Here is a 72,089-nt window from a genome sequence, read left to right as displayed (position 1 = left end):
ATTTATTTGTATAAACTATATATATATATATATATATATATATATATATATATATAATTTATACAAATTTGCAATGTTATTACTAGTGCATTAGAAGTCTGAGTTGTGAGACAATATCTTTCAGTGGAACTGTACTGTAAATTTTGCCACTCTTGAACCCAGTGAGCAAGTGCACGTAAAAATTGTGGCTTACCATCCCCCATAACAGCTGCATTTCCTTTAACATTATTAGAGTATTTCATTTTTGAGTTAGATACTTCCCACCATAAGTTAAAGAGTTTTAAAAATTTTGATGCTGAGTATTCATTAGGAAAATAATTCTGAATTGCAGCTGAAGTTGTTTCATGGAATATATTTAATGCCAAGTTGACATCTTGTTTATTGTTACCTGGATATAGAGTCTTTTCCCCTAATTTATACACCTTTCTTAAGTTTGCTGAAAGAGTTTTGTCTTTTTCATGTACTCTATGAAGCAAAGCCCAAGAGATATCCCCTGCAGACACTTTCATATTAAAACTGTAATCAGTGAACTGAAATGGTGGGAAAATGAACTTTTTAGTACTAATCAAATTATTTCTTAAGTTTTTAAGTAAATGAACACTATCATACATCAGATAAACTTTATGATCATTATAAGTGATAAAGAAATTTTCTTCTGGCTTATCTGACCCATAAATGCTAAGCAATTTTGAATAAGCTGAGACATTTGTTGGGTGGTTGTCTGCAATCAATGCTCGAATGTTAAAACCTGCAGATCTTAATGTATTTAAACTTTCCTCTATTTCATTTTTAATGAAATCTCCAGTGATATTAGTCTCTGGGATGGCTATAATTACATAAGGTATTGATTTCTTGAGGCCAACAATCATAAAGACAATTACTCCTTTGTAGAGATTACCCTCTTTATCTTGTCCAGTTAATCTACCACTGTGGTATTCACAAGGTTGCTGCAGATACATTTCATCAAAAAGAATAACACAATCATTGCTTATTTTGTCTTCATTTAACAATAACTTTAATGATTTTATTGAATCAATTCCACCTGATACTAACTTCTTTAATAGTGACTTTGACGGTAAAGGAAGTTGTTCCAGAAGATGCGAATAAGCCTGAGATGATGAATATCTTTGCATTAGTGCAAAACGTAACACTTTTGAAGAATATGGAGGTCGACCTTTAGATTTAAAAAAGGTTAGTTTTGAAAGTTCATTAACTAAATAATAGGAATTTCCTTCAACAAGGTTGTGCATATAAGACACCAAATTATCTAAAATAGATAAACTTGTGAGTTTACAATTGTTGATAGTTCTAAACCAATGAGGAAGTGGAAGTGGACAACTTTTATAATGCAGTTTTACATGCAAATTGTTATCAACACTTATTGATTCAATAAAAGGAGTGGAGTCTACAAAAAACAAACGATAATATAAAACAAAACTTTCATATCTTTGAAAACTAAATCCATTTGGAGAGTTAGATTCATGAAGCATATCAATGTTTTTTATTTTATCCATTTCTTGAAATGAATGAATTTCATCTGGGATAGTAGAATATCGTTTAGTTGGTGGTTTACGAAAGTTAGAAACTTTAGGCATTACAGAAGATGGAATACAAGTTTCTTCAGAATAAATAGATGGAACAGGTTTTAACTCGTGTTTTAAAGTAACTCGTTTTCCATATTTTAAATATTTTTCTTCAAAATGATCCATGCAAATAACTGAATGTTTGCTTGGTTTCCAATCTTTTCTGTTTACAAATTTAATCCATTTTTCTTCTAAATTAGTATCTTTGGGAAAACTAAAAACAGCTTTACTTGGATAAAGAGAACTAGGTTCACTTTTTTTAAATTTATAGCCAGTTCGACAATTAACCACAGCGCATTTATTTACCATATTTCTCACAACTAATTTGGAAACTTGATCAACACGACGTTCTTGCCAAAAAAAACCATGAAAAACTGGCCTTCTAACTTTCGGCCTATTTATGCAACATATCCGGTGTAGTATGAGATTTTTACTCCCACTTTTTTTTTACTCCCCAGTAAAAATCTGATATGAAATTTTTACCGCGGAGTAAAAAACGCGTATGAGATTTTTACTCTCTTTATGAGATTTTTACTCTCATATTAATTTTAGCGAAATTACAAATAAAGAAGACATGCACGCCAGATTTGCTGATATATTTAGTTATCTAAAATATAAAACGTATCCAAAAGAAGTTATAAATAAAGGTGATAAAGCCAATTTTAGAAGACAAACAAAACCATTTATAGTTCATAATAATGAGCTATATCATTTAAATAAAGCTGCAAAGGTATTCTATTATTTCGAAATGTTTTAAACAATTTTGTCATTTTTATCCTGTTATAAGTAGAACCTAGTTACCAGATAAACACGAAAATTTACAACTAGATAAACACTAAAAAACTTTGTAGTTTTCATTATATTTATGGTTTATAGTTTTTTTTTAGAGAAAGGTTATTTGGAGCAGAGATGAACAACAAAACATTATAAAGCTTGTTCATGAAGGAAACGATGTCTCTGTTGAGTCCAAAGCTCTATCTGGTCATACAGGTATTAATAACACTACACATCACATTCAAAGTAGATTTTTTTGGTATGCAATGACAAAAGATATTATAACCTATGTTTCCGAATGTGACCAGTGTCAAAAGTCGAAAAACAGGAAACTTCAGTCAAAACCATTGCTACAAAATGTTTTAATTCCAAAAGGTAATATGAAGCAAGTAGGAATTGATTTAACACAACTACCAGAAGTTAATGGCTATAAATATCTGGTCGTATTAGTCGACTACTTCAGTAAATGGGTTGAAGTAGAAGCACTTACTGATAAAACTGCTAGAACTGTGGCTTTTTTTTTGTATAAACAGATATGTCGACATGGTTGTTTTGAAATTCAAATAAATGACCAGGGTCGTGAGTTTGTAAATGAAATTTCTAAAGAACTTTACTCAAAAACAGGAACAATTCAAAGAATTACGAGTGCATATCATCCTCAAGCAAATGGATTAGTAGAGCGACAAAATCAAACAATTAAACGTACATTAGTAAAGGTGCTGGATGAGGCTGCTCTGGAATGGCCATACATTATTGATAGTGTTTTGTTTTCATTGAGAGTCAGAAAACATAAGTCTACTGGGTTTTCACCATTTTCATTGCTTTACCAAAGGGAAGCAGTTCTTCCTATTGATTTAGATTGCAATTTAATTGATTTTAATGATGATAACACTCTTAGCAATGATGATTCCTCCAACAAAAAAATAATTTCAGAAACCTTTCATGCAATGAATAAAATGAAGAATGAACTTTTTGATGAAGCCTATCAAAATATAGAAAAATCTCAAAAAAGGCAAAAACTTGATTATGACAGGAGAATTGCTCCAAATTTTGAAATTAGTATAAATAAAAAAGTGTTGCTAAGAAATAGTAGACGTGATGATAGAAAAGGCGGGAAACTTGTAAAGCCTTGGACTGGACCATACATTGTAACATCCATTTCAAGCACAAATAACTGTACCTTGAAAAATCTAAAGGGTCAAGTTTTAAAAACAAAGTACAACTTGACAAAGTTATGTTTATATAATGAAAAAATAACTGATGGTAAACAAGAAATCACATTCAATCAAATGAATATGCAAATGTCTATTGATAAGATTGGAAAATATGCAACTATTGAAATGAGAACTTCTATTTCTGAAAAATTTGGAATTGGTATTACCAAAAATATATTTACTGCAGATATTAATCTACTTTCATGTCCAAAACAACTACATAGTATCATAGGCGATGGTAATTGCTTTTTTAGGGCAATATCTTATATCATGACAGGCAGTGAAAGCAGTTATGAAATTATAAGAGAAAAAGTTGTAAGACATATGTGTACCCATATTAATGATAAAATGGCTTCATATATGAATCAATCGGTCATAACATATCTAAATGAAAGTGGTATGAGTGATAATGCAACATGGGCAACGGATGCAGAAATAATTGGGTGTGCCTCATTCATGGGTATTGATATAAAAGTATATAGCAAATATGGTGAGGAATTAAAATGGCTGACTTACCCATGTAGTTTAACACTTACTCAGCTTAGTGAACATGCTATATTCCTTGACAATTCAACTGCAAATCACTTTAATGTTGTACTGTTGTAAAGAAATTTTTTTTGCAGAAAAATAGTTGTAAATCATCCTCTTAATAACTTTAAGATATATGATTTGTATAAATATTTTTGATTTACTTGTTTCTATATAACTGTTACTTACTATTAAAGGTTTGCTGACTGCAAAATACATATATATATATATATATATATATATATATATATATATATATATATATATATATATATATATATATATATATATATTGACAGTGCCAAAGTTCCTTGAATAATTTAAATTTATTTGCTTTAATTTCTAGGACCTAACAAATAAGTTATAATAATTTCTTTGTTAATATTTTCTTTCCGAGATATGAAATATAATAGGCGGTGTGAATAAGAATGAGCAATTACTTTTGCTATGTGTTTTAGGAGCAATTACTTTTACGTAAAGTGGAGCAATTACTCCGAAAACACATAGCAAAAGCAATTGCTCATTTTTATTCACAACGCCTAATGTAATAATCAATACTCCTAGCATTTGTGCCCATATTTAAGGTAAGATATGGGTTTTATCGCACTATTTTCCATAACAATTTAAATATCGTTTTTTCAAGGCTGTCAAGGGGAAAAAACTCATTTAATATTAAGTTTAAATTTAAAGTTTAAAACAAATTTATCACTATCGGGAATAGAATATAAGTTTTACAGATACGTGAGTACTTAATCCGTTTTAATTAAAATAGTAAAACAATTTTTACTTCCATTATGATTTTAATTCCTTATATTGAAATGTAGGAAATAAATTATTTTTAAAAAGTTGTTTGCTACTATATGTAACTTAAAGTTTTAGTTAACAATAAAATTATTATTAAAAGTTTAACTTTTAATAGCGCTATATAAACATAACGGTAAAAACATCTAAAGGGAGTAAAAATCTCATAAAGAGAGTAAAAATCTCATACGCGTTTTTTACTCCGCGGTAAAAATTTCATATCAGATTTTTACTGGGGAGTAAAAAAAAAGTGGGAGTAAAAATCTCATACTACACCGGCCGTGTATAAAGTTGGCCATGATTATATTTATGTCTTCATTAAAATTTATATCCTTTCAGTTTAACAATGATAATTGATATTTAAACGTTTCTAAATTTTTTTTGCTGAAAATACGTTTTCTTATAGTTTGACTTTTATTAGAGTTAGGAGTTGAAATGGCGTTGATTGTTAGAAAAATGGGAAAATGGTTTGATATATCTGATTTTATAATGCCTTTTTGCATGTCATTGTCATATACATATACATCTGTTGTTATCATATATCATATCTGATATGATATCATATATCATATCATATATCATGTCATATACATATACATCTGTTGTTATCATATCATATACATCTGTTGTTAAAATATTGTCTATTAGGGTGGCTGAGTTTTTTGTTATTCGAGTAGGCTGGTTGATAAGCGGTATTGCTCCTGATACAAATATTTCATCATAAAATCTTTTAATTTTTCTGTTTTCGCAATAGCGTAAGCAATCCATATATAAATCGCCAATTACAAAGTTTTTTTTCTTTTCTTTGTTACCTTTATGAAAAATATTTTGCTTTAAGTAAAAGCTTAAGTTTTCTGACGCACCATCAGGTGGCCTATAACAACAACTTAGAAGAATGCTTTTGCTTTTTAACTTTTCGCTTTTATTGTTTAAAATTTCAATTGTAACGATTTCTTTATCGTCATCAGAAACGCACAAATCATTCCTAATGTTATGTGCAATGTTTAGTTTTACGTAAATCAGAATTCCTCCACCGCGTTTATTCAATTTTCTTTCTAATAAAATTGCTTCAAAACCAGGAAATTAGAGTTATTAAGCTCATTTTGTGAACACCAAGTTTCCGTTAAACAAATAATATCAAAATAGTTTTTAGTTTCTTCTATAAAATGCCGAAGATTTTCAAAATTTTTGTTTATACTTCTTATATTTATGTGGACAATTCTGATTTTTTTGTTTTCATCGCCATTTTTAGAAAGAAATTCTTTTAACTCACTAGCATAATGATAAAAACAATCTATTTTTAAGTCATTAAAATAATTACTATCTGGATCTGTGTTTTCATCAGATCCAATGTGTTTGTTTCTAAAGTTGAAAATAAGTGATTCATAGTCATTCATTTTATATTTTTGTTGTTAGCATTTTTTGTGTACTAAGATTTAAAAGAATTTCTTATACTTCTGAGGCGCGCGTTACAAGTTTGGTATATATAACTTTAGCAAACTTACCCTCAGCTCGAAGTTCTTTTGCTTTCGTAAATAGAATTCGTCTTTTTTCGATTGTGTAATTGCTATAGTCTTCGTTTAGATATATTTTTTCGTTCCATAGTTTTCTTTTTTTATATTCATTTAAAACGATTTCTCTGTCTTTATAGTTAAGAAACTTCACCACGATAGTTCTTCTTCTTTTTCCAGGTTCGTTTTTCTTTCCAGTTCTGTGTGCTCTTTCAATTGCAATGTTGTTTTTAATTCCACTCGCTATCTTTCCACGTTTCTTCTTCTCTTTCGTCAAGGCCATCAAAACGAAGATTGTTGCGCCTACTCCTATCTTCTAATTCTGCTAATTTATCTTGAATAAATTTGGTGCACATTAGATTCTCGTTGTCTTTGTTACAACTATTGAGTTTTACTTTTAAGTCATTTGATTCCTTAACAACTTGTTCGTAATTTGCTGAAAATTCATTGCTTCAACTTGTTCGTAATTTGCTGAAAATTCATTGCTTTAGTAACTTCAGCGATTTCTCTCTTCAGTAAAGCATTTTCGTTTTTTAATTTTTCAATTTCGTTGTAGAATTTTTTTTCTAATTTATCAAATCTATCTTCAAAGATTTTTAGTAGAGTACTTTCATGACATTCCAAAAGTTCTTTTACAGTTATTAAAGATTTTGCCATTTTCGAATTATTTCAAAATATAAAAAACTTAATTAAGCAGCAATAATAAAACACGTCTTATCTCGTTGAAAGCGTGCGCGAAAAGTAATAAATATCGAGTAATAAATATGAAGTGGCTAGTAGTCTGTTTAATAAATCCGTATTTGTGTAAAAATTCGTGATTTTTTCCTCGTAAAATGTTCTCTAAACTGCCTGTTTTTTTTTTTCCAGCCTCTATGGCTTCTTCAGAGTATTGCCTGATTGGAAAAATGGACGTTTCAATAATGGCTCAGGCAAGAAATAAAACTTTATGAAGGGTAACAGGCATTTAATATCATTTATATTGTTCAATGTATAGATCCCGGGTCTCTCTTGCGTATGTTTCGAATTTATTCAAACTGATTCTACGATCCGAGTTTATGCATTCTACAATAATTCCGAAGCGCTTTATTGATTCTAAGCGCACTTCTATTATCTCAGTCAACTTCGCAGCATTTCTAAAAGATTTACGTTCACATTTTCCATCATTTGTTTTACCAGTTTGCTGTTTGGGTGCATCAATTAAAAAACCCAATTCATGTCTAAACCTTTCCCGGATTTTTTTTTCGTGCCACCTTTTTTTCGTTTTCATTTCCACTTGCTTACCATGTTTTAATTTCTAAGCGGTATTAAATGTGAAGAACACTTTCAAAAGTTCTATTTCAGTCATAAACAGGTGATAAACCAAAGAAAAGATATTCTTTGTTTATTTCATTTCCTTTGTCTTCTGTAACTTTGTGGTAAGAAGGATAAAGATTGGAATTTAAACTTCCAGCTTGCTCACGAACTCGTTGGTACTGTTGATTGGAGAGATTAGCATCCACTATTAGAACGAGCACTTATTCCGCCGATAATGCTGGTTGCTTTTGCAATGACTCCAGTGTCTTTTTTAAAGTTGTTCGTTGATTCGGAGATGCAACTAAAAGTTCTTTATCAATTGAAGCTGGATCTCTTTTTTCTTGTTTCATTTTCGTGGTCATACTTAGCTCTTGGCTACTTGACTCCAGGAGATGATGCAATTATTACGTTTGAACTTTAAGACCACAAGCCCAAAAAAGTTTTATTGGCAGGCCAGGTCCGATTGTAATGCCATTCTGCTGAGAAGTACGTGGTACATTTTGCAATATAGGATCAATAAATATAATATTTTTATTTATACAAGAAGATTAGGTGTCCAGTAAGCGCTGCCGATGTCTATTTTTGTCCACTTCATCTCAAGCGTTTGATAAAAAATTCTAATTTTATTTTTTATTCACTTTAAAACAGCTTCAGATTTTCCAACATCTCCTATTTCTTCAAGAATATATCCCATCTATGCATCAAACTTCAAAATTTTCAGGGATCACACCCATATATCAAAAAGAGCTATTCGGGATATCGAAGGAGCCACTCTATAAAATTTATTAAATACAATTAGTAGTATAATTAAATATAAATATAGTCATAGTTCGCAAATATTTGCAGAATGTTTTTTTTTTGTTTAATAACTCAAAGGTATGAGGTTTAATTTGCATATAATCATGCAATGATATTCGTTAATATTACATGTTAAAAGTTACACAGAAGTTGTAAAATAACTTTATGATTTAACAAAATATTATTCACTTTTTAAAAGAATTCTACAAGTCAGTAAAAGATTTTCATTAAAAGCTGAAAACATTAACGATAAGAGACGATTATAACAATCCTTTTTACGAAATAAAATAACTTAAAATAAAGTAAATAAATATCCCAGTGGGCATGCAACGTCCACACGGCGTCCCGCGAACGTCCCAAGGGCGTCTGGACGTCTTATGGACGTTCTACGGACGCCGCGCGGACGATGCATGAACACTAGGATGTAAATAAATCAAAAGAATAAAAAGGGCTAATAATCAAAGGAAAACTTTTAAAGCTAAGAAAAGAATTTAGCGTTTGCATAAAGCTTATTTGCACAAATGTTATAAAGAACAAATACAAAACTTTCGACTTTTCTAACTTTCTGATATAAAACAAAGTTTTTAAAACCCTGGTTACAATGTTGAGGCAGAAAATATCGATACATTTTAAAAGGAAACAATTGCTTAACATTTTGGTTTCTTTATCTGAAAGAATGTAATGTACCTAAATTGCATCAGCTTAAATTGTTTCTACTCATGAAAACTTAACAGGCGTAAAATCATAAACTTCGATATTTTAACGTATCAGTGTAAAAGATACATGAAAATATTTTTGCAAAGTATTTTAAGATTATTATGTAGAAAGTATGTTTAAAATTTATTTGTTTTTAGACTTCTGATTGTTACAGCAACAACAATTTCAATATTTTCTAAACTATTACAAGTCTTAGTTTCGTTAACAAGGGTTTTAGGGCTGTAACTTAATACCCTCAATTTTTATTTTGAACGATAAACAGAAAATAAAAGATTCCCATTAAAAGCAAGAAAAACAAACAAACAACAACAAAAAGACTTTTTTTTTATAGTTAACAAAAGAGTCTATTTCTATAATATAATATACATACATACATACATACATACATACATACATACATACATACATACATACATACATACATACATACATACATACATACATACATACATACATACATACATACATACATACATACATACATACATACATACATACATACATACATATATACATACATACATACATACATACATACATACATACATACATACATACATACATACATACATACATATACATATATATATATATATATATATATATATATATATATATATATATATATATATATATATATATATATATATATATAGGAAGAGCATAAAAATATTTTCTCAGCAGGCGCATTATTGCTGATCTAATGATGAAAATTTTGCCAGCAATAGAATCCTAACTAAGGGCATAGCTTTAAGGAAAAATGAATGCAACTGTACAGTGCTCAATTATTGAAAACATTCCGAAAGGTTTATATGGTAACACCGTGATTTCTATTATAATTAGCTTACTTATATTGGTATGTAAAATTTTGTTAATTTATGGGATACTTAAATAATAAAAAAGGAGGTAACTTAATATATGTGGTTAGAAGCAGCAGAATCTCTAGGATGTATACTTAGTCTATTCACAACTTTATTGAAAGTATATCAAAAAAGTAAAAATTTTGAATAGAACTTGACAATGAACGATTGCTTCATCATTCCGTTGTCGATGTTTTCCGATGGAATTTTAACTTTTTACTTTCTGTAATAATGTGCTGATTATAATCAACTTTTGATATATTTTAGACTTTTATCTCTATTGTTTAATTAGCAGTATCCAGCATTTTGCAAACTTCAGGAACTTTCACGAATGTTTTTTCAGAAAACATCAAAAATATTGAATAAAATCTTAAGAAATAATTCGTTGATCTATTTAAGTTTATAATAAAAATTCTGTTTCTATTTGTCGTTGATTAAAAGTTATTCAAAATCGATCATTCTCCTAATTGAGTGTAAAATATAAATTCGCTTGTATTTAATTTTCTTCAAATCAAGATCTTCAAAATCTTCAAACAGAAATTGCAATTTTCAAAACGGTTGTCAAATATTCAAACCAGCTAACATTTTAGCTGGTTTGTTTTAAAAACTGTTTTTCCTGATTTTTAATAACTGTTTTTAAATATCCATACCAGCTAATTTTAATTTTTTAATTTTTGTTTTTTCTAACTAAACAATGTTTACATAGGGATAAGTTTAAAGTAAAATTGTTTGTATAAGTTTAAAATTATTACTTTTTTCTAAAGCAATCACTGATGTTAGTGAGACGACCCCCTTCCTTAAAACTTGAAAATTAGAACTTTATAGGACATATTCAAATATAAAAATAATATGACCCTAATTTAATGTTATAACTCCAACAAAGCATGCATTCCCAGCTACGTATTCAATCTTTATATTTCAAATAAAATACTGAAAGACTTAAATGTTTTAACAAAAATTTCTTCTTGATCTGTCTTGAAAACAGAGCTGTGGAGTCGGTAAGCTGCCGTTCCGACTCCGACTCCGACTCCTTGATTTAATCATGGACCGACTCCGACTCCGACTCCCGACTCCGACTCCGACTCCGACTCCTTTATAAGTAACCAATTTGTAACAACAAATAGTTGTTTGTTTTACTACAGTTATTTGTTTGTAACAACAAATAACTGTAGTAAAATGTTAACATTGGCTATTTCATCACTATGATACAAATAATCCAACCACTTAGTGCTTTAAACAATATTTATAAGAAAACAATTTCTGAACAAACAACTTTTCTGAACTCTTGTTATGCAATAAACTCTTATGCAGTCGCTAATAACATTATGAATTTGTCAAAATCATGTTTGAAATATTGTCAGTTGGACAGAAAGAACTTGTTCTTCTTTAAGTTCATATTTTTTAAGAATCTTTTCTACTAAGACCTGTAGAAATTCGCTGGTGTGATTGTAACTGGTGTCTTGGTAACTGCTTCATTTTTTTCAAAAAAGAATTAAACATTGATTGCAAAATAGTTCACTCTGTTAAGAAACACAAAGCGTCCCTTGAGACATTCATTAAGTTCTTCTTTTTGTTTAACAGCTTCTTCAATCACTAATTTTCTTATATTCTCTCTCTCTAGAGAAACAAAGTTAATTGAATACTTACAGTCTTTCTGTTTGTGGAGCAACTCTTTGGTGCTTGGTGGTGGCACGCCTAGCTTTCTACTAAGAATATGTAGCACAGTGCCAGACAATTTAAGTCGGGACGTCAGGTTAGAATTATTTTGTTCTATCTCCCATTTAAAACGTTGAAAGAAAGTTTTTGATATTTTTCTATAAGTAAAAATTATTTAAAATTTTACTATTACTTTTTTAAGAAATAATAACTTATTCTTTAAATAATTTATATTTAAAGAAACTAGGGGAAAGGTGCCTATGATGGCATACTTAACTTTAACGTTTCTCTGAGTCATTACCTGAAAACTTAAAAAATAATTTTTGACATGGGTGTATTCCCTATGATGCTCCTATGATGGCACACTTTAAAGAAATTAGACTAACAAGAATTTTTTTTGTTTTTGTTAATGGAAACACAACTTATCAAAAAATCAAAATTAAAAATAAATATTTGGTCTATAAGCATAGTTCACATATAAATTTTTGTCTACTTCTCTTTATGCTTGCAGATAAACAATGACACTAAGGTCCGCATTTTTGACAACAAATCCATGGTTCTTTAGAGCAAGACAGAGAATAAAGTTCATAACAATACAAAAATGCTGTATCAGGTTCGAAATTTATTTTATTATTACTTCTTTTAATCTCCTCACTGCAGAACTTTTCTTCAACAGTTGTCTTTCTTTTTGTTTTTCTAACAAATTTTTCCTTTTTCTTTGTTATCTTTTTCTTTTGCCTTATCTTTTAATTCTTGGATATCCGGTGTGGTATTCAGAGGTCCAGTTTTTCCACGTTTTCAATTCAATTTTAGAGGGTGCTAAAGGCACCGGACACAACTTTTGTATACTAGATCTTATCCTTTCGTTGAAACAGAAGATCCAATTCATATGGAAGCTTCTGATAGGGGAGATCTCATTTCCAAATGTGTTGGTTTCTCAAACTTTTGTATTTCATTTTTGTTCTTAGCCTGATCACCTTTTATGCGCAAAATTTATTTCAGGGATTTTTTTCAACTCATTTTGCAGACTTTCCTATGATGGTAACTCCTCGGTATGCCATCATAGGATAGAGTCACCATATTTATTAAAACAAGCTATGTCTACCTTATTCTAAACATAGCATTAAAAGAAGTATTCTAATAAATGTACAAAGCCTGCAGATGAAATGCATGAAAATTTCACTTCTGTATGATGTATAATAAAATCGTAATCCTAAATATATGAGAGCATTAAAACTACAACACCACAAGCGAAAATTTATGTTTGTTGATTACAAAAGCATTATTTACGACAGAAGGACGAGTTTTCACCAGAAGTAATGAATTACTAATATACACGTGTTGGTCTAATCACTTATACACCAAAACCAATATTTATGGAAATATGACCAGTATGCCATCATAGGCGCTATGCCATCATAGGCACCTTTCCCCTACTTAGAAAAAAATTTCAAAAAAAAAAATTATTTTAAAAGTAATCATTACTTAGTAAAATTAACAATTCATTTTCTCCCAACGTTTAAAATTGGAGATAGAACAAAATAATTCTAACCTGACGGGGAGTTAGGGGATCATGAAGTTATATAGTTTAAGGGAAGGTAGAGGAGAGCGCAAAGGAGGTGATATATGATTCTCAGTGATAAGCAGCGAAATACCCTATTGCTTATCACTGTTTTAAAGGCCTAAAAATAACATGTCAAACTCCTTGTCCTCCAGTTGTTGCAAACTACAATTCCCATTGTGTCTGGATATCCTACAGCTTTCAGAGCATCCTGGGACTTGTAGTTTTGTAACATCTATAAAATCTTTATGAAAGTTATGAAACTTTGAAAGATTTTTTTTAAACCGGAGCCGGAGTCGGTACAATTTTTCCGACTCCGACTCCACAGCCCTGCTTGAAAACAATTACTTGCCCAAAATATTTATATTTGAACTTACGTAAAATAGAAATATTTAAAAATCTCCTAAGTAATCATCGCCCGGTTAGCTCAGTCGGTAGAGCATCAGACTTTTAATCTGAGGGTCGCGGGTTCGAGTCCCTCATCGGGCGTCTGTCTTTTTCCCCTCACGAAGGATGGAAGTCATGAAGGAAGTGCAAATCATAAAGGTTATCATTTAAAAACTTGAGGATATTAATATTATTTATTCAAAAACGAAAAACGCTTATGATGATTGCAATGTCTTGGTGAAAATCTTCCGCAAAAAGTTGAAGGTGAAAGAAGAAATTTATTTCTCTACATATCTGGGAATAATTGCTTTATAAAAAACACAACGGTTGCATTTATTTAAAATGCAAAAACTATAAACTGTGTGTTGGAACTGCAAAAATACGCGAAGGAAGTGTTTTACATGAGACAATACGAGGCCACTTTGGTGATTCCAAAACAGAAGATTTTAGCCATTTGGAAGCGTTGGAAAAAATGAGACTGAAAGCCTGTAACTACACAAATTCCATTACGCCAGATTTACATGGAAATGGTTCAAGACTGTCCCGAAAATGTTAAAAGTTCTTTATCCTAGCTTTTAGCGTTAACTAAAACTATCTTGTAAAAATCAATATCTAATAAAGTTTTTAAATTAAATTTAATTAAAAAAAGAAAGGATTTTGTAATTCGATCCAAACTTTTTCGGTTGTAAAAGTAATAAAAAATAAGAAACTTTCTTGTATTAGACCATTTGCTTGATTTCATATATATATAAAAAAAAAACGTATGCATTAATTTTTTATAATTTATTAAGGTTTCAAACAGCTATATGTTATTTAGTCTATTTACGTGTTGCTGCCTTTTTTTAAAGAGATAAAATAACACGGTTTTTCCAAAAAGATTTCCATTGCTTATGTACCTTTAAAACCACGGTCAAAAACATTGTTTATTTACATCAACTATGATCAAAAAATTTTGGGTGTTGTTATGTTACCTATATAAATCTCTATTTTGTTACCATTTCGTTTTTGGCTTATAAGAAGCGGTGATTGAAGATTTAAGTAAGCATGATTTAATTTAATTTTTGTTATAAACTTTAGCTGTTTTTTTTTTTTAAATATTTTATTTCTCTTAAACTTTTACCGCCAAATATATTGTTAACAGTGAGAATTAACTGCCTAATCACTTCGATCATAAAAAAAACAAAAACAAAATAAAAAAACAGAGAGAAAAATGAAATATTTCAAAGTAAGCATGTTTAAGAAATCGTTACAGTTTTGAGGTAACTACCTTTAAACCAATTTAACTTTAGGCTGCAGATAGATTTCAGTCGTTGTATATTTTAAATACTCAAAGAACTGTGCTTACAAAAAATGATTTGTTGATGTTTATCAAAAAAATCTTCAGCGGACAGTTTTATTTACAACTCCTGTAAATGTTGCAAACATATCAATTAACCATAAGAATGCACGATCCCTTAATCATAACATGATGAGTAGGGTTAATTGGGGTAAAGTGGGACACTTTTAAAACTTCAGCTGTTTGCTCAATACCCACAGAAATGTACATGAAAACTTTAACTAACATACTGTTTGCCAGTACAGACGCTCTCTGGCGAAGGAAATTAAAACAGTTCTGTGTTAAAGCAAATTATATGTGCTGCACAAAAAACATGGTAAAGAGCGGCACTTTTGGTAAAACCAGGACTTAAATTTTTGTAAACCGGGACATAGTTATAATCTTTCATATCACTTTATTATAGATAGACTTTATCGCAATCTTTATTAATTCTGAGTTAATTAACATAAAAATCCAAGAGTTACAAAAATGCAATTTGTCTATTTAGTCAGGTTACATACTTCATGCTTTGCACACTCATCATCCCACATGATTCAACATATGATTTATGCATCTAAACAGGACACATGATACAAAGAAAATCTCAGATTTTTATTATCATACAGAGTATTACACCGTTTATTATACAGATTAATATACATCAGTACCCACAAGGAGTGTTATTACCAGCATCAACAGGTTTATTAAATGAATGTGTTTTTTCTTCTTAAGAAGTTTTAAGTAACACTTGCTCCAATTAAAGCAAATTGATATTTTCAATTCTTATTGCTTTTCTTACAATTCACCACCTGTGTTTTCTGAAAGTTGCTTCTTTTAGCCGATTTTTTAGGGAGATTGTTGTTGACAAGAAATTCTCGTCACTTGTTAGTCTATTTGATGGCATAGCTTATCGCTAACGTATGGATTTTCTCTCTCTAACTGGAAGTGAAGAAATAGTGGAAAGGGTTTCATCTTGCGCAATAGTTGCTTACACGTTGATGACCAATAGAGAAGGAAGTAGTGAAGATGAGCTGGTATCGAAAATATCCGCAGAAAAAACCAGATCAACCGTTACCACCAATGATAACCGATTGAGTAGTTGGGAGTGGTAATGAGCTGATCTCGGAGCCCGCCCCCCCCTTATGCTAAACTGAGACTGTAAAAATTCATTAAGCCTGAATTCACCTACTTTAACAAAACAGGAACAAAACCGCTGGACTAACCGTTGTACACATTAAAACAAAAACATTTATAATAACTTAGCAGGCTGCAGTAACTCGAAAAAATAACAGTTTGAAATATGATTTACTTAAGGACTTGCTAGTTAAGGCATTTTAGTGCATGAACTGGAAGGAAGACGTTTAACTATCAGTTGCTTAATTCAAAACATAAACACTGCAACGGAAAAAAGAATATTAGTTTCCAATGCTTTTTTTTCATCATGCTACAAATAGCACATTGTAAAAGCATATCTAATACCCCATTCACACCAAAAATAAAACTTGTTTTAATCGTGGTTATTTAAACTTGTGACGCATTTTTCCGTTCACACTGCTTTTTAAAACCATGTTTCAAATAAATGAGTTTAAAAAACCATAACTAAATAAGACAACATCGCGAGGTTGTTTTATTTAAAAGCTTTAAATATTTGGAAGCCGAGTGGTTTTATAAATCTCCATGAAAAAAAAGTTTTAATGAAAAATTGAGAATAGTAATATATATATATATATATATATATATATATATATATATATATATATATATATATATATATATATATATATATATATATAAGATACAGCGAAGGATGACAACTTCGTTGGTACTTAAAGTTTCTATGTAATTGCTCTTGCAAGCAGGCTATTGAGCACTCTTGAGTGAAGAAGTCTTTTACTAATCACAAATATATATATATATATATATATATATATATATATATATATATATATATATATATTTATATATATTTTTATATATATTTTTATATATATTTATATATATATATATATATATATTTATATATATATATATATTTATATATATATATATATATATATATATATATATATATATATATATATATATATATATATATATATATATGTATATAAATCAAAAGAAATTATTTGTATACGATTTTTTTAAATATTCTCCCTTTATATCTCTCTTACATCATATATGATACATTTAAGTATATATTTATGTGTATTGTAAGTATGATTTGTGTTTTAATAACAGCATTTTCTTCAAATAGCTTATATAAAATACTTTAATGAATACACAAAAAAAAGTTGTCAAAAGGTCTCGACATTGGGATGAGACCGAAACAAAAGTACTTATACTGAAATGGTCAGAAGAAAATATTCAGGAACAGTTAAAGTCATGCACGAGAAAGATGAAAATATGGGATGATGTGGCTGTATATGTCAAAGCAGCAGGATACTTAGACCGAGATGGAGATTCTTGTAAAACAAGAATACACACTCTTCTCTGTGCATATAGAAGTTATATGGACAATAAAAGAAATGCTACTGGAGCATCTGCACATAAAGTACCTTGTTGTTTTAATGAAATCGATGGAGTTTTGAGAGGAAGACCAACTACTTTTCCAACACATTTAACAAGCTCCTCTGGTAGTTTTTCTTTGCTAACAATTACAGATAACGCTACTTTTGAGCAACCTAAATCTGATGAAGTTGATTTTAAAAATGAAATAAATTTTGTTTGTGATAGCCCAGTCAATAATGCAGCTAAGACTTTACCTGAAGGATCAACAACAACTTCCAGTGGTAATTATTTTTTTAATAAAAACAAAAAAAAAAGAAGTTCAGCTGAGTTATTATTTGAAAAACTTGATGCAAACATGAAAAGTTTTATAAAAGCGCAAGGTGAGACAGATAAAGAGTTTTTTTCAACATTATTTGAAAGTGCACCTAAAAATAGTTCTTCTGATAAAAAAGATAAAAGTACAGTATTGTTAAAAGTGAGAGAAAAAGGAGATGAATTTTTTATTGAAACAGAATTGCTTGTGATGAGTATGGAAAAGTTGACTGCATTAATTCTGGATGATTTTAACTATAATTTCAGTCAAAATATAGTTATAATAAAACTTCCCAATGTACGTGTAAGGAATGATAAAGATGTTAAAAGGTTGTTGAATGGTGACGAATTAGAATTTTGGAGATTATAAAAGAGATTGGATATATATATATATATATATATATATATATATATATATATATATATATATATATATATATATATATATAGTTAATTGTCATTTTTTTGTTCTTTTTCTTGGAATGAACCTTTATTCCACACATCTTGTTTATTAGAGACTAAATACTATTTCTGTTATGTTTTTGATTCTATTTTGTGTTATTTTTGTAATTTTTTTCAATAATCTTAGAGGAAATGTGTATTTTGTCATCTCTTAAGTTGTACAATTGAGTTGTAAAAAAACATTGCAAATATTTATTGCAGTCTTAATACTTCTTAAAATAAAGAAATCCTAATTTTATGAAAAACTATGTCTTGGAATTACTAATAAAGTTTACACAACTTGAAATATATTGTTTTATTGCAGACCGAATTACTTCTGCTTCAATTTGAACAGAATCGTTTCTTCCAGTGCTCATATTAACCTCACTACCTTGCAACCACTCTTCAGAAAAGCTCTGATTACTGATTTCACAAAAGTTATGAAGAATGCAGCATGCACTTACTATTTTAACAGAATTTTCAATAGATGTGTCAATTCGTTTGGAGATGCATTGGAATCTTCCTTTAAGCCTACCAAAAGCATTCTCCACTACTACACGAGATCTACTCAGTGAAAAGTTAAAACTTTTTTCCTCTCTTGAAAGATTCCCACGGTCTGAATAAGGTTTCATTAGCCATTCTTCCAAAGTGTATGCAGAATCCCCTAAAATTAAAGGAGATATTTTTTTTCCTGCTATGTTCCTTGAGAACTGACTTGGTAGAAAACTTTTTTGCTGGCATTCTAAGTATAAAGGGGAGTTTTTAAACACACGAGAATCGTGAGACTTGCCTGTCCAGCCAACAAATATGTCTCTGAAAAGATATCTGCTGTCAACAAAACCTTGAAGAATAATCGAATGATAATCTTTACGATTAATGTAATCCTCTGGATTCTCTTTCGGTGCTTTTATTCTAATATGGCACCCATCAACTGCACCAACAACAAGTGGAAAGCTCGAAATCTCTTCAAATTGTTTCATTATTTCTTTTACCTCTGCTTCTCGAGGTAAATATATATATTTGTGTAGTAAGTTATCAACAATTGCATTTGTTACCAAGTGAATTATTTCACATACTGTTGAACGACCCAGACCAAAAAGGTTGCTTATGGTTCGAATGTCAGAAGACCCAGAAAAAAAATACAAAGTTACTGCAACTTTCTGCTCAACTGAAACACTCTTTCTATAGTTAGTGTCTTTTGTTTTTACATATATTGTTAATTCTGAACATAAGTATAGAAATGCTTCTTTTGTCATTCTGGTATTTGCAACCCAGTCAGATTCTGACCAATACTTATTCATGTTATCAAAATAAAACTGCTGAGATCTCGATTTCTTCCAAACAAACCGAGGTCTTGAGATATAGCTGAATAAAATTTGATTTATCAATTCCAAATGAAAGTAACTTCTATGGCGTCGTCTTCTGCAATACTGCAGAACATTAACTTTAGTTAGGAAAATCGATATCTCTTGATTTCGTAAACTTTCCATTTTGTTTTTGTTTTTAAAAAATATTTCAAAGTAAACGTGACCGAAGTATTGTATAAAAAAATTTTTGCTTGAGCTAGCAAATGTAAGTTTTATTCGGTTTCGTAAAAATGAACCAGATTTATTCTGGTGTGACAAGGATAATAGTTGAAAAAGGTTTCAACTGAACCCCGTTTTAAAAGCGAGTGTTATTAAAACTCGGTTTTGTTGGTGTGAATGGGGTATAAGCTTCGTCCTTAATCCAATAGAAATAGTGTCGCAAGCTAAATATCCCCATTCAGTCAGCTGGCCCACTATACTCTAGTTCTTCCTGTTTGCTAAGCGAAGAGTTTTTAATAAATGGATTAATTAGACAGGTTTAGATCAATCTGAAATTAAAATAAAATTTGAAATATAACGACTTGCAGAAAATTGAAACTGTTTCCGAAACAAGATTGCCTTAATACTCAACGTATTAGAATTTTCGTTTACCTATCTAAAAGCCTGCAGTCGAATATTTAACAAAAGATAAGCAGGCTCGAACAAAAATACATTGAGGTTATTTTGAATGCGTCGCAAATTAAAAGCTGTTTTAAATAAATAAAATAACATCAAATCCTTAATTTATACAAAAAAAAAAGGCACATTTTTCTTTTTATATAAAACAAAGTATGATAATATCAAAATGAAATTCATTACTTTTTTAAAAATTTCATCAGAAAGAACAACTAAGTAACCAGAAAATTGTCATCACGATTAGAAACGCAATGCTCAACCTTTTAAAATTATTTCACATATCATTGTCTAAGAAAATCAGACAAATACATTACTAAAATAATAAACACTATCTCCAAGAAATCACACGTAAAAATTTAAATCTTCAAGAAAGAAAAACCTAATAATAAAAGCGCCTTTTCAATCGCCTTCTTCACTTCCGGTGTGAGAAGACGGTTGTTTCTGTTGCATGCAACTTCTTGCAACAGATTCAAACAATCTAAGAAAAATAGAAACAAATTAAAAAAAAAAAAAGACGAAAATATCTCATAATTTGAAGTATATTTGGTACTTACTTTTCTATTTCTGGCGCGCAGTGGACAAAATCGTGGTTCCAAAATTTATAGTTATGATTTTTAATTAATTCGATGAAGGTTATCAGAAGACCCCAAGGATGAGGTCTGTTAACTATCAACCGCTCCAACAAAACCCTAATGAAAACATAAAACGGTAATAAACAAATCACGGAAAAATGTAGAGTAAACGAATATCAACAAGATGGATAACTACCTTGTAATTTGTTCTTGTATCGCTTCAGAGTTAGCTTCAGCAAAAAGATACAACAAAGTACAACTAAAATAGTGGGTATGACTATTTGGGTAGCGAAGTTGGTTAGCAATTGCGTTCAAATATAAATATCGACCTATATTTGTTAAAAAAAAACAAAAACAAAACATCGAAAAAATTGTTTTATATGAAAAGATAGCGAGCAATACTTTTTTCCTTATCGAATCGAAAGACATTGCTACAATTCATTGCAAAAAAAAAAACAAACAAAAAAAAAAAAACAAAAAAAAAATTGAAGAATTACGAGACCTTCAGTATCGAGGTCAACAGCTAAATTTTGAAATATATCCATATGGGATGAATGTGTTATTGTGGAGATCGATGTTGCACCGCTTTTGCTTTGTATATAAGAAATCGCTTGCGTTCCAACGTAAAGAACCAAAGCATTCATCAGTGGCACGTTGTAGCGAGTACCTGGTTCATTTATTGACTGAAAATTAAGAAAATGACGTTATAATTTGCATAAAATCATAAATATAGTAGCTCTTCGAATTATTGGGACCAATTGAACTATTATGCCTACCTGTAAGTGACTTCTTAATTCAGATAAAAAGGTCACTGGAGCGCGAGTCTTCAAATAAGAGTCGAGATCTCTTTTGAAATTCCCTGGTTGGATAGCTTGAGCGAAGTTGGTTAGAATTCGTGGTGGGTGAGCAATATCATTTAGTAAATCAACCTTTAAGACAAATGTAAAACATAAAACAAATGAAAAAAAAGGACAAAAATATAAAAAATAACAAATATTTTGATAAAGTGGAACGAATAAGAAATGAATACTTTTAGGTTTGGTGTGAACGGATCAGGCAAACGCATATTTCGTGGGAATGCGCTAAGTATTAAATTACGCATTTGAATACAGTTTGGCGGAATAACATCGCAAAAACTAAAATGGTAGTCACAGAGGAACTCTGGAAAATCATGAAGCAACACAAGAAGAACACGCAATGTACCCTAAGTAAAAAAGTTAGTTAAAATACAAGTAAAATATACATAGTAGAAATAAAGGTATAATAAGAAGGTATTTGTGAATATCTTTTCAAGAAATTTTTACCTTATAAATCAAATAGGTCTGTTTAGCAAGTTCAACATTTCGAAGGAATGGCGATAAAAATTGAAAGAGATCAATCAGTAATTGGTGATATAAACTCCAACCCTATCATGATTAAACAGGTTTTAAAAACGTAAAACAGGAATAAAAAGTGAAGACGTGCATGATATGTAATAATAATGTAATAATAAAAGGAAAATATGTGTTAATATATGTAAGAGCATACGACGTGCAAGACGTGCAGATGTAATAATAAAAGGAAAAAAAAAACCATCAACAACCGAACATACTTTCTGTTGTGGAGAGTTAAGTAAAAGTTTTGACATTAATGTTCTGTGTGCAATTAACTCCAACCACGAGTATGAAAACCCAGGGGCTTTAGATGGTCGCAAATCGTGAAACACGTTTGCGAAACACGAGAGAATCTGAAAATTAATTGCCTCCAAAACAGGCTCAGGTGCATTTAACTCTAACAGCAACATCACAAACATTCTGTGATAAGCTAATTGATGAAATTCTGCCTGGCGATACTCATGATCCTTAATGATCACTGTTCCTATGATACCCAAAACCTAAAAGAATGATTTTTAGAGACCTGTTAATTATATCATCTTTATGAGAAAAAATAAAATTAAAATAAAAAAAAAATTAACAAACCAAAGGCAAGTATAGACAAAAAAAAACAAACAAAAAAAAACAAAAACAACTGACCCTATTCAAGAGGTTAATTTTTGTTACACTGTTTGCATTATCTCCAGAATGTTTCACCAAAAGTGCAATCAAACGACAGTAAGCATCAATTGTAGGAAAGCATTTCGTACGTGCTTGTGTTGGACTTTGAGCCTAAGGAATACAAAACATGAAATAAAGATGATCAATATGATTTCTGCACTTTAGGAGCACATATAACTATGTACAGAGATACATGAATGTATACAAAATAAGAGATGGGAGATACAGCCTAAAACTATTGGAAGGTTAGCTGCTTGAAAGCAATTATGTCCACCCTGAGAAAATCATAAAAATTTAATTTCTACTACTACGAAGAAAAACACTTAACTGGTGTTGAGTCTACTGATAAGCTGAAATAACCAGAAGCCTTATTCATCTACAATTACTTCACTGACTTTTTTAGAAATAATTTCAACCAGTTCTTTCTTTTGGATAAATAAAAAGGATTTCCCTATCCAAAATTTTCTTATTTTGCAAATTACAAAAGGTTTTTGTTATCATCATTAAATACAAATATGCATATATGCATCATAAAGCAAAATTTATTATGACTGCAATTGTCAAATACATGATATATTGAAACTTCCTAATGAAGACAAAACAATGAAAAATCAATTAATCTTTAAAGCCAAACTTTTATCCATTGAAGTACTTTATACAGGCTAATGGAATTAAACTTGACAAATTTCTGTTTTAATGCCAAAACCAGTTTGTCAAATGTAGGAAAGAAAAAAGTTTTGTGGTAGTATTATTCTAAACTATTTGATGTTATGTTGCTTTGATTTGCCAGATTCTTGACTGTCATATGTATGACTATGGTTTCTTATCCTATTTCTATTTGAATATTATCCACCTTAATGAATTTCTTTAAAATTAATTTAACCAGAATTTAATTTTTCAGAAGCCAAGAATTCTACAACATTTTTCACTTTTTGAGTTGCTAGGTAGAAACCTTCTCCTGTAGACTCTTCAACAAGGTAGGACCACTGGAACTACAACATTCAACTCTACCTTTAAGGTTTGAAGTAAATATGAAAACTCCTAATTATCTGGTGAAGCTTATGTCTTTTTAAAAATCATTGTCATATTCCCTGATGTTCACACACACAGGATGAAAGTTACTGGTCTATTTTTCATGACTTGTTTAGTAGAGACTGTTACATGGTTGTCTTAGTACTGTCTCTCATTGATTATTCTGCAGGAGTGTAGTGCACCTGTTGTCTGGGATACCCATTTAAGCTTTCCAGCTACTTGAATTCACACTAACATTAACTAATTTTTGATAAAACTGAGAATGTCTTATTAGTGCTGCTAAGGAGCTTCTAGGAAATTTGAATGACCACTCTGACCCTTCCTAAATCTGCCTATACAAAAAGATATACCTAATATAATGTGAACATATTGCTCACAAAACTGCAGGATGAACATCCAACAAATATTTGTTTTATCTATTAGTATATAGAAAAGTGTAAACCTAAGATCTTTAGTTTCTTCAAATATTTCAAATTTAAATCTAAATATTTTAATTTCAAATTTAAATCTAAATATTTTAATTTCAAATTTAAATCTACAAACACAAAGAGTGCAAACACAAAGTAAATTATTATTTTGCATGCCATAAATTATATCATTAGGGTTTAATCTTGAGTGAGCAAAAAGAGAATACAGACTCGATAAAATTAGGCTCACTGAAATTAAAAATTATAAATTACATAATCTTGTAGTGCTCTGTAGGTCAGATCAACACAAATTTCAGTACAGTATTTGAAAAAACGAGTGATGAGATCATCTGTCTTGAGAATACCATATTGATGCAGTTGAGGAACAAATGCTTGAAAAGCTTTTTCACTATATCGGCCAGCACTTTGATGGTGATAAAGACGAACCCATTCTCGAAGAAGATACTCAACCTGATTATAAAATTTTCAACCATGAACAAATTGTTAATAATACTAATACTAATAATAATAATAATAATAATAATAATAATAATAATAATAATAATAATAATAATAATAATAATAATAATAATAATAATAATAATAATAATAATAATAATAATAATAATCATGATGATGATGATGATGATGATGATGATGATGATAACAAACAATAATAACAAACTGTGATAATAATAATAAGCATTTAGCTGAAACAATATTATTCTTTAATCTGTATAAATAATTATACAAAACAAAATCATTTGGCAAGTTGTTACTAAGTAATGTATAATATTAATATACTTAACATACTTACTATATTGTGCAATATCAAATACTTTATTTATAACTTTTTAAGGTTTTTATTATACCTTTTCATGAAGACCAGATATATCATCAAAATCATGTGCATAGCCATGAATTGCTGAGCCTGGTGCCCGACCACCAAATAAAACACTACCAGCTGAGCTGCTAACAGCTTGGTTAGCATGAATCCCTTCAAGTAGAGAAGAAAGCCTGACAAAGAATTTTGAAATTATCAAACTGTTTTTTTTTTTTTTTTTAAAAAAAAACAAAAAAAAAACACAGAAAAGGAACCAAAATCTTTAATTTCTTATTTAAACTTTAAAAAAAAAAAAGATTTCCAAACCTATGGTAATACCCTATCAAATAAAAACTAAAAAAAAAAAACAGTTAATTTACCCTTCTGGGTTTTGTCGGTTTTGGTAAGCTCTGGCTATAGCTTCAAGAGTTGTAGAGAAGTCATTTTCTGTTACAATCTGACGATGTTTTTCCTCAATCAAATATAGTCTACATAGTTGTACAGCCAATTGCAGAGCAGGCATACAATGACCTCCTTCAATCCACTAAAGGAAATTTGCTTTGTTTTCATTGTGTTTATTTATCAAGCTGAGTTATCTTTTAAACAAGGAGCTGCTCTATAAGCTAGTTATTTTATACTTTAGCAAAAAAAAATGAAAAAGATTTTAAAATTTAAAAATGTCACCTGTGCCAACATTCCATCAAACTCTCTCATTGTAATTAAATGTGCACGACAAAGGATATCTATTCCTTCAAAATTGAATCTTACTTCAGGAGGAAGGTCAGCAAGAACTTTGAGTACTTGCCTTGCTGTCCATAAAGGACCATAACCACGAGGATCTTGAAAGCCACGAAGTACAATTAAATGACAATCTTTATAACGGAGAGCCATTTCAGTATCATTAGGAAGCATTGTTTCAAGAACTCCTTCTACTGCCTGTAAATTTAAATGAAATACTGATATATAATTTTATGAGGAATTAAAATAAACCTTTTATAACTAGCAACTCAAGTTAACTCATAAAATAATAAACAATACCTTGACAGCTGTTCACAACATGAAAATTATATTTTGTTGAAAGTAATTTCAAGATAACGTGAACTAATATTCTGCATTAGAATATTAGTATAAAATGACTATTATAAATACAAATCAAAAACATAAAAAGATTACTTTTCGTATAAGTCTTAGTGATGAAAGGTTATCTCTTGTTACACGAGCATTAACAACCATATCAAGTAGATTATGAAGTTGAGCAAGATGTTGGGAAGCATGGTTAACCATTAGCTGCTGAGCTTGTTGTTCCATATGATGAATGTGCTGTTCAATCTCAGCTGCGCATTTCCCAAGAATATGTACGACATCATCTGGCATGTAGGACTAAAAGAAAAAAAAGTTTCGATTTATTAAAAATAAAAGAATTTTTTTAAAAACAAATTCATCAAAAGAAACATGTGCACAACTAAAGAAGAAGTTACCTTATGAGTATCACTAACATGAACATCAGATGGTGGTAACAAAGTTGGTTGTGTTTCAGGAATTGGTTTAGGAAAGGGTTCAATAAGAGATCCACTTTGAGGTGGAAGAAAGCCAGGAATAGATCTTGCAAACTCCTCATAAACTGTCATTTGACCTGCAGTAACACCCCCCACCTTAAACAAATCAATAAATTTAAACAAAAATTCTTTTGATTTATACAGCAGACAAAATATGAGAAAAGAAATACAAAATATAAGAAAAGCAATACAAATTACAATATTACTTTTAGTCTTATTTGTTCAGGCATTCTTTCTGCTTGGTAAGTCAGAACAAAAGGATCACAGTAACGCCTATTTTCAGAACGAGCATGTTTGCGCAATTCATACTCCTACAATTTTTATAAAAAAGAAAGAGAATTTAAGTATAATCTATTAAATATAAACATATCCCAACATATTTATCATATTTATTTTCATCATGTTTAAATGAAACTTGCTATTAATAGAACTTTTAGAAATAAATTTTTGATAAAAACTTATTACAGTTGACAGTCTTTTATCAGTCTCATGGAGAGCTCTTTCAACAGCTGTTTTTTGTATAAAGACACAACATAATTCCAAGTTGTCATTAGCAACAATTTGAGCAGCTTGCTCTAGTTGATCTTTTTGCTGTGGATTTGCACTCTAAGAAATTTATTATTAAATTATTTTTAAATCACAAAGTATTGTTTCTATGGTCTTTGTAAACATATTTCAAGAGAGACATATCTAGTCATTTCCATTATAATCAAAGACTTACTCTAAATGTAGTTAGCAAGTTGTTTTTGATATTATTTATCAAACTAGCAAGCAGAGGCTCTCGACAAGTTATCATAGCCATACCAGCTGTAAGATTACGAACCATGTGATGTGCAGCTGTTCGCATTCGTGTTTCTTCAGGGTCCAGAGAGAAATCCTATAACACAAAAATCAATTAAATTGAAACAAATATTTTTTTCAATCTATTTAATCTCCCTTATAACACCCACAAGTGTACCTTTTTGACAATCATTTCTGCAGTAGTGAGACAAAGTTTGATAGAGCGTTCAACCACAGGGAACAATAGATCTTGTACAGCTCTTTCAACTGCAGGTCGTATGCATTGCTTTAGATGGGGGTATTGTTGGAACAAAACAATCTGATGGTTAAAAAGAGAAAAATGTAAAGATATTGAAAAAAAAACAAAAAAAAAAAACAGTTAAATATTTTAATGAAAAAACAAAGCAAACCAAAAACAAATGAAATTACTAGATTTTACACACATTTGGATTAACTTGTGTATGGGGTCCCAACCATGCTAATGCACCAATAATGATATCATTGTAAGCAAACATAGGTGCAGGAGGCCCTATCACTGGTACAGATGAATCAGTATTTTGAGCTATTTGATTAAAAAAAGAGTAAATCTTATATAGATATGAAAAACACTAAGAAGAAAATATGGTAAAGATAAAAAGATATCATTAAATAATGATCACAACAATGACAAGATTATTCAATTTAAAATGAGAATAAAATTGCCATACCTTTTTCTTTTTCTGCAGGTATGAGTTGATGATCCAACTTATTTAATATGTCAGGATTTTTCAATAGCTCACTTGGTTTTATCTCCTAAAAAAAAACATTTTAATCAATTTTAATTCTGCATTTTACTTTTGGCATTGAAAACTTTTATCTCAATTCTCAGATTACAATTAACATTAATTTTCATGATAAAAATGAAGTTTAACATTAAGGCAAGGACTCTTGCCTACATTTATAGAAAAACATTTCTTTTCTGGTGCCTTCATATTTTCTATATATAGTTCTTTTAAAGAAATTTTTTGTTGTTACAATAATTAAAAATAGAAGCATTTGATAATCATAAGTATTTCTGATGCCATTCATGATGTTAAAAAAAATCACATCAGAAATAGTAAAATATTAGTCATTTAAAAAAAATCACAACAAAAGCAATATAACATTTGTCATTGTTTAAAATAATTACATCAGAAAAAATAAAATGTTAACCTGAAGATCAAGAGATAATGTATTACAGAGTACTTCAACTTCAAATTTAAGGTTTAACTTCAAATCAGGCATTTGATGTAATTCAGCCATAACAGACATTGCTCCCATTAACCATGGATTGTAAGGCTTAAAAATCTGAAAAACAAAATTTTTTGTTAAGAATAAGCGAACAACAAACAAAACCAATTTTACCAAAACATGTTATGCACTGGTTTAATTAACTTTGTAACCTATCATTTTTTCAGAATAAGAAAGTTACCTTGCTTTTGGCACATGCTTCTAAGATTTTTGCAACAAATGGTACCACATATAGAAGCTCCTAATACAATTCAGAAACTACAGATGTAACATTTATTTTATTAATTCTGATTGCAATACTTAATTATTGTAATTGCACTAGAGCTTTTATTGATATCATTATTCTGTCATCTAAAACAGAACTATAATTTCTATATACTTCAATAAAACCTCAAAACTAATAAAATCTATCTGATGATACATTTTAATATAACATACCTGTTGTCCTTTAAAGAATGCTTCAATAAGCAAAGACTTGATTTCTAAATCCTAAAAAAAAAAAAAAAAAACTTATGGGTTTGAAGACAAATTAAAAGTAATTAAATCTGAAATATGCTATGAAGAAATTAAGAGATAAAAAATTAGGAACTAAAAAAAAAACAAACCTTAAATAAGATTGGTTTGTTATTTCCTAATGTTTGAATTCCTAGCCAATGTCCAAGATTTTTTAACAAAGAGCGATCAGAAAAGTTTGCAGGGCCTTTATCTGAACGTAGTAACACCTAAAAAATAAGAAGCATTTGAAATACATATAGAAAACAATTACTAAATTTAAAAGAAAAACTACAACAAACATTATAAGTAGCATCTGATATGATTAGTTAAGGTCAGATGAATAATCAGTTTAAGGAGAGTCTGAGAAAAACTACATTATTTTATTTGTTCTTCAACAGTAAAAAAACTTAAAATTTTTTATTTTTTTTTGTAGTAATCACAATAACAGTGTATTAACCATTTTCATTTGCAGCAGAAGGTGATGAGAGAATACACATACTAACAAATATTTTATCATTATATAATTCCAAACATTTGAAAACTTAATTAAAATTGACCTTTATATTTCTATAAGTTTCATCAAGCACCATTTGACTAAGCTCAGCCACTGACAGTGCTTGTAAGAACTCTGAATACAGTGAATGGAAGTTAGGTTCAATGCTAACTCTTTTCATAACAAGGTATTGTGCCAACCATGGATTAAATTCAGGTTGCATAGTTTGCTTCAAATCTGTGGCCTGTTAAAGAAAAGATGCACATATAAATTTAACACCCTAAATTAAACACTTTTTAAATGTCGATGTGTTTATTAAACTATTCACCATTTCATTATATATTTAAGTTTATGTAAAAAGAACATTTCTTTAGCTCAAAAAGATATTGCATACAAGTTAATAATCAACAAACTTTATAGACTGTAAATACTTTACTAAAAATGATAAGCATCATTTTATCAAGAAGCAAAAATGATCATAAACTATTCCTCTCTGTTTATATATATATATATATATATATATATATATATATATATATATATATATATATATATATATATATATATATATATATATATATATATATATATATATATATAGTATTAAGAGTTTTTGAAAACATTTACCTTCTGTTTGATGTTCTGAGCAGAGATATTGTTAAAGATGAAATGTACTTTATCTTGAATGACTTCTCCAGGTTGAACCATTCCACTTTGAGTTGCATCAAGAAGAGTATCAATATTGGTTGTTATTGCAATTGATGGCTAAAAGACCACAAAAATATTTGAAAGAGAGGAAACAATGCTAATTTACATGTTAATTTTCTTAAAATTATGCATACCTCTTTTGAAGGTGCAGTTGTTGTAGAAACAGTTGTAACTGCAGTGACTATATTGGAACCTAGAGAAAATTATTAACAAAGATAAAAAAAAAATTGAAGAAAAAAAGATTTGCATCAACAGAAAGTAATAAAACACATCAACAAAAAGTAATAAAATGTCACATTCATGACTTGGTGATTTGGAATGGAATAGTTCATGTTATTGAAGATTATCTATTAAAGCAAAGATACTGCTTTATACAACCAAACAAACCAAACAATACCTTAATACAAAATTTAAAATATTTTACAATTATAATTGCACAAAGATTGCTTATTAAATATACCTCTTTTACAACATTCCTAAATTTACAACATTCCTTTTTGTAATGAGGTTTAACTTGATGAGCTAAAATATTATCACACTGTGATTGGCTATTAATAGCAGTTCTCACAATACAATTGGGTATTATCACAATATGATTGGGTATTAACAACTATTATTACAATATGATTAGGAAAAACAAACTGCTTTTACATTTATAAGAGACTTCTTTGTTAAATTTTTATCAAGTTTGATTGAGGAGCAACTTTTACTTCAAATGAATATAATTTTGTGATTTGAATGTAACAAAAAAAATTATATATATATGTACAGGCTTGCAATCGCACTCTAATCTTGACCACGCATACAATATTTAGTTGCAACAACTTGCCCACGGCTTCATAGATGATTTTGAAATGTTCTCAAAATATCTTAAGAGCCGTGGCCAAGCTGTCGCAAATAAATACTTTGTGCGTGGTTAAGGTTAGAGAGCGATCAACCAAGCCTGTATGTGTGTGTATGCTTCATTCATTTGCTTTTTGTATTAACTGATTTGTTTCATTCATAACTTGTTGGTTCCATGGGAATCCTCCCTTATCAGTGAAGCACAGATTTGCTGCAATGAAACAGGAAAGATTCTAGATCCACAATAGATACAGTGAATGGAGTACAACTTTTTGTGAAGCTATATACAGTTTACAGCCTCCCTCCTTTAGAGGAAATTCCAGGAATAGTCTGCTTTTAATTATATCATAAATAAACTGATACAACATTTCACCAATGTTTGGTACAGATAGTGTCTGATGTTAGTTTTGTACTATTCTAGTGAAACAATAAACAGGGCTTAAGCAGGTTAGAAACACAAATTTTATCAAATTTGTGATATTTTCTACTGTATTTAGCCAAGGTGCTATACCTAACTGAAGATTGATAAAAAAAAAAGTTGTTTTCTTGGTTCATTCAATAGCGCATGTAAAAAACATTCAAAAAATGTTATTTACATAATAATAAGTTAAAAAATAAATTAAAACCTGTAGTAACAGTACTGGTTTTTGATACAGAAACTGGAATTGACGGTTGAGGAAGAGGAGGAGGAGTAGCTGAATCAGTAGGTGTACTTAAACCTCCCCTGTTAGGGCCTTGTATTCCAATAAATCCAAAATTAGGAGAGTTAGTCTAGAAATGAATAATCTTTTAATGGTCAAAAGTCAAAAAGATTAACCAAGATTAAAAACTTTCTAAAAATATAGGGTTTGTTACAAACTGTTGTAAGTTTACTTGATTTGAATGTAATAGAAAGAAAAAGTAAAAAACATACAACAGAATATATTACAAAGAAATATAAGATAGTATATTAAAAAGAAATATACAACAGAATATATTATAAAGATTTATACAATAACATATATATTAAAAACTATATATAACAATGAAAAGAAACAAAAGAAATGTAGTAAAATTAAAAATAGGTAAAAATTATAGAAAAAAAGCTAAAGTATAACAGTTGTACCATGCTGGTTCGATTAATCACAGAATTTGGAGGTTCTAGATGTCGCTGTCCAAATGCAATGTATTCAACTAAATTAGGTGGAAATTCTTTATAATGAGGTATTGATGCTAGATGTTGACAATAATGAGGATAATCTTTTAGCCTAAAGAAAAAAGTTGAACCTTTGACTTCTGAGAGAGAGAAAAAAAAGAAAATTTGATCTAAATATAAATTTCATATTGTTTATGGCAATACCGTGATTTGAATCTATCAAGTGCAGCTGTACCAAACATAAACATTTTTGTACCAGGTGGATAACGAAGAGCATCTAGGACATGACGCAAGGCAATACCAAGTCCCATATACCTAAAAACAATTAAAGTACAAAACACCTTTCGTATTAAACACTCAAGTTCATTGAGGGTACATTTAAAAACTAACCATAATCATTTTGTTATAACATTTCTTAAAACAATGAGATTTATCTTTTTTTCAATTCAGAAAAAATGTAATGTGGAAAATCTAGAATAAATCTAAAAATTTTCAAACATTTCCCTGTATTTTAAAGAAGACCAAAGTGGAGTGTTTGTGAAAACGGTTTGGATTTTCTTAGCCTTATTGACAAAAATAGAAATATAAATTGTTTTTTAGGAAAATATGAATCCTTCTTTAAGAAATTTTGAGTAAAAGGTTTTCTCATATGGGCCATTTTAGTATTATTTTTCAAAAATTTTCCTAAATATTAGGTTTTGACAGACTTGTCTTGATCAAGATTTCATGGCAGATCTTGTCTTCCGTTATAAACTTTTAATAAGGAGGTTGAGTTCTATGTCCTTCTATGACAAATAAATTTTTTCTTGATTTAGATTCTCTATACAGCTATTTTTTATGATATTTTTATGAACTAGGATTTTCTATTTCTTGTTTACTTTTAGGCCAGAACAGCTGATGCAATATAGCAATACCTGATTCACTAAGACAGAAGGAAATTTGTGAAGACTGAAGGAGAATAATAATGATTACCTTAAAAAGGAAAGAGAGGGAAAGAACCACTTATGGTTGAAATATATATAGATTTTTATTTCTTCTTCATCATCCCTTCAGTCATATCCCATTCATGACTCAATTCTTTTATCTAGCAGTCTTACATCAGTTTCTTACATTTTCCTTACATGTTTGTTGATAAACACTTAACTTCTTGGGATATAAATTGAAACATCTCACGTGCTGGGTCATTCAGTAGCAAAATAAAACAAACTATGCTAAAATTAAGTTCACTACAAAAGTTAAAATCATATTTACTCCTATGCAAAATTTGTCACAAAAAACAAAACATTATTTCTGATCCTAGAAAATAGCTGTCTTTAAAAACTGACCATAATTGATTAAGGCAAACAAAGAAAAACTTATAGCAACCAGATAAAAGAATTAAAAGCACTACTTGACTTTTACATATAGAGATCTTGTCTATTTATACAACAATGAGTGTAACAGTAACATCACTTATCATCAATTATAAGGTTATCAATGCTGAAAATTACTGTTTATGCAGAGTAAAACACTAGCAGATGATTGCTGATGAGAATCCTGTGAAAATTGTCAATTTTTGTTATAGGCAATAAAGAGCTATTTCACCGAAAAAAAATATTCAAGGAAAATCTGCCAGCTAAACTATTGAATCTTGTGGAACTTGGTGTATGCTCTGTATAGCCCTTTGTGCACATGGAAGGAGATAAGTTAAAATGTACAGGAAAAACTGTAATATCAGATGTGTCAGAAACTATAAAAAATTGAATCTTTACTTTATTACCATTGGGCAACCTTCAAAAGTGTTGAGAAAAAGCTACTGCCAAAAATGCCACAATTCTTTTATCAAATGGTTGATGGAAGCAAAATGAGAATGCATAAATACAGCATTTACTGCCAGTTTTTAGAACTAAAAAGGTTAAAATCCAATTTTAAAGATGAGGAAACTAACCAAAATAAGTGCTCTAGATTTCATGGAATTGCTTATTTTTTTGATTTTTTAAAAAAATGCAAAAATAAGCAACTCCATGAGATCTAGAGCACTTATTTTGGGCATGAAAATTTTATCATTTTCATGGCACTCTGTTGCTTCAATAAAAGTACTACAAGTGAAATGGAAAACTTGATGAAGAATTTAATTTAGTGAAGTTGCCAGTGGCAATCATATCAATTGAAAAAATTCAAGGTCAAAATGTTACTTTTATAAACAACAACTAACTTGTTAGCATTGTCAAGGATATAAATTTATCAGTTTTCACCTTCCATTTCTGGAGTGATGGATGTGCTGGCCATTTCAGGTCCTAATGTCTTTTAGTCCTTTTCATATTATCCTGAAGATATCATACTAACATGGAGTTATGGCAAGGTACACCACTTCATGATGGACCTCATGATGGAATTGGTGAAACAGTTTTGACAGCTAAAGTTGTGATTGAAAATGCTAAACAGTTTTCAGAAGCAGCTGATTGACTCTGTAACATTACATCGATGTACATAGATGCAGTATTTATCTAAAACTAGAATGAATTGACATCTACACTCATGAGAATTTGTAAGATTGAAAGACCTTGTAAGATTGAAAGACCTTGTAAGATTATCTCATTATTTAAATGACTTTAACAGCACTTTCAATAAATCATCAGATGTTTTTAAATGATTGACCAAGGAAAAAAGTGGTGAAGGATGGTGAAAAAAAACCTAAACTGACTATTTCTCATGTGTACTTTTTGTCTGCCATTTATCCTTCTATGATACTGACCCCTCTTCTTTTATTTAGAATAAAAAAAATCTGTTTTAAATAAGCCAAGAATACTTTTTTACATTTAACTCAAAGATCTCATACCTGTTTGAAAAAAAGAATTAGAGCAATAAGTATTTGATTTGATATAATCCTAGAGCCTGAAGTAAAAATTTCGTTCCAGAGCCTTTCTATAGATTCTTCCATTATACAACTTTAAAAGGACTATAACTGAAGATTTAGAATTCTACAGGCAATATCTTTATGCCTAATTGCTAGCTCTTTTAGGTAGTTTTTAAGATATTAACAGCCCCATTAAAGCATTTTTTTTTTCTCTTTTCATACTTATAATTTAGTGCATCAATGTCCTTCCATGATGAGAACAGCACTTTTCAACCTGACCCTAAGTAACACTTTAAGGAAGATAATTGTAACTTTTTGAGCTGAATTTTTAGTTTGTTATGCCAAAAAATCGTAAATATTAAAAATGTTACACATACATTGAAAATATGATGAAAAATACTTACGTAACAAAGCCTTGCTCAATAAAACCTCCAAATAAACTAGCAGTTATTAACAGTTCCTTCTCAGGGTACTTTGGAAGAAACCGATATTCCTCAAACAAGTTGCGTAGCATACACAGAAATACTTCTCTTTCCTTCTTTTCAGGTGAGTCCTTAAAGCGTTTAAGCATAGCTAACACTTCATCAATTGACATAGTAGGGTTGGGAGGCTGGTTATAAATTCTTTGAAAATAACTATTAGCTTCATCATCAACTTCTTTTGAAAAATTTTGATCCATTCCAGGCACAGCAGTTGAAATGTCACCTGTTTTTAAAAACTAGGTTATAAAACCATTTCATTCTGTTAGCTTTTAATAAAAGTTCTTCAGAAGAGTTAATAGAATGAAACTAAATTGTGCACAATTGTAAATAATACAAAACATTTACATGCTTGAAAGTAATGCAACCAAAAGTTTAACTGTAAGCATTTTATTACTTTTTTTTAAAGGAAAATCATTTATAATGCGGACTTAAAACCATTATTAAAATTAAGATTTTAGTGGTGCTTTCATAGATAATTGTTTTGACTTTCTGGAAAGAAAAAAAATTTGAAAGCAAAAAAATATCCAAAGAATATACTTAATAACCTTGTTTTAACCTATCTGCCTGTCTGTTTTGCGCAGCTATGTTTGATACGGCAGCTTGGTTTGTAAATGCTGAAAAACTACTTCCTCCCAAACTAGATGTAGAATTTGATCTCCTCTGAGCTTTAGAATTCAAGGCACTTCCCACAGCAGAAAATGTTTCAGACAAACTACTTGATCCTAGCCCATTTCCACTTATACCAATTGATGAAATAGGAGTTACATTACCTCCTGATAATGAATTACCACCAAGACCAAAGGAATTACCAAAACCTAATTCAAATACACTTAAATACTTCATATAAAAAAATTTTACTATGAGAAGTAAAATAATACCCTTAATATAGCTATAGAAAAAAAAGTGTATTTAAGTGTGCTGAAACTAAAACATTTAAATTAAGATTTCTTTAAAATCCTCAAATCAAAAAAATTAATAATAAAAAAAACAAACTATAAGGATATAAATCTTCAAAAGTAAGTAATATTAGACAAATTACATACTTTGTGACTGGTTTCCAGTGAACTGAGATAATAAAGGATTTTGTGACATAGAGCTTGAAGCTAATAAAATAACAATAAAAATTTTAACAAAAATACCAACAACAATAACAGTGACTAAAAAGAATTTTTCATCAACAATCTAAATAGATGATCTAGATGATATTTTGAACACTAGTTACATATATGTATTTGGCTTTTCTCCATCATGTCTGGTTTCTAAGATAAGACTGACTATATAAGAAACTTTGTTTAAAATGCTCTACTATGAATGATATTATGATGAATCTTAGAGCTAAGCTTATGAAAATTGGAGAGCAGTGGGTTTAATCACTGCTCTCTACTTTCTGCTTTTTAAAACTTTTGTTTAAACTTCTCTAAATGTGTTAAAAATGATTGATAAAAAAAGCTATAAAAGAACTAATTTCCATAGGAATAAAGCCTGCAGATGTTGCAAATGTTTTAAGCTGCAGTTTGGGGTCTATTTACAGACTGAAAAAAGAGTTAGATGAGAAATCCTTATAATCACTTAAATAATTGCTCCCCATTTAAGTAATTAAGGTGTGTGTGTGTGTGTGTGTGTGTGTGTGTGTGTGTGTGTGTGTGTGTGTGTGTGTGTGTGTGTGTGTGTAAAAGTCACTGTAATACTCAGCTACTTATTACAATATAGAAACTCTAAACCAAAATCTGTTTAAAACTTTGATAGAAAGAAGAATTAATTTTTACAAAACAGCACACCTGGTGATTGATTCCCTGTAAATTGAGATATTAAAGGATTTTGTGCCATTGAAGATAAAGAGCCTGAAGATAAAGAACTACCATTAGGAACAGAAGTACTTCTATCAACTGAACTACTCAAAAGATTAAATTTAGAATGCTGTTGCATAGATGAAGATGATAAACCACTTAGACTTCCAAAAGAAGAACTAAATCCTCCCAAAGATGATCCATTAAAACTTTGATACTGACTGACACTTGTGGTGGTATTGTTGAAAGCATTTGATAGCCCAAACACAGAAGAAAAAGAATCAGGCTAAATAAAAAATAAAAAGAAGCATCTGTTGATTTTTCTTTTTTATCAATAGATATACACTATTTAAAAAATAGAAATAAATCTATTTAAGTCTACTTATACAGACCAATGCATAAAAAAAAACAAAAAAAAAAAACAAAACAAAACAAAACAAAAAAAAACAAAAAAAAAAAACAACAGATTTTATATACTCTAGAGCCTAATGTTACACCACCTAACCCAAATGAAAGTATTAAGCTGATTAAAGTTACCTGAGTACCAATAGGCGAGGGACTCATTCCTGCTAGTGGTGAGCTGAACCCAGCTTCACGTTTAGGAGGCATAACCAGAACATTTTGAACAGAAGTGCCAGGCCGTGGTTTCATTAATGGCCCATGATTTGATAACATTGTTTTAATTGTATCTGTTAATTCCACATTAAGTCCGCTGCAATTAAAAGGTATAAATAGACTTGCAAAGAAGTTTCAAAAAAATCCATAAATCTCAAAATATAATTTTTGATCTATCTGATATTTACTGTATCTATTGGTGCCAGCTAATAGGACAAAAGAGTAAAACAAATATACACAATAATTTACATAATTTTCATAATAAACAAATAAGAAAAAGTGTTTCAGCCTTATTACTCTAAACAAAAAGCACATTAGCTGTTTCTAAAAGAATACCTGCCAAATTGATGAAGACATGATAATGTGGTAGAAATTGTTTCGGGTGGTAATTGGACTGCTTTTGGAAGTTCTTTGTCATTTAAACCCAGCAGTTGTGGGCATCGACGCTTGAGAAAGTTTACTAGAGCTAATGTAAATGGTTCCTAAAGGAATTTTTAAAAATAACTCAATTAGCAAAACAACTTTTATTATTTTATAAAGAAAAACCATTTAAATCTCATGCAGTAAGCAAAGTTAAATTTAAAAACTGCTTCAAAAAGTTACTATCAAATTGAACCTGGTGCTCTCTAAGTTTATCAGCCAACCACTTATCAAGTTTTAAATATTCTCTTCGTGATGCTAAGGCAGCCAAATCAATAACAAATGAGAATGGAGACGAATTCAGTAAAATGGACAATGCCTAATAATAAAAGTGCTTATTTAAATATACTGATTATTGATCGGTTGAAATTGTCATAAAAGTTTCAGATCATTTTAGGAATTCTTTCAATACGCAAGACCAAAAAGAAAACTTAAAAAGGTTTCTTTAGGTTTTTTAAATTATTTCCTTTTTTTTTTTTTTTTTTTAAAAAAGTCAAGCTAAGTGTTTGTTAATTTGAATTTAAATAAAATTCAAATTTACGAACATACTTGTTAAAATTCAAATTTACAAACATACTTGTTAAAATTCAAATTTACAAACATACTTGTTAAAATTGAAATTACCTTTAAATCCTGTGCAACATCCAAAATTCTAGATAAACGAGTTTGCTGATCAACTTGATCACCAATCTTTTCAGCTTTTAAATACCAATCTGCCATAGATTGCATTACCAGTTGCCGAATTGAGGGAGATTGGGTCTAAAATAAAGAGTAATGATCAATAAAATAAACGGTATTAAGTTAGATAATAAACTTATTAGATATATTTAATGTGTATTGGTAGTAAAAAATAAAAGTTTCAGGTTCTTTTTTTTTTACCTGACCATGCCATGCATAATGTAGAACACACATTGAGTTTTGATGGTTCATTAAAAAGAGAGGCATGAGCATTGATACCAAATCATTACGAAGTGGATACCATGTAGACTGAAAAAATGTAAGTGATCTTATTTTAAGCATAATACTAGATAATTGATTCAAAAGTAATTTTTAATCTAAAGCTTTATAGTAAATTGTGGATCTTTAATAATATAGAATACTAAACATAAGTATTGTACAACTTACAGTGACTTGTAATAAGGCTAAAACAAGTACATCAGGACAGTTTTTAACTGGCCAAGCAAATAGCTTAAGAACATTTTCATAGCTTCCTGATTCAGATAAATGAAGCAAAATCTCCACAAGATCAAGAGATTTCCTAAATAGTTTAAAATAACTACTTTTACACTTCAAACTTATTTTACAATCAAGGAAGAATATTTTGTTAGGAAAACCACTATTTTATTTATGAAGTACAAAAAATCAGATTAAGAGATTTTTTTTCACGCTTGATGTTTGTATATTTTGACTTTGGTAAAGAAAGAGAAAAAAACAACAACAAATAGAACAAAAGAAACATGAAACATAAAAACTGATTAATATTTACGAACCAGTCTTTTAAAACTCAAACTAGCTTTCTTTAAAATACTCTTTCAACTTCTAATAATTACTTTTTAAGTAATTAAAATAAATTTCTGTTAAAATTATTATGCAGTTCTATTCTAAACCATATATAAATAAATTTCATTAAAATATTAAGAAATATTAAAGCTATAAACTATGGTAACCTAATTCCTTCAACAGATGCTTACCATGTCCGCATTTCACGATTTGTTTCATCAGGAGCAGATTTCAGTAAACTTATATCTACATAACGAGCTGGCAGATCACCGAAACAAAATACATCTGGATGATTTAGTGATGTTTCTATCCAAGACAGCTAATATGATACATAAACATTAAGAATAATCCTTCTTCAACCAAAGGAAGTTTTATTAAATTTTTTTCTCTCGCAATATTTTTATTAAGAGTTTTATAAAAAAAAAACTTAAAAAAAAAGAGAACTTTTTAATAGAATACACACGCAAAAACAAAAAAATAATTTATCATTTCTTGATGGTTGTGTAAAAAATCAAAGATTTACCTGACCCATTGTGTTTATCCAAGTCTTGTAAAGACACTGAACAGGAAAACTACTGTTATTAGTGCTTTTATAATAAGCAAACAAAATTAGCTGCAGCCCATCAGGGTCTTTGATTAAAAATCCTGGATGATCAAGTTCTTGTATAACTTGCAACCAGTTTAATGATGGTTTAATCTCTTTTAAAACATCAATAAAAACTTCAACATTCCATGTTTGAGGACGTTTATCGTTTGTAGTAATTGAACTTCTTGAATAATTCTAAAAAAAAAAAAAAATTAAAAAGTTAAGCTTTTGCCAATATAACATAAAAAATAATAGATAACAAAACACTACAGAATGGTTGCTTAAAGTTTTATTAGTGTTTTAACAGGTTTTTTTTTAATTTTGAATAACTCTGGAAACCATTTGCAGTTCTATAAAAAATAGTTTGTTTTAACACTTAAAATTTGTCACACTAAAATTAAAATTGTATTAGGTTAAACAATAATTGCCATCGAAAAAGATATTGAATGTGAGTTTCTAAATTGAGTTGGGCTTTATCTATAATTTCATAGTTTTCACAGCTTTGGCATATATCCAAGAGAGAAATTTGAGTTTGAATTGTTATAGTAATAATTGGGATTTATGTGATAAAGCTACCTTGAGATTTAAGAATAAAATTGTGTAATTTAAAACCAAATATACCTTTTAAATTTCCACTCTGTCACAAAAAAGAGACTTTTTTACTTATTATTTAACCAAATAATTTTCCTGTAATTATTACAACACAAAGTCAAATAAACTTCGCAATTTAACTTTGTACTAGAGCTTGGTTAGTGTTTTGTTTTTTAAAGGCCATAAAATTGAGTAATTAGTGCACTAAAGAGAAAATTTCTTTATATTTTACCATAATATAAAAGTCTTGACTAACTCACATGCATGCTTTTATACTTAACAACTACCTTTAGAAGACCCTGCTAGATTAGATTATAATTTGGAACTGCAATTTTTTCCCTTGCCTGAAAAAATTCTTGATGTACTGACTTGCTAGATTGTTTAGAATAAAAAGATTGAACATTATAATTAAGCTCTTGAACATCATGAACTTTTTTACAGCAACACTTTAACACTCTGCAAATATTCATGCACAAAAACAATGTGTCCTGATACATAGAGTTATATAGGCCACTGTGTCACGAAATGACTATTAATTCGAACCTCTTGTCCCGAGAAAACCCTTTGGAGGTTTGAGAGTACACATGTGTAGAATTACACTAGAGTTGGTTTTGAAATCTTTCATCATTGTCCAAGAAAGAAAAATCAGTTTAAAGTTTCTAATTTTATGCTTATTTAATAAGGTCAATAAACTAAGAGTTTTTTTTTCTTTCTCAAAAAAACTGTCTATTTTGGTTATTTGTTTTACAAACAGTACATACAAAATATTTTAGCAAAAAAATAATTAACTAAAAAATTCCGGGAAAAACCTGCAAACAGTTTAGAAACCGTTTTAAAAGAACAAGGTGTGCGTCATTTTTCAAAATGCCTAACCAAGCAAAAACTCATGAAGACAACAGGAAAACTGTCTGTTTTCTCTGTATGAACAAAGCTAACAGGCAGCTGACTGATTTTATGATTAAACGCAGTCAAGAAATTTTGGGCCAAAGAATCAACTTTGAAGACCAAAGAGTACCAATTGGAATCTGTGAAAACTGTCGAGTAAGTCTCAGAAGAAAAGGTGAAGGGAGAGATGTCCAACTTCCTTCCTTGCCAGACTATCAAAACATAAAGATCCGTCCTGCAACAAGAGAATCAGCATGTGATTGCTTGATTTGTAGTGTGGGAAAAGCAAAATTCAGAAGCCCTCAGATAAGTGGAGCAACAAACACTGCCAGTCAGCTTATAGAACAGCCAATTGTTGAGAAAAGATGTTCAGCATGCTTTTCATTGATAGGAAGAGGCATCCCTCATGTCTGTACTAAAGCAATGTTACGACAGAACTTACTCAAAGTTGCAGAAAAGGACGAAAAAGCAGCAGAAAGAGTGGCTGTTTCTGTAATTGCCAACAAAGTTCCTTCCCCCATGGCACTGTCTGTCTCAATCAAGGAGTAGGAAGACCTTTTCCAGTAACTCCAGGTAAAAACTGTACTTTTTAAACAAAAAAAAACTTTTGTCAAAGGGCATAGCAATAAAATATACACTATGAATTTCGGAAATGATACAATGGTAACTTTCTGTGATTTTTTGCAGGTCCATCGCGACAAAGAGAATTATTTCCTTCATCTACACCCACCTTGACTGCACAACATCTAGTACAAGTTCAAAACCAGATTGGTCTTTCAAATAGAGGAATGAATATGCTTGCTTCAACTCTAAACAAAGTAGTTCCACAGCGTGTTGTGGAGAAAAATTTCAGAGAAAAGTTTGAATCTCTTGGAAAGCAACTTTCTGACCTCTTTGTCACCTCAGAAATTACTGATACATCCAAAAGTACTAGCCAAGAGTCTAAACATTTATTGGTGTACTGCAATGAAATGGAGTCATTAAGAAACACTGTTGCTGAAGTCAGAGGCCCTCAGTCAGACCAGCTTATTAAGGTGGGGATAGATGGTGGAGGCGGTTTTGTGAAAGTTTCTTTTGGTATTATGAGCTTAGAAACACCAGATACTTCTCCTCCATCAAAGAAACCTCTCTTTAAAAATTTCAAAGACTCAGGAGTGAAGCGTCAACTTTTGGTGGCCATTGCAGAAAATGTCTCTGAAAACTATGACAATGTCAAACAAATCCTGGATAAACTGTGCTTAGAGAGAATGTCTTTTGTGTTGTCATGCGACATGAAGCTTGCTAACATAATTTGTGGCTTGCAATCTCACTCTAATGCACACCCTTGCACCTGGTGTGACATTGAGTCAAAGAATCTTCATCACAGTGGTGAGCTTCGAACATTTGGCTCCATTCGTTCTGATTTTGAAGGCTTCCAAGCAGCCGGTGCCCAAACAAAAAAGGCAAGGGACTTTCAAAATGTTGTTCACCAGCCAATAATAAGACTTTCTGATGATACTCTTGTCCTAGATTTTATTCCTCCTATGGAACTTCACCTTCTTATTGGTGTTGTGAACCACCTCTTTAAGAACCTCTGTCAGGTTTGGCAAAATGCAGATGAGTGGCCAAAGATGATCAACATTCAACAACAACCTTTTCATGAAGGACAATTTGCTGGCAATGAGTGTAGAAAGCTTTTGAGAAATGTTGACTCACTTCAACAACTTGCAGAGAAGCATGCTTGCTTTTTGGCATTTCCATTTATTGAAACCCTCAGAAAATTTGATGCTGTTGTTCATGCCTGCTTTGGGAATACACTCCAACAGAACTACTGTGAGCTTATTGAAGAGTTTAAAGCTTCCTATCTCAACCTTCCAAACACAAGTGTTACCCCCAAAGCACATGCTGTTTTCTTCCATGTGACACAGTTTATTGATCGCCACAACCACTCTCTGGGCATCTTTTCTGAGCAAGCCACAGAGTCACTTCACCACAACTTCAGTCTTCATTGGCAACGTTTCAAGAGGCCAGCCATCCATCGGGATTATCCCAGGAATCTTCGAAACTGTTTGATCGAGTATAACAGTAAACATTTATTTTGATTTCTATTTGTGGAAGAAACATTTACAGTTATTAATTACATATGCTATGTAAGAGTTTAATAAAGGCTTGCTTCTTAATCAATTGAGTAGAATAATTTTGTATAAGTATCTAGAATCATTAATGTTTTTCACAGCTTGAATTTCAAATCTGAAAGTAGAAAACTGTTTGTCTTTCAAGAATAGTTTGTATGTATTTTTTTTGGTTTTGCTTTGTTTAGAGTTGCAAACACATTATATGTTGAAGAAATTTATATGTTATAATAGAGAACAAAATTTTTTTAAAGAAATTATTTTTTTGTAAAATTTTTATTCTGAGCAATAAAATTAAAAAATTTAAACTGATTTTTCTTTCTCGGACGATGATGAAAGATTTCAAAACCAACTCTAGTGTTATTCTACACATGTGTTCTCTCAAACCTCCAAAGGGTTTTCTCGGGACAAGAGGTTCGAATTAAAAGTCATTTCGTGACACAGTGAGGCTATTGGATGATTCAAAGGGGCTATTGGATGGTTTATAGAGGCTATTGGATGGTTTATAGAAGCTATTGGATGGTTTATATAGGCTATCGGATGGTTTGAGCTTCAAAAAATCCTTGGGCTGCAGTAGATTATTTGAAGATTGGAGCTATTAATTGTCAGCTTCCAGCTCCTTTACATATTATACTTCTAGCTTTTAAGACCTAATTATCATTTGGGTTAAAAGTAGCTTGCATCTTCATTATTTCATTCATAATTAGAAATACATTTTTCTTTAGGAAAAATGAAAAGGAAGTTTCTAAAGTAGAGAAATCAACAGAACTGTATCCTGTTTTAACAATCTTTTTCTTTAGGTGAATGGTGGTTCTGTAGTCTTTGGTCATTGGTGACCAAATATCAGATAAACACTATTCACTTACTTTATGTAGATGTTCTGAACTTGAGAACATGAACTTGAAATTGACAGTGAAAGTAAATTTACAAAGTAAAAGATGCAAAAGGAAACAAATACCTGCATTGAACCACTACCTTCTAACCCAACTCTTGTGCGTGCCATCATTCCTAAAAGCAATAGAACAATTAATAAATAATTATTTCCTACTAAGTATTGGATATTACTAGTAAAGCATAAAAATTTTATATTAATTCTTTAAAACCAAAAATAAAAAATTAGAAAAACCAAAGGTTAAAAGACATGATCACCTACCTAGCACCATAGCAACAACAGCTGGTGTCAAATTAGCAGCATTTATGTGAGATAATGTATCTCTACAGTCTTCACGTCTACAATCATATGATTACAACAGCATAAATAATGATGACATCAATATTATTAAGTTTAGACATATATTAGGCATTTGTTATCAAAAAAGATTGTGTATGGAGATGACAATAAAACTGAATATTCTAAATTGTGGAGTTTTAGAATATATTTTTTGTTAATGAAGTGAAAATGATAAATTCACTTACGTTGCAATGCATCCATACCCCATCTCCTCAATTAAATCACTTAAACTTTGTTCCATCTATGTAAAAGTTAAAATTTAAGAATTTCAGTGACCATTCATTGTAAGAAAGTAACAGTTTATACACTAATATATAAAAACACATGATCACCATTTCTATTTTGATTTTATTGCCCACTTCAAAATTTAAAGCAGTAGTTTCTTGAACTTGTTTAATTGGATATAACAATGGAGCTAAAACAGCAGGAACTCTTTCCCACGGAAAATCTTTCCTCAAGGAGTTTAAAAAAGATTTCAGTTGATCTTCAGGAACAATAGATTCTTCCTGATTCTTATTCAACAGATATGCTAAAAGGAGGTGAAGCACTTCTATTGCTACGTCTCCTAAACCTGCTGCTTCTTGACTGGTACTTCCAATTAACTCTTTAAAGTTAAAATATAAAAATATTATTAGAAAATATTATGCAAAAATATCTGTCTAATACATGTCTGTGAAGAATCAGACTCTTATGAAAAAAACACAATATTATAGAAAAAATAACTTTTAATATATAAGAAAAAATTAAATAGCCCCTGTTACCTGAGTCTATATAGGATCGAAGTAATTCTGGAAGTTTTTGTTTTACAAAGGCATGAGCTAAAAAAATCAAAAATACAAAAAAAAAATACTAACTCCTATTTTGATAAATATTATTCTTCACTTTATGCCTCTTATCATTACAAATTTTACACCATTAGCATTCTCTGTAAATTTTCTATTTATTTTAAATTCTTGTTGGAATAATAATTTTTTTTGAAACAAATTGAAAAATTAAGTAAAGTGTATTTGCCTTTCTGTATCTTTTTACCATATAAAATATTAAAAAGTTAAAATCTTTTCTTTTAGAAAAGAAATAAAAAAAAAAAAAAAAAAAAAACTTTGATAGCTGTCATTATTTAAATATCCCTTTAACATTCAGTTTGAAAATTGTGTGCAGATAAATGTAATTATAACAAGTTAGAAATTTATCTGTGTACAAATATTCTTTAAAAATTATACTGGCATAAAACAATGGGAAAATCTGGTCAGCTAAGTAACTATTTCATTACCTGCTGATTGAAAAGCGGTATTTTTTGAACTTTGAAGACCAATTCCAAAAACAACCTAAATACAAATAAAGTAACTTTATAAAAACTAATATACTAAAAAGGAAATTATTTACACATTATTAAAAAACAGATGTTGCTTCAAATATATTTATATTGGAAATAACTGATACCATTAAGTTATTTAATTTAAAGTAAATAAAATAAAAACCAGACTAGCTAAAAAGTATCTGTTTGGTAAAGTGAAATAGAGAACAAAACTAAAAACCTCTTTTCCATAGAGATTCAAATGTTTAATACTTCATATATATTCATATTTATTCCCAATCACACAGAAAAATTTTACTATATACTTGTGACCATGCTATATAATATTGCTATAGTATATTAGCATTATATAATTTAATAAACAAAAAAAACAAAATTAGTCATTTTAAATACATCTTAAGGCTACTACAACCAAAAATAAAAAAAAAAAAAAAGATTACACCAAATTTTGAATATTTCCTTTAAAATAGAGTTGGTTGTTAGCATATATAGTTTATAAATTATTATTATTATATCATGACTTTTAAGCTGTGTCAAATCAATGCAAAAAACATTTTGCTTATTAATGATTCAGGAATATTTTACCTTTAATTTAACAAATCAAAAACATTCATGGAATTATTAAAAATTTAATCTATTGTGGTGTATTCTATTACCTCACAAAACACCTTAGGCGGTGATACAAAATTGTCCAGTTTAAGGATCACATAGAGTAGTATTATTTTCTATATACCTTTCATGGTCAACTGCCTACCATTTTCTATATACCTTTCATGGTCAACTGCCTATCAATTTCTAACGGTAAATTTAAAAATTTAAAAGCAAAAAGTGATGAAAAACATAGTAATCTCATTTTTAGTTGTATTTAAATATTGGCATCAAATACTCAAATGCCATTTCTTGGGCTCAATTATCTGATGGAAATATCAAACTTGCTATTATCTTAATAAATTACCTTATTTCAAAGCAACTGTGGCCCATTTGCATGACACTGTTACATAATTCAAATGCCTAACTTTGTCAACCTTAATGATGAAAGGTTTTTTGCCCCATTTGGGCCATTATAATCACTTTTTTTTCTAGAATACTTGATACAGCGTGTTCTAACAATTCCACATCAAGAGATCTATTTGCTACATTGCTTTGTGGTAAAAATCTTTAGAACTACTTTGACTTCTTAAATTATAATCTCAAGATTTCATGGCTGTTTAATGATAGGAGGCCAGATTTAGCTTTGCTGAGTCCTCAGGCAATTATGTCAAACTGTTTGATAGCAGATATAATTGTTGATTAGAAAAATATTCTAATCTGTAACTAATGTTAATAAGTTTGTTAAAAAGTTAGCAAGAAGTCATGGATTGACTAAATACTCTTTTGCAGTTAATTAGCAAAATGCAGATGCCATGTTAAAAAAAGTATTAACTTATAAAATTTGCTAACAATTTCTGTATTGTAAAAAAAATATTTCAGAATTTAAAAAACAAAAAAGAAGTAAACTTAGACAGTTTTTTATTTAAAAGATGAGAGAAAAATTACATTAGTAAAGATAATATTCTTAAAAGTTGTATTTAAGAGCAACAATAATTGTTATAACACAAAATTATATTACCTCTTGTACTTTAGATAGTTTTAAAATCTTGCTGAACAAATGCAAAAATTGAAGAGAAGGTTTGATTGACTAAAATAAGAAATAAAATTCTAGTCTAAGATTTCAATATTATATATCAATACAAAACTGAAACAAAGATTCATGAAAATAATTGAAGCAGAGTGAAAGAAATCTTGATAAATCCAGCACAGAAAAACGTCATTAAAATGTTAAAATGTTAAGAAAAATTAAGGAGACTTCACCATGGTAACAAAAATGCAACTAGTTTACAAGTGACTGCATCATTAAATCAGAGGAATTTGTCTATATTTAAAATAGTATTTAAACTTTATGATTTTGCTAAATAAAGTATGTAATATAAAGTAAGTATAGAATGATACTAAACAAAAATAACATGTAAAGTGTTAAAATGAATTTAATATATGTAAAACCAAGATGTGCTAGTTCAGAATTTAATAGAATCAAATTTAATTTGTTTTACTGGTAAAGATAGTAGGGGGTTTTTGCAGTTTTTATAAATAGAAGTGCAGAAAACTATAAGCAATATAAAACAGCAAATAAACTATATAGCAATATAAAAGAGCAAATCTTGCAACTAAAGGCAGTTTTACTCATACTTTCTGTAAAGCTTCAGGCTTCTCTAATGCGTAGCAAAGTACAGAAACAAAATTTGGTTTAATCACAAGTTCTTGACAAGCTTCAACAAAGAGCTGAACCTAAAAGAAAAACAGTTTCTACAAATTAAAAACTAGCTTCATTATTTAAGTCTTCTGTTATCTCTAAAAAATAGAAGCCAAATACTGAAATTTGAAACACCTTGTAAAAAATGTTTGCATCAGGCCTGCTTTTATTTCTTTACAAAATCAAAACATACTGATTTGTCTGACAAAGTACACAATTTATTTTGTTAAAAAAGTAAACAAAATAAACTTAAATGGTTTGTTATTTATAAGTTTAATTGCATTTCTTTCAGACTCCTAAATAGCTTATTATAATTTCTTTAATTTACTCCAAACAGGTTTAGAAAGTTTTGGTCTGGAGATTTTGATATCAAAGATGCCTAAAGCACAGGAAAACTAATTGAGGTTGATGACAACAAAGTTAAGATATTAATGGACTTGGATTGGCTTCAGGCAACACAAGAGATTACTAAAAAGGTAAACATCTCAAAATCAAGATTTGAGAATCAATTAAAACTATGAAGCACAAGTAAGACCATTTGCAGAGGAATTGTTTTTTACAATATCAATTCAAGGTTAATAAAATAATTAAAGTTCAGATCAGGAGTGATGGAATAAAATAGATAAAAATATATAAAACAATTGTTTATAGGTAATATGTTAGAATTCAGGGAAAAAAAGAAGTTTCTTATGCCACTTCAATGATGTGCTCCTCAAAGTTAGTGTGATAAATAAATGACATACCTTGCTAGGAAAGTTGAATTATTTATTTACTGTATAAGAATATCAGCTAAACATTTTTTGTTTAAAATTTATCTACCAATTTAACTTATTAGTTTAAATAGTTTTAAACATTACAATAGTATTAGTATGATACCAATTGATGAAAATGTTGATTATTAACTGTTACTGAATGTGTCTTTAAAAATATTAAGGTTGTTCAATGAGCTATTGTGAATTTAAATATAGATTTAATTTTCTGTTAAAATAAGATTTATCATAAATATCCAACTCAATCAAATTGACCGAATAACCAGCTCATTAAGTTATGCCGGTTAAACCCCTAAGTCAACAACTTTTAAATTAAAATTATATATAGTTGTATAATTACAAATACTATAATTATAACTTATCTATTACTATAAAATCAAGTATGTTAGCTTTATAAAAAAAAAAAAAAAACTCACCTGTGCTATATCCCGATTACTGTTATTATCACAATTGAAATCCACAAAAGAAAGAAGACAGCGAAATAAATGTCTCTCAGCTTCTGGACCGTATTTCTGGACTATCTAAAACAAAACATCAGATAAAATAATTCCATCAAACAAGTGCATGAAACCCTTTTCGTTCAATTATTTATGTCATTTCTCACTCTTGCTATATTTATGCTTACTCTCAATTCACTAACTTTGTATTAATTTTGACAGGATTTAAAAGTTTTTGAGTAAAGATTTTAAAATAGTTTGTAAGTATAGGAAACAATAGTTGTACACAACTTTTTACCTATAATTGCAAATATAATAAAAATAGAACTTTTGACTATATGCGGATTATTCATTCATTTGTAATACACACATCCCCTCCCTAATAAATAATAAATGTTCATAAAACTATGAACAAATTTTATCCATTAAAATTCATCTTTATATTACATCTCTAAAATTCAATAAACTCTGCTATTTAAAGTTAAATTTAAAAATTTTAAAGTTAATTAAGGGATCATTCAAGATAATGACCTCAGAAGCTGATTTAATCCTAAATATATTCAATCAAGCTTATAAACATTGCTTATTTATATAGATAATTCTACAGGTTTTTTTTATAAGATTTTATCAAAATAAAACTTTTTTTTTTTTATAAAAACATTTCACTTAAAAAATATGGATTTAAGTATTAAAACAAAGATAGTAAACAAAGAAAAAAAACCCTAATCATTGCATCATTTCAGGAGATATAACATTAAGAAAAGAGAGAAACCAGGGAAACCTGCATTAACCAAATAACTTTTTAAAGAAAGGAAATTTTCATGTGAATGCATCAAAAAAACTGGATTACAAGTTAATGACTATCTTTCTTCAATATCGTAATGTAATGAAATGTGATTAATTAAAAAAAAAATCAGCTCAAAATTTTCAAAAAAATGAATATTTTATGATTAATTATAACTATTTTTAAAACTGCTGAAGAGGATCAAGTTCTTTTAAAAGTTGTACATAACCATATTTTGGTTTAAGAGAGAGAGAGAGAAAAAAAAGTAGGTATATTTAAAAGAGACGTAAATATCTTGAAATTAGATTTGAATGTCTAACTATGGCTGAAAAGCTATCTGTACAACATGTAAAAAAGACAATAGAGTATGTAGTTATAATTGTTTCTTTCTGCACTTTCTTGGCCTTCATTTTTAAATTCCTTGTCCCCCTACCTCTCCCAATTGTAAAAATACATTTTTTTTTATAGCAATCACCTCTATATCAAAGGAACATATCCAAGTAACAATACGGAAAATAGTAAATTTTATGCTTATGGGACTAAATTTCAAAAGATGTATTGCAATAGGAGATGCAAGACATAACCATTAGGAGTTGAAAATTGTCTTTTTTTTTGTACTACAGATGTTTAAGGTGAGAATAACTTTTAAATTTTGTAGTGTCAATTCATGAAGTAATCTCATGTTTTGATATAAAATTTATCTCATTTGAAAATGCAATATTTTGTCTGATAAATATAGCTAACTTATACCAATTAACAATTTTGTTTTTAAAATGTTCTTCTGCTAGAAAACTTTAGCAAGCTATGAGAATTTTACCAAGAAAAGTGTTGCTTTAAAAATTGAGTCAGTGTTTAAAAAAGAGTTACGTTACAAGCAATCAAACTTAGGTTAAATACAACTAAACTTATTAAACAGATGAAAAATACTTTTGCAAAAATTAGTTTATGTTTCAAATAATCTTTTACGTTTAAACTGCGTTTAAAGAAAAAGAATATTTGCTCAAGGGAAAAAAATATACAACACAAAAACAATGTTTTAAAATTGAAACTAAATTGGAATACCAGATTTATAACTACTTATTCTCTAATCAATCTTGAAACTCTACATGTAACTGAATTACAATATACAAACAGAGCTATCAATAAGCCATATTAAAAAATGAAAATTAAAAACTCACTTCAAATAGTACTGCATTAACTCTTTACAAAAACTAATAAACTAGCTTTTGTGTAATTTTCTTTTATTGATAAAAGTTTATCACAGATTTCATCTGTGATAAGCCTCCTTAATTAATACATCAATTACATCATGAAGTCAATGATGTAATTATTGCATTAATAAAGGAAGCTTGTGAGTTCTTACAATATTTTTTTGAGTTCTTATGTAATACATCATAAGAAATTGTCTTCACTGTAAGTACTTGTTGTTTGTTTGAATAGTAGATTATTTTCTGCACAACTGCAAGGTATGTTACTGCTTCATCACACACCTTACATTATATCCAATAAATCTGTAATTAAATATTTGCTGTTTTTATTAATAACTTCTTTTTGTAAACTTAGTTGTATTTTTTTTGGTGGTGCTCAAGAGGGTGGGTTGGTGCTCAGCAGGAGAAATTTCAGGATTATATGAATTAAATGACTGAAAGGTAAAATGTCTATTATTTTAACCTTTAAAGTAACAAAACAAAAGATTTTTAACTATAAATATATTATTTTAATAGAAAAAAAGGGCTATTTTTAAGCATGATACATTGATCTAAGTTCAGACTATATTTTTTAAATTTTGTAAATTTTTCCAAAACTTCATATAAACTACAAATTTTATGAATTATAAAAAATTGCCTATATTAATTTAAAGTTTAATAGTGTAAAATATATAAAGCATAAAAATTTTAGTGTCATAATGATTTTTAATTAAATTTAATAGAAGAGATAAATGTCAAAACTTAAGAATACTGAAAATATATCTGGAATTATTTAACTCTGCGCACCAGTCTGCTTTGAAACTATTGGGCAATGAAAACATGTTTATTGAAAAATAATTTAGACCAGGAATGTCCAGGAAAAGCACATCTGATTTAAGAGAGTAACATTTGCTCTGTTCTGTTTATTGATGTTTTTTTTTAATACTTTGAAATTATTATTGATATTGCTTATCAGCATCAAGATTGACTTAACTAACATCTATTGACTTTTTTCTTTTTACAATCATTTTTCTTTTTCACTGTAAATCTCCCAATATGGAGGTAGGAAGGAGAGAGGAGGAGGAGGGGGGGACAAGCAATCCCATTTATCTGGCACTGAGCACAATAATTTGCAATACAACCCACAGTCATGAAATCCAGTGTAAAAAGTGGAGAGTACTATGAACTTTAAGTTAAATAGCAGTTTGCTAATTACTAAAAAGATTTACCGTAAAAGACCTGTCTGTTTGCGTAGTATGATGTAAATGTAGATCAAATACATGATACAAATACAAACAGTACACTATGTATGAATATTTAATATGTAAAGTAGAATATCTTGAAACCAAAAAAATAACATGAACAATAATATGAATTAAGTCTAAAGCATCAGTTATGTTAAGCCATTAAAGTATAATGCATATTTTATGTGTATTAAAAAGTAAAAACTATGCAGTTTTCAAGGACAGCTTATGAAATGTTGAGCTTTACAATTTTGAAATCATAAAATAACATTCTTTAGATCTTCATTTAATAAAAACAGAGAAGTGTTTTTATTAAATCAATATTTTCATTTTAAGCTTAATAATACACATAATTGATTCCAGAGAAAATAAAGAATGGTTGTTTGTTATTTTATTTATTTATTTTTAAACATTTATGGAAAAAAAAATCCTGCTTGTAAGCCCAATTAAACTCTATGATTTAGCTTTTAAGAAGCTAGAAAATTTTAGAACGACTTACTGATTTTAGCTCAGCTGCATTACTTTTATAATTTTTCTTTGATAATTCAGTAACACCAAAGCTGATCTGTGACAAAGCAAGTGACAGACCGTCCAAACTAGGACCTGTGCTCATACCTAAAATAAACAAAAACACCACGAGTGCATTGCACTCCCTGGCGCATAGAGTCTATTGTGAAATCTATGAAGCTTTACTTTTTTAAAGTACTTTAAAATTTTACTGAGTTATTCTTCAGAAGTTGGTGAATTATTGCGATTAGACACTGTGCTATCTCACTTTCGCACGAGTTGAAGAATAGAATTAGTAAATGTTCGTTGGAGTATGATGATTGAAACCTTCTACGCAGAGGTTTTAATAACTGCATGAAGATGGTTTAATGTTACGGTATACTTTAATTAAAAGAGAAACTACTGACCATAATGAATACCAATAATTATTCAAAGATATAGCAATTACTTTAATTTTGGTATTAGAATTTTTTTTTTTTTTCTATAAAATAAATTTTTTTCAAAATTTTTATATAATAGATAAAGATAAAAAATATGTATGTGGTATATTATATATCTGCACTTTAATTTTAAATGAGAGCTTTTTCAGTATTCGGCTTGTCATTTTGGGTGTAATAAATAACGTTTACATATTGCAGGTAAAACTCTAACGAAAATGGCTTTCTCCAAAGAGCATGCAGTTATTATTTTATAAGTTCTCAAATTCCTTTGAATTAATCATATAAGTGTGTTATATTAAGTGCAATATATTTTTTGGCTGAAAGAGTGCATGCTTTTACTATATATATATATATATATATATATATATATATATATATATATATATATATATATATATATATATATATATATATATATATATATATATATATATATATATATATATATATATATATATATATATATATATATATGTATATATATATACACACACTTTAACAATAATACAATATGGTAAATTACCTTGAAGAACTCAAATAATTTATTGGTGTTTTAATGGAATAAAATATATGTAAAATTAAGAAAGAGGTTTTTAAAATCATTGATATTTTTTGAATATTTTTTAATTGCTTTTTTTTTTTTTTGGCAGAAGTTGTTGCTTAGTATATTTTGACAGTTAGTATATAACTGCTGTACTTATGTGTTTCTCTCTTTGTAGGTTATTGCAAATAGTTAATAATGACTGCAACTTTGAAACCTTATTTAAATGCTGTGCGCGCAACTTTAGAAGCTGCTATATGTATTGAGTCTTTTTCATCTCAAATTGTTGAGAGACACATAAAACCTGAAGTTGAAGTCAGAGGAAGTAAAGAACTTCTACTTACTCCTATTTGTATTGCACGTAATGAAAAAGAAAAGGTTCTCATTGAGGGGTCTATCAATTCAGTTCGTGTCAGCATTGCTGTTAAACAAGCTGATGAGATAGAAAAAATTTTATGTCACAAGTTTATGAGATTTATGATGCTTCGTGCTGAAAACTTTTTTATTTTGAGGCGTAAGCCAATAAAAGGGTATGACATCAGTTTCCTTATCTCAAGTACACATATTGAGCAAATGTACAAAAAGAAATTGGTAGATTTTGTCATTCAGTTTATGGAGGAAATTGACAAAGAAATTAGTGAGATGAAATTGTCCTTAAATGCCAGAGCTCGTATATCTGCTGAAGAATTCTTGAAGAACTTTTAATTCAGAGAATGATATATGTAAAAAGTAAATTTTTTTTCCTTAAACCTGGGTCTAGTGTTAATAATTAAAATGGATTTTAATTTTTGTTCAGTAAATATTTTGAATTATCAATTTCTTACAAAATCAATACATTTTTTAACTTTCTGTTTTAACTTTTCTTTTTTTTATAAGAATGTTTTTTAATGCTTCTTCTTCGTTTTTTTGTTTTGTCATCAATATCATGATGATTTTTTTGCTTTAATCTACCTAATGGAAGTGTATCATTTTATTGAAAATGATTTCATTAGAACATAAAGCTTGATATAGTCTATTATATTTCCCTAAAAATCAGTGAAAACTTTATTGCCAGTAAAATAAGATATGATAAAATATAATATTAGCTTTGGGTAAATCAATTTTCTTTTTATAGTCAGACATCATTATAGTAGCAAGTAATTTAAAAATGTCTTTTAACAGTCATTATGCATTTTTGACAGTTTCTTTTTAATGTGATGTTTCTTTGCATTGTAAAAGTTTCTTTAACATTTTAATAGCAAAGTACAAAAGCTAAATCTGTTGTCCTATTTAATAATACTTAAATAAGTATTGTTAAATTATAATCTACTATACATTGCTATACATTTGGATGTAGGTGTAGCTAAGAGCTTATGCATATATTTTGATGTAAGTGTAGCTAAGAGCTTATGCATGGTGTTAAAAAAGTTGTTATCAGTAATTAATCATAGATAAAATGAGAAAATGCTGAAATTAAATTTTCTTCCTTATGTGAAGATTTATCAGCGATCATTACAGACTCCATTTTTCAGCAAGCCTATACTTTCTGATGTTTTTTGCACTGTGTCTGGTGCATCAACTCGTTATTTTGGACAAAAACGCAATTCCTTAAATGCTCCTCACACTCAGCTTTCAGAAGATGTAAGACGAAGTGAGGGTGCTGTTACTGTAGGTGCTAAAGGTATTTGAAAAAACTTCTTATGTATCTTCAGTTTATTTTTTCTTCAAAAGGTTTTATAGGCTTTTGCTATAAAAAAAAGCTTATTATGCTACTGCTTTTAATATTAGGATTGCTTTTTTTCTTAAATTTTAGTAGCTTAATAGCATTAATTTGATTTTGTTTGTGTTTTTAATGTAATTGATAATTGTTTGGTACTGTCACTTTAAAATGTGTTTTTAAATGTTAAGCTCTTATATTTAGTAAAACAAGCTGGAAAAGATGCCTCCTATATGGGAATATTACTAATAGGATTTGGAGTAACAGGTTGTAGTGATTGCTGATATGAAACAAGTTTCAGTTATATATAGGACTTATTAAAACTTATACCAATTTCATGATAACAATAAAACATAGTCTAGTATTTGCATTTAAATCTAAATATTATGATTAAACCATAGTATTTTACTTCATTGTATTTTAACACAATGATTAAATCATGTTTTATTGTTAGCATGAACATAGTTTTATAAATTAATTATGTGTTTTTTTCTGAGCAAGCAGTACTCTTAACACTTTTTTCTTTTTGAACTTGATCAAACTTGATGTAGTTCCTAATGAACTTTAAATTAAATCTAAATATGAAATGTTTTTTTAATATAAAATAACTTTTGTTTTGTTACTTTTTGTTATCTTTTAGGTGCTCTTATATGGTATATTGCCAGTGAACTTTTGTTTAGCTTCAGCCCCAATGCTGTTTATTCAAAAGCTCTCAAACTTGTAAAAGACCACAGTTTGGTAAGCATTTTTGTTTATTTATGTTTTATTTTGTTTCAAAACTTTTGTTTGGTGCAAATTTCAAGCTTTGTTTTTACATCTGATTTACTAAATTGATAGGTAGTTGAAGAAATTGGAAGTGGTATGAAGGGTTATGGTGAAGAAACTTCAAGAGGCAGAAGAAGACATGTGAAGTTAGTTGCTTTGTAAAAATCTTTAAGCTATCAGGGTAGGGTGGGGATAATATTTTCAATAGCTACAATATTTTAGTTAGTAATCTATCCTTTAAAAATTTGCTAGTATTTTATTTTCTTGAATTTAACAGCAAGCTTTTCCTGCTATTTAGTTACCAGCAGTATGTTGTTGATGGTGTAAATTATATGCGAGTGCAGTTCTATGTATCAGGTAGTAAGCGGAAAGGAACAGTTCATGTTGATGCTATGGAGGTGAGATTCAAATTTTTTTTTGAATGGATTTTTTTAAAATGTTTTAATTTCATTTTCAGGAAGCTAACAATGTATTTATTGCGCTTTTTTTTTAGACATCTCGTGGTAACTTCGAATTTCGATACATCTTTGTTGAACTGCAAGGGTACCCACTCAGCCAACCAATAGTTGTCCTAGATAACAGATAATCTTCATTAACTTACATGAATTCTTAAGGAATACTCTATGATGAAGCCTTCATGGTTGCTACTGCCTAGGATTCTTAGGTGATACAGATTGTATATTAATGGTTCGCAAACAAATAAAACATGCATTTTTAAAGTCATGATTTTTTGTTACAATCACTTTTTAGAAATTTCGATTAGGAATTAGAAAAAGGATTTTTTTTTTTTTTTTTTTTTTTTAAATTTAAAATAAAAAATACGTCTTCTTGAATGTCCAACTTCATATGAACCCCTGGAATATCGTTACAGAGAACAAGATCATCTTTTTCCATCCAAAAATACAACAAACTCCGAATTTCTCATGCGATACAAAATAACTTTTTTTTCTCTAATGTAAGGAGATTTGAGTTGAGAAACTAAAAGCTTGAATAGTTCTTTTTTCTCTAATTGAAAGATATTTGAGTCGAGAGACTAAGAGTTCTTGGATAATTCTTTTGACAAATTTAAGTCCCTATATTGTTAAAGTGTGTTTGATTAAAAAGCGAAGTTAACAACTTGGGGTTTTTTAAATTAATTTTGCGTGACTAAGAATCATAAGTTAAAGGAAAAATTTAGAGCCTTGAAAAGTATTCAGTGTTTTCCTAAAGCTCTATTGTGTAAATATTGTTAACATAGTATTGTGTTTTAATGGTTTCTTAGTTGAAACTCCATCGGTAATGAATGAAGTAGCAATCGTTCATTTTCAAGTTATATTCAAAATATATTTACTTTTTTGATATACTTTCAACAAACGTGTTAAAATATGAGATATACATCCTAGAGATTCTGCTACTTCTACCAACATATATTAAAGCGTTAAACACTGAATTTAATTCAAATATAACCAGAGTCCAATACGTTAATTTTGTGCTTGAAGAGAAAGACTGGAAATCAAAGAAACACACTCTCGTTGCGAAGTAGTAATAAGAAACCACCAGAGGAATATATGCTACCGTGAGTGAAAATGATATTATCATCATAGTTTTGGAAAGTTGCTTTTCTACAACCATGTGTCTTGCAACTCGAATGTCATTACATCTGAGCATTTTTTTTGTTCCAATTAGAAGTGATGTGTTCATAGCAAGTATTAACAATAAGTTAGCGCTTAAATATGATGGGATGCTAAAGTGCAAAATTGCAAAGTTATAATAACGCGTAGAGTACATAAACCAAATACCTAACGCACACGAAATCAAAAAATCGATAACGATAATCGGTATTAGGTAAATCCCTTTAAAAACTCTACCGCAGCATTTGTAGTCATTCAAAACCACAAAAAAACGCTCGATCGACATTACTGACACAATTGCGCTTGAGAAACCCAACGGAAATACCATCCAAAATCCTATCGCAAGCCTAGTACTACAACCAAGCTCGTTTCCCTTTTGAATTAAAGCTGCCTGGAGTGGTATAAAAACTAATCCCACCATAATATCACTACAAGACAGCAGCAACACCAGTTTTTCATTTGTTGTGCGTTTTCTCCGTTTTCTTGATTTAAATATTCCATTGATTAACAAAATATTAGATACCAATATAAGTAAGCTAATTACCAAAATAATCATGGTGTATATATCACCATATAAACCACTCGGAATGTCTTCAAAAATTGGACACAGTGTGATTGTTGCCATTTTTCTTTATCCCAATGTTTTTAGTTATTAACTAGTTGTTAGCAACAATTTCCATTAGATTTAACGAAACACTCATGACCAGCAAGCACTGCAGCTGTTATGAACTTATTTCAATCCTCTTCCTATATTTATAGAAACAAACTCTTCTTTTAAATAAAATAATAATCGCAGCTGCGTATTGCCTTGTTTGCTTATTGTTTTAATGCGAATCTTGTTCTGTTTATCGCTCAAAATTAAATTCAGAGCAATTAATCAAATTAAAGTTTAGGGCATTCGACATTTAAAAAAGTTTCTTTCGAATTGATTATAACTTTGGCATTTTTTAAAATTTGTTTTTTTTTAAACAAAACTGTCTTATTTCTTTCTCTCGTTTTCCTTGAAAAATCTTTCAAACAGAATTCGGATTTCTATCGGAGTTTATAAATTATTACAGCTGTTGAAGTCTCAACAATCAGAAAAGTGTAAGAGTAAAACAGCCAGTAATTTTATCTGTTTTTAAACATGGTTTCTACGAAATAACTTTTTTATTATTTCTAAAAAACGTTTTTTCGTGTCATCTTCGTGTCTATAACTTATGACTTTTTATACACGATTTTGATTTTTAAACGCAGGAACAAAAAGAAGGAACATGTTATTATTATTTCCTGTCTCAATGTAATTAAAAAATTTTTGTTACTCGCAAAAATCAATTTCATGTCAGAACGGCTGGTTGCTTCATTTGCAGCTTTTAGAGTAAGTATGTATGAATACATAGATACGCATGTATGAATACATACATATATTTATGTATGAATGCATATATACGTATGTATGAATACATACATACGTATGTATGAATGCATACATACGTATGTACGAATGCATACATAAATATGTATGAATCATGTACAAGTATGTATGAATACATACATACATACACAAATACATACATACATACATACATACATACATACATACATACATACATACATACATACATACATACATACATACATACATACATACATACATACATACATACATACATACATACATACATACATACATACATACATACATACATACATACATACATACATACATACATACATACATACATACATACATACATCAACTTATGACTTTATATAGACTAGAACACTTAGGATAAAGTCACAAAAATTAAAATTGTGTAAAATATTAGTACAACTTTGCCCGTTGGATTAGATTTGATACAACTCAAAAAAGTGCATTGTCATCGTTTTTTTGACAAAAAACTTTTTTCCCGATTTTCTAATACAAATAGAATTACTTATACCAAAAATCAGATATTTTTGAGCATTTTATGTGGCTTTGGGGATTTAAGGGTTAAATGCTAATTTAGAGTTTATACTTCAATTAAACGCGTCACTATTAATTAGAATAAAGAAAAAGCTCTGATACAAAGACATTCAAGTTGCAAGAAACATGATTGTGGAATAGAAACTTTCCAAAACTATGATGATAATACTTTTACTTACGGCAGCATATATTCCTTTCGTAGCTTCCTATTACTTCTTTGCAAAGAGAGTTCTTATCCTCGAATTCCAAAGTTTTTCTCTTCAAACGCAGATATAATGAATTGGGCTATGGTTATAATTGTTTTGAAACAATTTTTTTAAATAAAAGTTAAAAAGTCCAAATCAGCTCAAATGTTAAATGCAACAACATTTCCTATATGTTAAAACACATATGGCACTTTAAATGTGGTTTTAAAAATCAAAATAATAGATCTCAAAAATGGTATTTTGTGCAAATAAACGAAAGGCATATCTAATGTACCTTGTAAGCTGAAAATGTTGTACCTTCCTGAAAGATATTTACTATTTCAGATAATTTTTTGAAATAATTTTCTTGCGAAATTTAAGTTTCTTTTTAAAGCAAATTTCAACTAAAAATTTTTTTTTAAAGCCTAAAAAATCTGAGTTTAAAATTTTTTCAAAAAAATGTTTTTTACATTTTGTTGTTCTTTTGCCTAACACAATGTTTAGTATAAATTGAAGTTTACCCTTTAAAAATATGTCTATATATACATAATTTGTGATTATTTTCCGTATGCTTGCATAAAATAAAAATTATGTGTAGTCATGTATAATAGAAATATAGACATGTAGTATCATCATGCACGCTTAATGAAATGTCTGGTTCAAGTGCTGCGGCATTGAAGTTCCCAAAGCTATCAACTTATATTATCGTTTCTTATTTTCGTATTACACATAAAGTAACCTATGCTAAAATTGTGAACTTGTGATTGTTTCTAGACTTTTTATTTAAAAACAGAGAAAATCTGAGAGCTGATAGGTAACAATATCAAAGTGCTTTGTCAGGTAGACCATTGACGTTTAGTGACCGTGACAAAAGTAGTATTTTTGTAGTATGATTGTTTCTAAACTTTTAATGTTGAAAGCAGTGAAAATCTGGGAGCTGAAGAGAGACAATATTAAAGTGCTTTGTCACGTAGACCATTGAAGTTTGGCGACTGTGAAAAAATTAGTATGTTCAGTAACAGCAGTGAAAGTCTTAGGCTCAGTAACAAAATACTTGCTTAAATATTGAATCATTTTCTAATCGTAATAAGAGCAGAGAACTCGTTTGAAGAGCGTTAGCAAAAAAAAAAAAAGGATTTAAGTTTTAAATTGCAGAAGGAAAGCCTATCCTGTCAATCATCGATAGATGCACAGGAGAAAACTGGTGAAAGAACTCTGGTATTAAGAATTAGAAGATTCTCAAGGTATATACCTTGTTCACCATTTTTGCATTCAGTTAGTGTAATGCATCTTTTCTACGTCGCCTACTTTTCTCTAACTATTTGCAGACATTGTATATAATGTTCAAAAAAAAGTACTTTCTTCTTAAATGTTAACAAATTCAAATCCGTTTTCAGTTTGTTGTTGGCTTGTAAAAAAAAGCAGGTATATTGACTGCATCCAAAACTATAACCAACAGAGAAATGTCATTGTGTGCTGCCGCTAGTTAAGTCAATCTTTTTTGATTATGTTAAAAACTTAAGGACACTAGTAACACATTTTATTTTCCATCTCAAGACAAAAACTGTAAGTTACAAAAACGAAATAACACGGTGTCAAAACTGCCTCAACAGCATTTTAAATGATAAACGATGATTTTTTCAAGCAAAATTATCTCAATTATTGAAATTTTCTGCTTAATTGTAAAATTTATGAATTATTCTACATTATAAATAAAATTAAACATCTCAAAAGTAAGAAAGTGGTCAGGAAAATCTTACAACTTTACATCAAAATGTTTACGATATGTCTCCAAAAACAAATCAATCAAATATTGTTTCCAATTTATGTTAAGTGGCAGGAAAAACAGGTGACAACTGCGAGGATAAATATTATCTTTACAAAATATTTAATTTTATTAAGTTTAAATACAAAAACGCTTTAAAAATGCATTTTTTCAAAGCTGCCCCCGTTCAAAGCTGCCCCCCTCTCCCCTAATAAGTTTTAAATCATCAGATAAATTGCATCTTTATTAAGAACAAAATTCTATTTTTCGCAGTTACCTTAATTGACTCCATTATTGTCAATAATAAGATTACTGATGGTGCAATTTTTGTTCGGAGAAAAGTATCTTTCAATAAATAAAATCAATTTTGAAGCGAAAGAATAATGATGTTAGTGATGATTACACTATAACTAATAATAACTTAAATAAACTTTGATTTACAATAAGAATATTATAGCTGTTGAATTCCACAAAAGGGATAACTATCACTTAATTCTTTTGCTTGCTGATACTCAATGAGAGTTTTATAGATTTTGCTTGCTATAACTAAGGTTACAACTGCATTTAAAATGACACCATTTGTATCTTTATTATAAGAAAGCACTGCTGAGTATGTTCCCATGTAAACCTCTCTATTTAATACTTCTAAATTTGATACTTCTATATTTATTACATTTATTATATTTATTACATTTACTTTCTATATTCACTACATTTAGCATCTTGACAATTTCTAAAGTGTTTAAACCCGTGTAGAGCCTTCACAACATGTTCACAAACTTTTTGTAGCATTTTTTTACGAGACTTTTTTACACAAAAAAGAACATTTAAATTCTATAGATATTGGTTGTGGCAAGTAAAATATTCGGAAAGATCAAGCTATATTTGCACAACCAAAAAAAATTGAAAAAAATGTCATTGGTAAAATAGTGAGCCGTAAGCAGTTTGGTAATATGTATATTATTATTAATAAGTTCATTGTAATAATAGCAATAATTTTTTGTGAAAATTATTTCTTTTTAGTGAATCTCAAAAAAAAAAACAGTTTTAAGTTTTGATTCCAGTGTTTTTTTCTCAATAAAGTTTTTGAACCTTAATTGAAAAAAAAATTTTTCTAAATAATCATGCGCGGACTCAGGTGGAACAATCACCTACTCCCCTTTTGATCATCCTTAGGAGCTACTGCATATATTTATTATGATATAATAAGAAAAAAAAAAGAATGAAAATTTTTTCATATCGTCTTGAAAGTTTTTTTATGTAATACTTTTAAAACAAAATTAAAATTAGTTTTTGCGAACGTAACAGTTAAAGGTTAAACTTTAATAGATAGGATCGACGTAAAGTATAGAGAAGAACTCTATGTAGTAGAAAGCGATAATGGAGTAATTTTTGTCAACTCAGACTTTTCTAATTATGTAATAAAGCTAACAAACTTAAGTAACGAAAATAAGTACCATTTCAAGACAAATACTGAAAGCGACAAACTTATATATAACACTGCATCAGAAGATTAAAACAAGCAAGACTCATGATCAAAGGAAAAAGTCTGGAGCTTTGAAAAGAATTCAGCGTTTGCATAAAACTCTTTTGCCCAAATGCGATGAAGATGAAATACAAAACTTTTTACTTTTCTATTTTTTCAACATAAAATAAAGTTTCTAAAATATCAATTACTTTGTGTGGGCACCAATACCCTAAAAAAAATGAAATAATTGCTGTATACTTTGCCTTCTTTATCCGAAAGAAGGTAAAGTTTAGGGAAAATAATTTATATTGTGATATATCAAAACTATCCCCGCGAAAGACGTTTCTGAAAGAAAAAAAAAACACGCTAAATTATTTTAACATATCGGTGTAAATTTGATATTTTAACATATCGGTGACACATGAAAATTGCTTTGGAAAGTATTTCAAAATTATTATATAGACAGTATTTGTTTTTAGACTTTTCTGATTGTTACAACTGTAGCAATTGTCAAAGTTATAAAACCATTATATATCCTAATTTTGTTCACTATCTTTTAAAGTCTAAAAATTGAGCGGACGAAGGGATATTTGAAAGGCATAAACAATTTAAATCAACTTTTCATTCTTAAAAATCAAAGACTTAAAAACAGGAACTTCAATTATCTTTTTGGTGCTCTGATTTACATGAAATGATAATAGGACGTTATTTAAGCAGCTTTAAGTTCTTTTGCACTCCTTATCGGATTAAATAACATGTTGATTTTTTCTAAAGATTTTAAAGTTCTAACTATAAAATTTGATTAATTGACAAAACTTGTATTTATGTGTATCATATAACGAGTAAACTATTTAATAATACATTAACAACTCATTGCACTTATTGCTTTAAAATGCTGATTCACTTTGGTACAAAGATTAATACTACATTAAAACACTAAAACAAAATTTATAGATTTACTGAGGTAAAGGTTTTTCAAGACTTAAATCGAGCAACAAACAAACATTGTCGTGTTAACGGGATGCCCTTGGTTACACGAGACGTGTTGATGTAGCTGTTGACATATCTGACATAAATAGCATATATCACGTATATGATAACTGCTCGTAGTTTTTATGTTTGACTGAAATATTTCTAGCTTCTGAAAATCAAGAGCACACGCTGTTTGCAAAATGTTTCCTTTTTTTTTTTTTTTAAAGAAGAACTTGTTTCAATAAATATAGAAAGGACTACTAGGAAATGCGGGTTCTGGGCCATTGATACTTTTCCTATACTTAAGGAGAGCCCTGCCAAAATCCGCAATGAAGTAATAAAATTCTTGTCAGGCTTAAAGTTTTAAAATTTCCAAGATGGCGTCCTATTCCGAACCAAAGACCATGGATTTCCTAGATGGTGTCTTATTCCTAACCGAAGACTTGATCGTAGTCCATTAAGCTAAAGCAGGGCTCAGGACCATGTCTGTTTTTATAATGTCCAATAGCCAAGGTTTTATTATCTGAAATGATCCTCTTGTCATCAGCAGCACTGAGAGCAACTTTGTTAATCTCTTCCGTATAAACGTCGTGAAGATGAGATCTGATAACATTCATAGTCGCAAGCGTTTCTTTCTTATCCATTAAGCAGTCTTTATAATCTTGATGCCTTATTTTAGTCTTGACAACGTTTTTCTTAACGCCTTTGCATCTTTTTTCTTCTTTTTCTCCAGGGATGTTATAAGAGTAGAGCTTAGTTCGAAGCCCAACAAACTCTTTAATTTGCTTTCCTCCAGTCTCATCCTTGAACATGCCAATAACCTTTTTGTTTAATCCCACTTTGAACCCAACACCTTGAACAGCAGGATGATATTTTTTAAAGTCGTTCGTATCAAACTTGCTTTCTACATCACCAGCAATGTCTTTATAAAAATCTTCAGTTTCGATTTCATAAATGAGCGAGTCAGTGTCAGTCATTAACAACTTAGCCTTGTCCCCTTATTTAGGCTTGATATAGTCATAATGGAACTCAAACATCAAAGCCTTGCTGATGTCGAGAATACACATTCCTAAGTAAACAGGCTTGTTGTAGAAGACTTTTGTTTTTTTCATATGAACCGCAATCAAGTTTTCATCAAAAATGGTGTTTCTCTCATAATTGGGGCTTTTAGATAATTTCAAAGCTTTTTTTTTTGTGGTTATGAGCTTAACATCAACGTGCTTTAGAATATTCTCCATTGTTTTACCAAAGACGGAGTTGTTCATTAGCTTGAAAAATTCCTTCTCAAATTCATTTTTAGCGTCTGCTCTATACTTGGTGTTGAGGTCAATGTATTTTTTCATAAAAGGTTCTTTTTTAAAGGCGATCCCTCGATGAATTTTTGTAATGGCTAAACCCATTCGCTCATAGAGTTTTAGGTTTTCACGGTAGACAACGTATTTTTCTTTATTGTTTAAATTGGGAACCAGCTTTTCAACTTTCCCAATGGTCAACCTTTCAGGAGCCAAAGGGTAATCATTATGATAATCGTGAAGGTCATCAGGATAGCTCAAGTCAACTTCTAAAATGCACGGCATGGATTTCCAATTTTTAAACTCATCTTCAACCATCCATCTAAATCCACCAACGGGGAGAGGTTTGCTCATTGCCCATCCATACAAATTGTTAGCGTTCTGGTATTGGATAAATTTGGACGGTTTTGAAGGATCATAGTCGCCCATGTATTTGTTATTAGCAGTTCCAAGTCGGTTGGAGATCATGCTAATTCCTCCTCGTATTCCTTTTTGAAACATGAGAAGCATGTCAGGATTGCTTAACAATTCCAATTTAATTTCTGTTTTTTTTAACATTGCATCCCAAGCCAAACCAGGGGAGCTGTAATACCAAAGAGGGTCAAGACCGTAATAGGCACGACACACCTCTCTGAAATTTTCAAAGATATCTGCTAGAATCAACACATCAGACTTGTTGTACAACTCGTGGTAATATTTAAACGTTTCACATCCAAATTCGTTCCAAACATTTTGCGCATGCTTGTAATCTTCAACTTCTGCTGGTTCATCGTTTAATTTGGAGTCGAATGCTTCAATAGGTGGCAGTGCTGTTTCGGAGAACTTTTTAATCGAGTCCACCCATTCGTAAGGGTAAATACCTTTTTTTCTTAACAAGTCAAACTTCTTCTTTTCGGGATAGTACATAGCCACGTTTTTGCATTGGTCGTCGTTTAGATCTTTAGCCAGTTTGTCTAACTTGGAACCCATGAATCTGAAGCTGTCGATAAACCTCAATTCTTTCCAAACTTCCTTCAGTTTACCATTCTTAATAAATTCTCTCACTTTGATGCTTTTCGTGAAGCTGAAATACTTCTCATCGTTGTTGGGTATGCAATTGAGCTTCCCACCTAATTTTTTAATAAACAAATGGCTGTCTTAACCAGACAAGTTATGAAAGACAACGGGAATGAATTTTGGAATTTTATAACCCAAGTTGCATTTGTTATGCGCGGCTCCACGATACTTTCCAGTCAAATGGCAGCGGTCACACACTTTATCACCGTCAAGATCTTTATTGGAAATGTGGCAAATTGTTGCATCTTCATAACTTTTCTCATCCTCATCAGTCATCGCTTTCTTTTTTATTAAATCAATCTTATCGAAAATCTTTCTAAGGTCTGTTTCAAGTCTGGTGACAAACTTTTGAGCCACATCATCATCATTGCTTTTTGCTGTGTACATGACAGGTTTTCCCTTGTAAAGGTTTTCATCAAAGCATTTGATATAATAGCAGAAGGAGCTTGGAACATGCTTTTGATATTGTTTGGTGTAAGACTGTTTTGAATTTGGTGTGCAAGTGTTAACAGGCTTAATTAAACTTTCAAAGTATACATATACAACGTATGGAACTTTCATAGACTTTTTGTAGTTTTTAAATTCAACAGTTGTCCCTTCTTTAGGAAGTTCGATTCTCACTGGAGCGTTATTATAACAATCTGGTTGATGATTTTGAAGCTTTTCTTCCTGGTTATAACCTTGAAGGCAATTTCTGCAAAAATGTTGTTTTCTTGTACCTTTTGATGTTGAAGAACTAGCAAACCGACTGAAGTTTTTAATCACACAGTAATGGTTGGTGTCTTCGTTTGAAATAAACAAAAAATCAACACAATGCTTTCGATCTGCAAATTCAGATATTCGCAAAGGGCGAGGTGTTTTTTCAACATAGCAAAAGACGTTCACGCTAATTTCCGGATTAATCTTTTCAAACTTGTCGATTTTATGGTAATCAACAGGAAATTTAATTCCGTCCCAATTGAGCTCTTCCGATTTTAGAATCAAGTCTTCATCAATTCTTTCATTATGCTTATTTTTCATATTCAACGCCCTGGTGACTGACCATTTGAAGCACTAATTGTCATTGTTTTCCATGTTAACGATCGCCTTTTTGTTTTTCAAGTCAGGAGGTAAATCAATGGAGGATCTGCCGCTAAGAGGCTCGTAATCGATAAAGTTAATATCCATTTTTAAAATCTTAGACATTTTGCAATTAGATCCCAACTTATTATATTTGACACTATTTTCCAAGATTTTTTCTTCCATTTCACTCATTAACGTTCTTAAATTCGTAGCTGCTAGTATAGTTTCAGAGTTGGATGAGAAACTAGCTGGTCGAGTAGCTTCTTCACCAGTTAAGATACTTATAGATTTCATTTCACAGGTTAAAATAATTCTTACCTTTGTATTTCTTTCTCCTTCCATAACATGAATAGCAGACTCTCTAACCAAATTAAAAAAGGCTGCGAGGTCTTGATATCGATAAGAAGGCTCGTAAGAAAATTGTCTAACAGCACGTTCCACTGCATGTTCAGTTATTTTAAACTTAACAGGTCTTGGAGCTGGAACCGGACGAGGAGCTAGAGCCGGACGAGGAGCTGGAGCAGGTTTACCAAATACGACGCCTTTGAGAGACTTTATCGTATTTTCCACTCCATTTTTTACATTGCTTACTGTTTTCTTCACCGTAGTTGGAACGTATGGATCAATGGCAGTAAGCACTTGGTTAAAACCGTTGGAGACAGATGTTGCAATCCTTGAAAACAAGCCAGGTCTTAGTGTTGGAACCGGTCTAGGTGTAATAACATTCGTCGAGTCTTGAAAAGGCTCATTAAGAATAGACGGTTTATCTCTAGTCACCCGATTTTGCAATAGAGAAGGTCCGAATGAAATTAAGTCATTGGAAACGGGACGCGGTGCTGGAACCGGTCTCGAAACTGGACTTATCGAACGAGGAAGCGGCCTTGCCTCAGTCGTCCGTCTACGAGGTCCATACCCAATGACAGGTTTTGTTGTTTTTATAGCCTCAATGAGATCAGCTTTTATCATTCTTGAGGTACCTTTGATAGCGCGGTCTTCAGCCATCATTTTTAAATCTTTCAAAGTCATTTTGGCTAACGCCTGACTTTTCATTGAGACTTTTTTTATCTTTAAACGCTTTATCTGGCATTTTATTATGGGAAAGAAAACTTTTTTTATTGCTTTCAATAATTCCCTCTTTTACGATAATTTTCTTTAAAGCTTTATCACCCATTTTATTAAGGGAAAAAAAATTTTTTTCGGTGCTTTCAATTTTTCGCTCTTTGGCGATTAATTTTTTTGAAGATAGAGAAATCATTTTAATTGAGCCGCGATTTTATTTAAGTCAATTCAATTTTTTTATTTCTTGGCACACTTTCAGCATATTTTCTTCTTCGAATCGTTTTTTTCAATTCTCCCGTTAAAAGAATTAAAAAATTAAGCAGCAAGATAATTGGCAAAAATTTCGCTTACTGAATCCTATACATGCGCTTGACCCATTTCATCAAATCTAATCGTATACTTTCTTCCCCAGTCATCACGAGCAGTAAATTCACACCCAGCCGCATGAATCTCTTTGCCTTCATCATAGACATGTGCACGACCCATATTATCAAATTCAATCACATACTTCCTTTCCATCTTTTTATTAAGGAAAGAAAATTTTTTAAAGTCAATTCAATTTTTTTAAATTTTAGCAGCTCTTTCAATTCTTCAAAAAGAATTAAAAAAGAACAAATCTTTGAAAAGAATTAGGCAGCAGGAGCACAAAATCTTCCCATCCAACCAGATGAAGCACATTTTTGAAGCTCTTCCCACTCTTCTGCGATAATATCATTTTCCGACTTATCTTCAGGCAAATCATCTGACGAATCATCTTCCAAATCTCTTTCTAACCGTCTCCCCATATCTTCATCGCCTTCAGAATATGACAAATCTTCTGCGTAATCGTCATCGCTGTAATAATCAATGTCATCCTCAGGATCGAGGATTGGAAATCGTAAATCATACGCCAGCACATAATCCTGATCGCCTGATCTGTATGTGACGGTGATAAGGTCTTCACCCTGGGAATTTCTATGAATGACGGTCCTTTTGCCATCTTTTAAAAAATAACGATAGCCAAATTCGTCCATGAAATAATCTTTAATTACAAATTCGTTGTCAGTAGAGTCGTGAAGGATGAGATCCTTTTTTCCAGTTTTGTCAAAGTAAAATTCATCGCCAAGCTCTTCCAAATTAATTTTACTCTTAACGGCTCCATCTTCCACATACTGATGACCCAATTCGTTAACACGAACGACATACCTATTTCCAAATTCATCCTTACGAATCAAAACCCTTTTTCCAAAGGAGTCTAATTCATAGGGTAAAGCAAATCCTTCGCGACCTTCCCAAAGTTGTTCACCAGAGGGGGTGGTTAAATATCTTCCGAATCTACTCATCTTTTTAATTTATGTCAAGAATTTTTTAACCCGAATTAAATTTTTTAAATTCTTCAAAAAGAATTAAAAAATATATAAGAATTAAAAGCTCCCAGTAATATCTAAATGAATAGAATTAAACATTTTTAAAAGCATTAACCAATGATGGTATTGCTCATTAACCAATGATGGTATTGCTCAGTATATTTTGCGTTTAATAATCCTACTTCATGAAAATGATGCAAAACAGTTACTGTTTTTAAAATTGGAAACACCTCTACAAAAGGCATACCTTTAAACATTTTTTTTAATAGCGATTTTTAGCTCCTTTGGAAGCTTTTCAACATCGTCAAAGAATGCAAGTAATTTTGCTGATTTTGTTTTGTAAGAAGTTGGATCATCGTCAAGAGCATTAAAAAGATCACTCCCTTTAAACCATTCCATCTTTTATTAAGGGAAGAAAAAAAAATAAAGTCAATGCAATTTTTTAACATGTTTAAAGTTAAAAAATCAATTTTGCTGCTTTTTACGTTTTTCAAGCTTTTCAGAATTTAGAAATTCAATCTTGACTCCATCATCTACCTTTCCATCTCGACGCTCTAAATATCTCCATCCACGGCCAGTCCCTCCATCGCTTTATAAAGAGACTTGTATTCAATCACCTCACCCGTTTTAATGTTGGTCATTCTCACAGTGATGGGTTTTTTTCTAACTGAACGAAGCCAGTCCCATTTTGGATCATCATTCTTTTATTTTGGTTCATGAATTCTTGGTCGACCCACCGGTCTGTATTCTTTTACACTTTCCAAAAGCGAATCTTTACTGATTAAATTATTTTCAACCGCGAGCATCATAAACCCCATTAAATTGTTTGAGGTTTTTGTTACTCCATTTTCCCTCAACAAATTTTTCAAATACGATGTTGTATACCTCATTTTATTAAGGGAAGAAAATTTTTTAAGTCAAT

General features: G+C 29.7%; 5 protein-coding genes, 1 non-coding gene and 1 pseudogene across 6 annotated transcripts; 3 read left to right on the top strand and 4 right to left on the bottom strand.

Moving 5' to 3' along the window:
• Nucleotides 1-5,235: 5,235 nt before the first annotated feature.
• On the bottom strand, nucleotides 5,236-7,068 carry LOC149882674 (uncharacterized; annotated as a pseudogene).
• Nucleotides 7,069-13,712: 6,644 nt separating this feature from the next.
• Nucleotides 13,713-13,785, top strand: Trnak-uuu (transfer RNA lysine (anticodon UUU)). The gene has a single exon. It is a non-coding gene; the product is annotated as a tRNA-Lys (tRNA).
• A 6,673-nt stretch (nucleotides 13,786-20,458) lies between these two features.
• LOC149882673 (CCR4-NOT transcription complex subunit 1-like) lies at nucleotides 20,459-54,305 on the bottom strand. Its single transcript, XM_090099562.1, has 54 exons — nucleotides 54,178-54,305; nucleotides 53,958-54,073; nucleotides 50,223-50,327; nucleotides 48,973-49,071; nucleotides 48,356-48,424; nucleotides 46,702-46,756; nucleotides 46,193-46,249; nucleotides 45,764-46,035; nucleotides 45,617-45,672; nucleotides 45,354-45,430; nucleotides 45,159-45,208; nucleotides 40,551-40,808; nucleotides 40,219-40,346; nucleotides 39,653-39,785; nucleotides 39,407-39,514; nucleotides 39,152-39,286; nucleotides 38,724-38,846; nucleotides 38,444-38,589; nucleotides 38,030-38,204; nucleotides 37,484-37,778; nucleotides 36,749-36,808; nucleotides 36,251-36,520; nucleotides 35,628-35,928; nucleotides 32,592-32,702; nucleotides 32,358-32,499; nucleotides 31,879-32,023; nucleotides 30,544-30,602; nucleotides 30,329-30,466; nucleotides 29,766-29,945; nucleotides 29,319-29,435; nucleotides 29,152-29,202; nucleotides 28,895-28,954; nucleotides 28,636-28,770; nucleotides 28,152-28,236; nucleotides 27,888-28,006; nucleotides 27,623-27,763; nucleotides 27,386-27,541; nucleotides 27,130-27,270; nucleotides 26,871-26,975; nucleotides 26,587-26,760; nucleotides 26,282-26,488; nucleotides 25,793-26,044; nucleotides 25,489-25,652; nucleotides 25,158-25,302; nucleotides 24,559-24,756; nucleotides 22,826-22,957; nucleotides 22,405-22,686; nucleotides 22,118-22,219; nucleotides 21,844-22,017; nucleotides 21,590-21,742; nucleotides 21,316-21,496; nucleotides 21,010-21,142; nucleotides 20,796-20,930; nucleotides 20,459-20,719 (listed from the first exon to the last, which is right to left on the bottom strand). The coding sequence occupies exons 2-54, from the start codon at nucleotides 54,069-54,071 to the stop codon at nucleotides 20,641-20,643; spliced, it is 7,482 nt and encodes a 2,493-aa protein (XP_089955688.1). The 5' UTR covers nucleotides 54,072-54,073; nucleotides 54,178-54,305; the 3' UTR covers nucleotides 20,459-20,640.
• Nucleotides 54,306-55,088: 783 nt separating this feature from the next.
• LOC149882672 (actin-related protein 2/3 complex subunit 4) lies at nucleotides 55,089-55,952 on the top strand. The gene has a single exon (XM_090101173.1). It carries the CDS (start codon nucleotides 55,145-55,147, stop codon nucleotides 55,649-55,651), a length of 507 nt encoding a protein of 168 aa, XP_089957299.1. The 5' UTR covers nucleotides 55,089-55,144; the 3' UTR covers nucleotides 55,652-55,952.
• A 200-nt stretch (nucleotides 55,953-56,152) lies between these two features.
• On the top strand, nucleotides 56,153-58,126 carry LOC145193040 (mitochondrial import inner membrane translocase subunit Tim21-like). Its single transcript, XM_080070422.2, has 6 exons — nucleotides 56,153-56,606; nucleotides 56,847-56,909; nucleotides 57,283-57,380; nucleotides 57,480-57,553; nucleotides 57,706-57,805; nucleotides 57,901-58,126. The coding sequence occupies exons 1-6, from the start codon at nucleotides 56,390-56,392 to the stop codon at nucleotides 57,991-57,993; spliced, it is 645 nt and encodes a 214-aa protein (XP_079926548.2). The 5' UTR covers nucleotides 56,153-56,389; the 3' UTR covers nucleotides 57,994-58,126.
• A 107-nt stretch (nucleotides 58,127-58,233) lies between these two features.
• Nucleotides 58,234-59,999, bottom strand: LOC149882671 (uncharacterized). The gene has a single exon (XM_090101171.1). The coding sequence runs from the start codon at nucleotides 59,640-59,642 to the stop codon at nucleotides 58,734-58,736; it is 909 nt and encodes a 302-aa protein (XP_089957297.1). The 5' UTR covers nucleotides 59,643-59,999; the 3' UTR covers nucleotides 58,234-58,733.
• A 3,364-nt stretch (nucleotides 60,000-63,363) lies between these two features.
• Nucleotides 63,364-68,720, bottom strand: LOC149882670 (uncharacterized). Its single transcript, XM_090100942.1, has 5 exons — nucleotides 68,322-68,720; nucleotides 67,835-68,099; nucleotides 66,749-67,753; nucleotides 65,789-66,349; nucleotides 63,364-63,572 (listed from the first exon to the last, which is right to left on the bottom strand). The coding sequence occupies exons 1-5, from the start codon at nucleotides 68,718-68,720 to the stop codon at nucleotides 63,364-63,366; spliced, it is 2,439 nt and encodes an 812-aa protein (XP_089957068.1).
• Between the last annotated feature and the right edge of the window lie 3,369 nt (nucleotides 68,721-72,089).

This window comes from Hydra viridissima, unplaced genomic scaffold, assembly GCF_058129835.1.
Source record: "Hydra viridissima isolate aposymbiotic clone 2 unplaced genomic scaffold, HvirCarnegie_v1 scaffold_10, whole genome shotgun sequence".
NCBI classification, from domain to species: Eukaryota; Metazoa; Cnidaria; class Hydrozoa; order Anthoathecata; family Hydridae; genus Hydra; species Hydra viridissima.
The sequence above is the reverse complement of the archived record's forward strand: the minus strand, read 5'-3'. Positions and strand labels throughout refer to the sequence as shown.

Excerpts from the sequence above, each read along its gene's own strand:
- LOC149882673 (XM_090099562.1), bottom strand. The coding sequence starts at position 54,071 with ATGAGCACAGGTCCTAGTTTGGACGGTCTGTCACTTGCTTTGTCACAG. Across the intron at positions 40,347-40,550 it reads GGATAAACACAATGGGTCAG|CTGTCTTGGATAGAAACATC; the intron begins GTAAATCTTTGA and ends GTATCATATTAG. Across the intron at positions 21,497-21,589 it reads AATTAAGAAGTCACTTACAG|TCAATAAATGAACCAGGTAC; the intron begins GTAGGCATAATA and ends CTTAATTTTCAG.
- LOC149882672 (XM_090101173.1), top strand. The coding sequence starts at position 55,145 with ATGACTGCAACTTTGAAACCTTATTTAAATGCTGTGCGCGCAACTTTA.
- LOC145193040 (XM_080070422.2), top strand. The coding sequence starts at position 56,390 with ATGCTGAAATTAAATTTTCTTCCTTATGTGAAGATTTATCAGCGATCA. Across the intron at positions 56,607-56,846 it reads TGTTACTGTAGGTGCTAAAG|TAAAACAAGCTGGAAAAGAT; the intron begins GTATTTGAAAAA and ends TCTTATATTTAG. Across the intron at positions 56,910-57,282 it reads AATAGGATTTGGAGTAACAG|GTGCTCTTATATGGTATATT; the intron begins GTTGTAGTGATT and ends GTTATCTTTTAG.
- LOC149882671 (XM_090101171.1), bottom strand. The coding sequence starts at position 59,642 with ATGGCAACAATCACACTGTGTCCAATTTTTGAAGACATTCCGAGTGGT.
- LOC149882670 (XM_090100942.1), bottom strand. The coding sequence starts at position 68,720 with ATGAAAAATAAGCATAATGAAAGAATTGATGAAGACTTGATTCTAAAA. Across the intron at positions 68,100-68,321 it reads ATTGTTATAATAACGCTCCA|GGAAAACCTGTCATGTACAC; the intron begins GTGAGAATCGAA and ends AACCTTTACAAG. Across the intron at positions 67,754-67,834 it reads GCATAACAAATGCAACTTGG|GTGGGAAGCTCAATTGCATA; the intron begins GTTATAAAATTC and ends TTAAAAAATTAG.